Source organism: Pezoporus wallicus, unplaced genomic scaffold (assembly GCF_028554395.1).
Source record: "Pezoporus wallicus isolate ANWC-B61680 ecotype Strahan unplaced genomic scaffold, APGP_CSIRO_Pwel_v1 contig_227, whole genome shotgun sequence".
Taxonomy (NCBI): Eukaryota; Metazoa; Chordata; class Aves; order Psittaciformes; family Psittacidae; genus Pezoporus; species Pezoporus wallicus.
The window spans coordinates 18063000-18135088 of NW_026635704.1; the positions used below are offsets into that span (position 1 = coordinate 18063000).

The 72089-nt window shown below is 39.9% G+C and overlaps 1 protein-coding gene across 1 annotated transcript; it reads right to left on the reverse strand.

Annotated features, from left to right (window-relative positions):
- Window positions 1-33638: 33638 nt before the first annotated feature.
- On the reverse strand, window positions 33639-53635 carry BPNT2 (3'(2'), 5'-bisphosphate nucleotidase 2). The gene is made up of 5 exons (XM_057397837.1): window positions 53244-53635; window positions 40508-40667; window positions 39472-39567; window positions 37299-37460; window positions 33639-35909 (listed from the first exon to the last, which is right to left on the reverse strand). Exons 1-5 carry the CDS (start codon window positions 53619-53621, stop codon window positions 35638-35640), a joined length of 1068 nt encoding a protein of 355 aa, XP_057253820.1. The 5' UTR covers window positions 53622-53635; the 3' UTR covers window positions 33639-35637.
- Window positions 53636-72089: the final 18454 nt, after the last annotated feature.

The window sequence follows — 72089 nt, forward strand, 5'->3', positions numbered from 1 at the left end:
GTTGCTGTTTTTATTTTCCACATTAACTCTTAAAAAAAAAATATTTACTTTTGGCCAAATGAGAACAAACTTGAAGGTCAGAAGCACAAATAAACCCAGACAGGGCTGAATTCCCTCCATCACTTCCTCGTTGCTCTGACAGCATTAAGCAAGGGACAAAAAGGCAAATGTTAATAATGAAGTGTCAGCCTGGGTATTTGTCATTAACGCTGAATGTCCTTGCTCTTATATGTACTTTTTTGTCAGTGCCCTCACGTTCTTTTAAAACACTCTCTAGGGGAAGAAACTAAGAGAAAATCAGCAAAATATCAGCTAAAATGGGAGATGTCTTGACATGAGGAAATATCCTGTGTAATTATTTTGAGATCATGATGATGATGCAGAGGATTTCTTCAGACCTTGAATCAAATCTCAGGTTGTATTCATCTGTCCTTGATGAATCCTCCCTAATGGGGGGTTGTTCCTTGAGAGAGGTCACACAAGAAGGACATCATTAAAGAAAAAAACCTAGGGAATATACGGCTTGTATCTTCCTAGACACCTACCACTTTTCCTGCAAGTCTGAAGAGCTGGTCCTACAGCATTCAGTGCACTCCCACTGATGGCTTATGTTCATTTGCTGGTTGAAATTTACATCTCTGATATTTCTCCATCAAGTTAAGAGAAAGAAAATGACATAGGACTAACAAGCAGTGGTGCGGATGAACTAGTCACAGTATTAGCTGTGACCTGGTCTCATCACTAATCTAGTCATGTAGTCATGTCATTTAACTAGTCACTGTTTGCAGCTGACATCAGATCTCAAGTTCTGCATACCAGAGGTGTGCCAGATGTGTCACAATGTCAGCCAACAACTAAGAACCACATAGTAGCTCAGTCACTCCCTGCTTCCTTCCCTCCCTCCCCAGGCAGGATGGGGAGAAGAAACAAATCAATGTAAAACCAGCAGGTTTAGGTAAGAAAAATTTAATAACTGAGATTAAGTAAAATATAATGATAATATACATAATACCAACAATAACAATACTGATAATATTAATAGGGAATAACAAAAAAGTAGAAATGAAAATTCAGAAAACACAAGTGATGCATAATACAATTGCTCACTACCCACTGACAGATAACCAAACCCAACCCAAGCAGTGATCAGGGTAACTCCCCCCAGTTTATACACTGGGCATGACATGCTGTGGTATGGAATACCCCTTTGGCTAGCTTGGGTCAGGTGTCCTGTCTCTGCTTCCTCCTGGTTTCTTGTGTCAGTCCTCACTGGCAGAGCATGAGAGATGGAAGAGGTCTTGATTGGGGTAAGTGCTACTTAGCAACAACTGAAACATAGGTGTGTTATCAGCGTTGTTCTCAGGCTAAAGCCAAAACACAGCACTGCACCAGCTACTAGAAAATATAAGAAAATATAAGAAAAAAACCCCTCTACCTCAGCTGAAACACAAGAGCAGATAGTAGCCTGGTTTTTCTTTGAGCCACTGCCTCAGTCAGCACCTTCCCTCCTTTATGACAAACCAGTTTTCCCAAAGGCAAGTCTCACTTCTGTATCTTTCTTGGTCCAGACAAAACCCACTGCCCAGGCAGCGTGGGTAGCTAAGCTGGCACACTTTGCTGCAGAGTGGGATATTCCAAGGAAATGGTCTGCCCAGACTAGGTCTTCCTAGGCTTTGTCTTTGGCCACTGGAACAAGGGACTGTGTTGGCACTGGCCCTATTTCTCTGTTATATTAGGGCGCAAGCAAGTTAGGCTCTTATGCTGAGCTTGTTAAGATGGTCCTAGAGGAACAACACTATTGAGAGAGGGGATCCAGCAGTGCCCAGCATTGCCCCCATCCCACCAACGTTGTCTACAAAGTATTCATGTTACAATATAACCAGCCTCAGCCCAAAAGTTCTAAACAAAGAGAAACTGCATTCATAGGAATGATAAAACTAATGAAGACAAGTTTTACACTGTACCATAGATCTATCGTGTGTAACATTGTCCCATCCTGGAGTTTGGGAGAGATTTGTGGTTTTGAGCTGCTACTGACACCATAGCTTTGATGAGCTGGCCATGAGGTTGGTTTGTTTGTCTGTTTGTTTCTGTGTGTTTGCCCTGGCAGTTTATTTTTATTTATCATTGGTAATGTACTTCTCCAGTCTGTCTCCATCAGGATAACAGAAATAAATTGGCCTATGAATAACACACAACAGAAGGAATGGAAAGCATCTGCTTTAAAATTCAAAAGATAGCAGTTTGTTTCTTAACCTGAGATAGACTTTTGAACTATGAAATGAAAATGGCCAGTGCATGTGATACGTTCTAGTCTAATAAGACAGAAAACTATCTGCTGTGAAATGAACCTACAGGAGAAGAGCAACTGCACAGCTGTGGAACAAGCCTGTGCACTCTGGATGAGAAATGGTCGAAAGATAAACACAGACACAAGTTCTGCTGCAAATGTGTTGAAAGCTCCTTACCAAAACACCCCATGCTTTGGTTGCAGCCTGGTGCGTTGGTTATCTCAGGAAGCTGTCTGTCATCAGGAATCCCTGAGACAAGGCTGTGGCTCTCTCTCCACAAGCACCAGCTGTGTTTGTTGGGTGACATGGGAGGAACTGCACGGGGCTCAGCATGGGTCCAAGTAAGCTTTGTCCTGTGGGAGCAACATTAATCAGTGCAGCTGAGGTTCTGATGTGGGAACAAATCTCTGCAGGAGCTTTTCTATTTCTATATACTAAAACGGAAAGATAACTGAAAGACACTTAAGAGAATGAAACTAAAAAAAAGATCTGTCATGGCCCCTTATTACTGCTAGGGGCAAATGCTGATGACTGCTATGATTTTGGAGCCAGAGATAGAATGAGTTGGATGGGGACATTAGTGTTTTCAAGAGAACTTACAGTTCCTGCAGCTAAAGTGTTGAGTAGGATGAATTTCCTAAGATATTTTGATAATTGTTTACAAATGTATTTAGTCTTCTGAACCAGTAATTTAATTAGTTCTGTTCAGCAACTTCTTCAAATATAACAAGGGAGAGGAATGAAATTGAACCAGTGAAACTTTTTATTTGGTTAATCATTTTAAAAGCCCAAGGCTTCAACCTCAAAATCTGTTCTTGTTCTACTAATGGTTTATAATCTCAAACCCTCACTTGACAGGAAAAAATTTTCCTGTTCCATCTTATTTTAGGATTCACACTACAAAAAATCAATTTTTAGTTCAAAGGCATATTAACCACCTCAGGCTCCTCCATGCTGCATTCATGTGGTTTTTAAGTTGTCCTGACTTGGAGGTAAATTAGTATTAACATTTGATTGCCATGTTCTTTCTTTTAATACTGTATATTTATTTTTGCTTCAGCAGCATATTTACTGTAGGAAATCCTTCTAACTGTTTTCCTTTGTAGCCAGCAAAGCAATGACAGGGAGCACTGATGTCCATGCCAAACACTATCTGAACAGCTTGTGTAGAACAGCCTAGTTCATTACTTATGATTTTACTATGATTTCTGTGCCTTATAGATCTTTTTAATTTTATATGCTGGTATTTTGATTTTTAAAAAAAAAAAACAAGAGATCTTAAGAATACCTTAAAAAATACAAGCACTTTTTTTTTCAAACAAAATCATAAAATAATTAAAAAAGAAAATAAAAATCAAAGGCTTTACATTACAGGACTTCTTTGAAGTCCACTTCAGTAGCTGTAGATGGCTAATGACTCCAAAAACTTCCTGATCATATGATATCTCTAGGATGGGAGAATTCTAAATTAATAAATAAATTATAACACTAGGTATTGGGTCTGGGAACCTTTTTGTTTTAATAAAGGACAGTATCTGATTTTATTCCTGGTGGTGTTCTAGGCCTGGTTGGATAAAGCCTTGGGTGACATGGTTCAGTGTGAATTGTCCCCCCATTGGAACTAGATAATCCTGAGGTCCTTTCCAACCCTAACTATTCTATGATTCTATGATTCTATGACAAAATTTATGGTAATAGTAAAAAAGTAGACACCAGTGTGCCGAGTGATCCTAGTGCACTTGCACTTGCACAGATTGCCATATGTGTCTATCAACCTGTTAAAACTCACAAACTGAGGTTTGTCAAACCATATCTGAGCAACAACAGATGGGGAAAAAAGAGTGAAAACTCTGGCAGAACTAGTTAGAGATAGCAATGAGATATCTCTGAGTGGGAATTATTTCCTTTTCTAGGTATAGGGATTTTAAACATCACAGTTTAGAGATTCACTATCATTTTGCTTCCAGGGAAACACTAAGCAACTTGTATTCAAATAAAAAGTCTTCATCAAAATGCTAATAAGATTTGACTTCAGAAAAAAGCTTATTATGTACACACTGTAAATACAAACAGTTTGGGAGAGGGGCATGTATTACACCTTTCCTAGACACAGAATTGACTTCTGTCTCAAAGTTGTAATTCCTGAGCAATGAGGAACCCCTAAGAGCAAAATTCAGATCACTATGGAAAGAGGGTTTTACTATAGCTGATTTATTTTACAAAGTTTATTCACCAGAAAATATGGTTTTGGATGATCAGTTTACATGAATATTTATAAAATTCCCAAACAATTTTATCAAAAATGTGTTAGAGAGAGGGAGCAAAGTAATGTCAGAGAAGTTAGCACGTCTCTTCTTTGAAACACAAAAACATTTTTAGATTTCATTTGAAACTTTTCATTACATAAATCATTTTTAAGAAATAATGTTTTAAGTCTTTGAAAGCTAAAAATTGGCCTATTGGTCAATATCTGGTTTGGTCTTTAAAATTGGGTTTGCTATTTCAAAATTTTGCTGAGAAATCCCTGCTATTTTTATTTTAGATTGGTCAAAAACTGGCCCTGTTTTCTGTGCATCCTAATGACTAAGTTAAAGTCTGATAATGTCACAGCTGCATATGCCTGGAAATGTAAACACTGAAAAGATTTTTGGTTTCTTATTTGCCCTTATTGCATCGCATAGAAGTAATTTGTTTATAATCTCAACGAAATTACTAGTTTATTTTGCAATAATTGCTGGACAGGATGATTCTCTTTTGAGAGTTTTGCTCAGGCACTTCACAAAGGCTTAGAAGATAAACATGGTATTTTAAAAAGGTCTGAAATGTTTTTAAAATGCTTTCCTTGCACACTGTGTATTTAGAGGCATAATTTTTCTTCAGCAGAATTACTTTCTTGGTTTCAGTTGTCATTAATGAATCACCCAAATGAGTATTGGGTTGGTACAATGATAACACAGTGTTAGTTAAGATGTCCATTTGGGTTATTCTACATATGATATTCAGTAAAATGTCAAATGTTTGCCAGAGTAAATTCCAGAAAGACATATCCTGTCAGTACACTAAATATCATTAGTCATCCCTGTACAGCAAATACAGTGTCTTAAATGGACTTTATTATTATTGATGCCACTTGTGACAAGAAATGATATTATGTCTAACACTAACAAAAACTAAATTTTATGTGGAGTATATGCTGGTTTAAGCAATTCTCTTTAACATAAATGTCACAGAATTAATTTGCAAATATAACTTATATTAATTTAAAATATTAGAAATAGCTTCTTCAAATCAGGTAATAACATTTCTAGGTAACATTCAGTGACCTCAGGTAGGTAAGATCATATTCCTCACAGACTAACATTATATAAAATATTACATTAAAAAAATAGAATTATAATGCAACCAGATAAAAGGTACAAATTTTCGATGGCTTGAAGCATTTCCATTAAACTCTACTAATGTCCTTTACCTCCAAACTAGCTGGCATAGTAAAATTACTCCATAATATTTATAGACTGATTTATAGGCCAAACTGGTTCAACTATTGTGTGTAGGATTAAGCAGCCATCAGGGAGAAGATAGAGAAGAGGAGGTGACCGAAGTCTGGATGTGACCAAAATAGTTTACTGATGCTCCCAAATCAACATCTTTGACTAACATCAGTGACCACTGGAAAGCTGAAACCTAGAAAAGAAAATGAGGTCTAGATTTCATGGCCAGGTCAAGCTTTGCAAGAAGAAAAACAGACCCAACAAAAATTTGAAAGTAAAATTGATACTATGAACTAGTATTAAATGTGAGAGTCAACGCTCTTCTTTATCACCACCAATTAATCTGGTAAGAACTAAAACCAAAGGAGACTGTTTCTTCTCCTTATTTTTACCTCTTTATTTAACCATGAAGCAAGTAAAGCAGTTATTCCATTAATTCGTTCTTTCTGCAGGGACACTCAAGAAACCTAAATATTTAAATTGAAAGCATGCAGAGCAACATGCACTCGACCTCTCTGGTAATACTCAGAAACAGCTTTCATTTATTAAAATTTAATTTGCTTCTGGACAATCCAGATCATTTCATCCTGATTTTCTGAGCAGAAGTATAACATGGTTTAACACCTGCCTTATAGTCATACCTTTGGATAAATGGTCTACTGCTTCTTAGGCAAGTTCTGAGAAATTAGACATTCACAAAAAAGTTCAGATTATTTCCGTGTCATAACAGAACTTTGTAAGCTTTTCTTTAGTATATCCTGAGTGATATATTTTAATACATAGTTCAACAAGAAAAACACAGTTAAAAAGTGCTACATTTGTCCAGCATTAATGGTTAACAATTTACAGAAAAGAGATTCATTAATACAAAACACTTAGAGGATAAAATGTAAAACCTTTATTTCACAATTATTTTACTGGGCAAAGCAGCATGAAAGTTCCATTAGGATATTTCTGCTGTATTTTTAGCATTTTCTAAGCTATGTAAAAGGTAGGCTACATAACTTTATGAGGACTGGCAACAATGATGATAAATTTTTATGCATGTCTAGCAGTATGATGCTGTGCATATTTCAGGATGATATATTTGTGGTTAATAACTGAATAACTGTTGGTTGAACATGCTAGGGGAAATGTCATTATGTTGAACACTTTATGTTAAAATATTTGAAAATGATGGGGATAGCCTTAAAAAAAGATTTTCTGCACAACCTACTGCATAGCACCAAAACAATCTCTTAGGAATGTACTATGAAAACTACATGTAGAGAACCTATACCCCAATGTACTGAGCCAAATGAAAAATCTCAGGGCCCATTTTGAAAGCAGCAGGACATAATTATGGTCTTTGTTTAGATGAAAAGAGGAAGAGATGTAGAGGCGCTCCCTTATTTGAACAGCAATTCAAGGTTAGGGCAGTGTGCCTGGATTCTTTTTTTAAACAAAGAGCTGTTCAGGTCTGTGAACACAATACCTGGCATGTGAAACCATGTACTATTCAAATATTAATAGGTTATAAAAGAAATAACTATGTGGACTGAAGGTAAAAAAAGACACTTTAGGAAAAGTTTTCTGAGTCTTAAATCTAAGTGTATCAGCAACCTAAACACAAGAGTGCTCTCTGTGCACCCCTCAGGCTCCCTCCTTGCCAGCCACTGGGCACATCCTGACACATTGTCCTTCTCTGTATTACAGAGGAATAACTTCAACGTACGGATATGAAGATACCTGCTAGTATCATGGCTACGTTCATATTAGAAAATGTACAAACACAACCTGGCTCACTATGGCCCGAGTTGATCCCAGTTGAAAGTCTAGCGCACAAAATCACCAGTGTTTTCCACAAGAATGGAAAACGTAGGAAATGGATGTGGTTTCACCTATGATTTAGGCAAATAATGTCTTTACATAGAATTTTACCCAACATCTGTATCAACAGGGAGCACTTTAAATATTGTGGTGAAAAATGAATGGGCAGTAGTCTACATTTGTGACTGGAGAATTTCCCCTGTGTTGGGAAAAGCCTTCATAGCATAAAGCTGGAGCACAGATTTTCCAGCTGATTTAAGGAAGACGAGAGTTGCTACTTCTCTGTTCTTTGATACTACTACAAGCTAAATAAAGAGCTGAATAGAATGTCATGCCCTATTCAAGTTAAAAAGAAGAATATATGCAATTTGGACATAAACTTATCCTGTATTGAGACATCAAGTTTTCTTGTGCACAAGCTGAAGTCCTTGTTGCAAATTTGTCTTCTAACAGCTTCTGTGGACCTAGGCTCGTTGAAGCTGGAAGGCTTCAGTGATTCACCTTCGAGATTTCTCCTTCTCTTGGGGATTTTATACAGCTGTTCCTGTAAGAGGCTGTCTGAAGTAAACTGGCAATGAATTTGGTTTGTTTTGCTTCCCTGACTGTGACACTGGAAAGCTCTGGACCTGTCAGACCTCCTGCTGAGCCATGACAGGGTCGGGGTGGCATCTTTCTTGAGAGGGACTGAATGGGCAGGTTGAATAAGTTACGCCATAACCTGGCCCAGTTCAATCTGCACTATATTCAAGAAGCTACAATAGCATCAACTCAGTACAGCTTCCTTAGTTGCACAAAGTCCTGTTGACTTCAGCAAAACATTTATTGGCAAGGCACATAGTGAATCTGCACACTGAAGCTTAGGATGTTTTTAAAAAATAGGAAGATTAACTCTGACAGAGACCAAAGGACAATTGAGAGCTGAAATAGTGTGCTGTCTGGCAGGCAGCAATTAGCTGAAAATGGAACTTCTTTGCTTCTCCTCTTCTCATTTATTCTCACAATACAGATCATACATTTTTCATGAGAAGCAAATCTCTATGCAGATAAATGTCTCCAGAGAGTGCAACTGGGACGCAAGAATCTGTTTTTAACTTAGTTAAAAGGACCTTTTCGAAGCTACTGACTATAATGCAATATTGGGATGGTTTAGGTAATATAATGGAATTTGTATTGCGTCCTACTTCTCCAAAGATACACCAACCACTTGACCCAAATGGAAAAAAACAGGTCAAGAAGAGGGAAAGACATTTCTCATTTATTCTCATCCCTTCTCTGATACTTTCAGCAAACTTTACTTCTTACTATATTTTACTTGTTTTGTGTTTCAATCCATATTTCTGCAACAGAACAATCAAGTGTAAAGCAAGTGACTTTCAATGTGAAGGTTGAGCTTAAAAGCTTTATTATATTTGTCATGTCAATCTCCTGCCCATTTCTTTGAAAATGTATCCCCATGTTCACACAGAAATGGTTGCTACTTGCAGTGTTGCACAGAGTATTCATAACACTTGGATTTGCCAAAAAAGCTACAAACACAGATGATGGAAACTGTCAACCTCCATACACAGAACACAGGAAAATCTACTCTGAACTGAAGTAATTCAACAAATTGACTTAAAGTTTGAAACAATGTTCATAAACATTCTATTATATCCTGACAGCTGTTTCTCAAAAAGAAGGGGTAAAGCTTGTTTTCAAAATGTTCCCACAATTTAGAGAAAAATTGCCAACTCCTGCTGTGTCCCCCACTGTAGAGACAGGCACTTGGCTACCACTGTGGAATTAAAGTGGACACTTTTCCATGTTTGAATGAACAAAGTCAAGCCCCGAGATGAGTCAAATTCAACTGGGGAAAGAAGAAGGAAATGTGGATTAAAAAATTTATTTGCTTGGTGTTGGTTTTGCTTTTGGTCAAAGTGATTGTCAGCATAATTTAGGGAAGCCTAATACAATATTTGCATCTTCCCTTATGATTGATCACCATCAGTCTTGCAAGTGTGTCCTTCCAACGGTGCTTATATTGGAGATCAAAATGGGTCTAAAAATCAGCTCATGCAGAAGGTCACTGATTTCAGTGTCAGGATTTCACTGCAGCAATAGGCCTGACACCAAATGGATCTCCTTGTCCTCCCCTAGCCTCCCAAATTTTTCCTCTTACTATGCTTTTTCCGTTTTAAAGATGGTATAAACACAGGACAGCGTAAGAACCACTTTCCAGGCTGTTTCAGTCAGAGGGCTCACTACTGCTAATGCTTCTCCACAAAGTTTTAATAAAATCAGTGACATGGAATGGAAACATAAAATGTCATTAATAGAAACTAATAAGCTTCTTGTTCCTAACTAATTGTATTTTCGGATTGTTTGTGCAAGGATACGTACTCAGAAGGCCAAAGAAGGCAAGCCAATAAAACATGCCAGGATTGTAAGCTATTACAGCAGGCTGAATTCTCTTTAATTTTCAAAATTATTTCTAGAGCATAGAAAAAGCAAAGCAAACCAGAAAGGATCACACAGCCCCTACAGGAGTTGTGTAATATGCGAGTGAGTGTAGTTAACTTCCCAAGAGTTTTAGAAGTTACTCCTAGCAAACTTGTTATCCAGTGGGTATTACAATGATTATTGCTTTTGGACAAAGTTTTACCTTCACTTTATTCTTTGATCATAAAAGGAGCTGTTGTGCACTGCATTGGTATTTATTTGCTTCTGATCGTAATTTACTCTACTGGAGACTTTTGTAGGAAATATAATCATCAGCACTCCACGAAAATTTATGCTGTGTCCAAATTACATACATTCACTTAGTGCAAAATAAGATCAAGAAAAGGAAGGCAGCTTTTAGATTTTAGTTTTGCTCCTTTCTGATTGTGGAGTTTCAAAATCAATCCATGAAATAACAGGAGAGAGCAGTGTTCTATTTTTCAGTTCCCAAATAACAAGAATTATGCTACTTCTGCTAATAAATGTTATGAAAAATGTGTGTCCATAGAATACCCCAGCCTCCAGAATCCCTGTAGAATACAGTGGAGCACTTATTTCAGCAAGATTCAGAGAGGACTGTAGCTCTCAGGAAGCTCACTGCTGCAATAATTCTGTTATCTAAGGTGATGGGATGCAAAATAGCTCCAGCCTTGCCCAGAACATGAGTGCTGTGAAGCCACGGGAGGGTACTGTGATATGCCAGAAATGTGCCACATGACTAGGGGGTCAGAAGAGACCTTTCTGCGCCATAAAGTAACATGATGGCAGCTAAAAATGAGCGTTGGTAGTAGGGTCACCAGCTGGGTGAGCTTCCTTTGGATACAAACACCATTTTTTTTCATCTGAAAATTTTGTCTGGGAGGAATGGGAGCTTTAATGAATTATTTGGGGTTCCTGGATATCCTGCAGTATCACTGGGGCAGAGTCCCTGACTAAGCTGATTGATATCAAGAAATCCCAGAGCGATATCCCCAGTGTGTGCCCACTAGGTCCTGTGCATTCTGTGTATGTTTAAATAATTTGGGCAGCACATGTGTGGTTTAACACATGTAGATGCCCTGGATCCACTGCATATCTATGCCATAAGGCATAGACTCACATATTTCTATTAGAGAGATCCATAAGTATGGATCCTTAAGTAGGTCATACATTTAAGTTCCCAATTTGTATATCTTCATGTTCAGGATTATACCGGTGTATGTGTGTATATGTATACAAATTTAATGTACACATACATACATATAGACACATACTGGCCTTGTTGATACCAGTTCTTAAGCTCTGACAGAAGCTGGGATTCTTTGCATAAAGTTATTGCTCCCTTGCAGGTGCCCATGCCCCCAAGCATCAATCCTCTGACAAGCTGGACATTTCACTCAGGAAAGCAGGGCAGACTGCTGAAGCAGGATTGTAATGCAGCTAAAGGTAACACAGGCAGAAATATCTTTGGCCTGCTCTTAACCTTCACATCCAAGCAATTCTTTGGAGCATCCCTGAGTCAAGAATTCATTCAGATCTGATTATTTCTAAAGTCACTACTAGACCTGATTGAGCTTGAGTCATTAATTGTTCTGTATTTCTTTAGCTAAAATTGGCCTGCTTTGGTCTACTTTGTTCATGCCATCTTTTGTACTCAAACCACATTTTCTGCGGTCTCCATACTCCACGACACCTTTTTTGTCTGTGCCCTAGTAATTCTTTTCCTGACATTTCTTAATACTTATTTCCTGCCAGAGTACTTTCCTGCAAACTGGCTGGAAATAATTGGGTACAAAATAACACCAATTCCACAGAAGAGTCGGTGCAACAGCCTAAGACAGCCGAAAGATTAGACACTTTCTCTAGTATTTAAATCACAAAAAAATATTGACCTAATAGTTGACTACAGATGTAGAAAGAACAACAATAACAAAAAAGACTGAGATCCACTGAAAACTCCCTTTTTTTGTTGTTTTCACTGTTCTGAAATATACATCTTTCCGCACATCTGAGCTGTTCTTTCATCCAGGGCTGACTAAACTCAGCATGATTAGCTCCTTCCTGCTCAGAGGATACGTATTTGGCAACCTTTCAGAGGAAAGAAAATAATAAGCAACTCGGACTTTCCAAAATTAACCAGAGAGCACAGAATGTGGTTTGCAAGAGCTACTGAGATTGAAAGAAAGTGAGGCTTCCAAACGCTCATTTGCAATTGACACAAGATTTTTTAATTGTGTTATTTAGTGATGTGGCCTTTTACCAGGGTTTCTACAAGACACTGCAGTGACTTCCTCCCTCCTACTGCAGTTTTACTTTGCTGGAGTAATTTAAAATAAACTGCATGTGTATTATAGTCAAGACATTTATAAATTAAGGATAAAATTGTGTCCTTACCCATTTGTCACCATATTTTCTTTCAAGATTTATGCAGAAAATATCAGTGACTGAGGTTTAATAACCCTTAAAATCTCCTTGTAGCTATTAAACCAAAAAATACGATGCCTCTCATATCAGACATAGAGTCTGATACTGAGGCTTTTAGCTTCAAACTAATTTTTTCCTGCTTTGTGGTTTCACACAGGCTTGCTAAGTAGCAGAATTAGGCCAGGAGCATTTATTGCGTTGGATATAGTTCCTGTAATATTCAAAGTACTGTGGACTTAAACAGAAACTTTCTTTCAAGCTCCAGATCTAAGTAAAACTAAAGAACTGAGGGGATGCAAATGTACTTTTTTAATGTTCATTGAGAGTAATTAATTGGTAATTAATCAAGATCAAAGGTAATTCCAATGGCTCAGGTTGGGAACAAAAACCAGGTTTATTCTAGGCGATTAATTATATTTTTTTACTTCCAAATGGCTTCCTAATTTGAGTAATGTGACTATTTGGCTATTTTTGGTAGGAGAGGGTAGTGCTGTTAATGATGCTCCAAGGTAGAGCTTATATTACTAGTATATCTGAATCACCTTTTTCTCCCATTGAATATGTTCCCTTCCGGACTGAAAACCATTAGTAAATCTATAATTGCTAGAGTTCAGGACTCTTGGTTCAATCCTCCATACCTGGGATTAGAGAGTTTAAAGGCATGACAGCAACACATACTGTTCCCATGGTAACTTTTTTGGCATTGATGCTTCCAGGCAAATGACAAGACTGGTTAATGTTTAAAGAGCAGGATTCCACATGGCTGTTTGAAATACTTCTCGAATCCTGTTGTTGCCTAAGGGAGAAAAATAATAATAAAATAACAATATTAATTATAATAATGGTCTGACTCATGCACATTGTCTTTAATTCAATTTCTAAGTGACTCAAAGTTGGTTTGACTGCATGTTGGGATTCATTTTGGACTGGGCACTTTAATTGCATCTGATCTGGTAAAGGCTACAGGGGTAATTTTTCATGAGTGCTCTTGGTATTTGTTTTAAAATCACTGAACTGATTCTTTATTTCTGGGGCCTGAAGCTTGCCAGAGGTTATTCTGCTAGCCTTCATCAGCCTGAGACAGAGGAAGAGGGGCATTATTTCATCCTTAGGTGCATGTCCCAACACACAGCATTAGACATCCCCCTTTGTGCTCATCCTCACAAGTGTTCAGGTCCTGTTGTAATTTATACAGCAGTGGTCTCCCCAGAAAAGCTGGGATCTGCGTATGGACACTAAGGCTGGAGAACGGAAGGAGCAGAACTTTGTCCAGCCCTGAAGCAGCACCTATTCACATATAAAGTAGGTGAATAGTTCCTACCTTATACTATAGGGCAGTCTTGCTGAGCAGCTTGGGGTGAGCACCCAGTGTAGAGCCTTTCCTTCAGCTCTTTATGCTGATTACCAGTATGAGGGGCAGTGATTTTCTTTACTGAATTAATTCATGGTGGTGAGGCACTGGAATAGGTTGCCCAGGGAGGTTGTGAATGCTCCGTCCCTGGCAGTGTTCAAGACCAGGTTGGATGAAGCCTTGGGTGAGATGGTTTAGTGTGAGGTGTCCCTGCCCATGGCAGGGGGGTTGGAATTTGATGATCTAAAGGTCCTTTCCAACCCTAACTATTCTATGATTCTATGATTCTATGATTTGATACATTTGGTCCATTTGATATTTTGTACTGCTTACTAGCCTTATTAGAGAAACTTCATTGGTGTGTTAGCTGTGCTTGACTTCCACTAATTACTTTCCAGTTCCTAAGTTACTTTTTTCCAAGAGCATAAAAGATCACTTTTCTCGAGTAATACTGAATGCTGCGCAGAAAACCCCATATTTAAAAATACCCCCAAATACAGAAAGATGAGGAAACAAAAAATAGCAATACCTTGGAACAGAAAATTTTCATTAAAACAAGGACAGAATAGAGGAAAGAGAAGCTGAATTGTAGGAAACAGGGGGTTCCTGCACAACTCTGAGGCTGCTCTGGTAAAAGCTTTTTTTACTCATGGACTTCGAGCTGATGTTGATCCTCACAACCAAGGAAAATGTGATTGCGAAGGTCTGAAAAATAAACAGCACAGTTCTGACTGAAAATTTAAAGCAGCAATGAAAATGACAGATAATTTTGTACTGTTTTCACAAGAAATAAAAATATGTAGCATTTTATTGAACATGCACTTTTTCTTCTCCCAGTGCTCTTCTTCATGGTGACTCCAAGTGGCAGAGAAACCATCTTTACCACTGAAATGGTGTTTGTGAAATAGAATATCTGGCACAGTGGGCAGATAAAAGCCTGTTTGTTAAACCCAGTGATTGCTTGTAATACTGCTTAAGAAACAGGCTATGGGGAGCTAGCAGCCCATTAAGGGAAGTTAATAGTTCTCAGGAGTGCTCTAGTTACATATCCTAGACTGGACGATTCACTACACTGTTTTCCCTTTCTGAGTACACGGGTTTTCCTCTGTAAATGTGGAAAAAAGGAAAGGGTTATTGTCACATATAGACAGCATGTTGAGCCTTCCAGAAAATAGTGCCATTACTAGACAAGTTTTGCTTAACGTTGAACTGAAACCTGTGCTACCAAAGGAGAAGAAACTACTAATTATTGCTCTGCCTTCTGAAATCATTTCATAAATGAAAAGTAAGTGGTGAAGTGCTCAAGAGCTGAAGGGCTACGAGATATAACATGAGCACGTACAGATTTGTATCATCACTGGAGCATACCTGCAAGCTTCCAAATATTTTGATATCTTGACTAAACATACACACAAATTTGTCTGCTTGAAATCACTACATTAATCCAGCCTTTGGGCAAAAAGGGTGACAGGTAATACTGAAACAAACAGCCACTAATATTAATTAGTAATACTTACATGCAGTAAACAAATACATATAAAACATCATTGTTTTTTCCAGCCTCAGAGCCGTTCTTTTGCTTTGTAACAATGATAACTTGAACAGTGATAATCACATTGTTTATGGCAGGTAGATTAGATGTCAAGGATTTTGTTTTCCAGCTGAGATCCCACAGCCTTACCTGGCATGGCATTTCTGCATTGCCCTTTTGTACAGCAGACTTGTCACCCGTGACTAGGAACGCCCAACATCCACCCAAGATCTGGATGGTCTGTCATCTGTTCTGCTAAAAATGGGTGACAAGGAAGAGAAATGGAAACTAAATAACTGACACACGGTTAAATAACTGACACACAGTTATACAAATTTTCTCCTAATTTTAATTGGAATCATAAGGAAGTCAAGAAGAGTCAAAACAAATACTATCATCTGTATTTTAACACTTGCTTGGAATAATAAATACTGTTACATGCTATTTGTTGGAATCACAGTTATTTGCTATTTGTTGGAATCAGTTATTTACTATTTGTGTTTTTGTAGCAATTTTACTTTAGGAAGTGCATGAGATTCTCAGGACTGTACAAAGAGTTGATTTTACGTTCTACTTTTACACAAACATTCTGCTAACAGCTTGCCTAGAGGGAGGCATTAAGAAAAGTTAAGGTAATCTGACTAAAGTAGTGAAATTAAAGCACCTCGGATAAAAGCTCCCGTTTCAAAACAACCACCGTCACTCCCCCCAAAAACCACACAAAACGAACAAAAACTGTACCGCATTGTGGCTGAATCCTTCTATTAAAATTATCTTCACTGTAATTGTTTCCTGGGTAAAAATCAAAACCAAGTTTCCTTTCTGAAGGTTTGTGGGATTTTGTAATCACTTTTCAAACTCTGTACGAACTTGCAGGAAGCAATCAAGTGATGAGAGATTTGCCTCACTCCAGCTGAGTGAAAAATTGCATCAGCAGAGCAATCTTTCCTAATTGAAGAAAAAGATGAGCAGTTGGTCAAGCAGCAATGAAAAGGAAGACATCGCAAACTCAAAGTGTTAATTCCAAAGTAACAGATGTATTTCTGACTCCATAGAAAGTGGGGAGAAGGGAAAGGCATCCAAAGGGAGCAATCCTGGCAATTTGAAAACTGTGACAGAAAAGGAGTGAAAGTTAAAAGGTGGTTACTACTCCTGTTTGTGCCAGGAAGCTGCCCATCCTCACACGCACAAAGCGGGCACGTGTTGAATGAAATTATAACGAAAGAGCAAGGACAAGTTGCAGGATGTCAATGAGACAGGACTTTCTTCTCACAGAGGACTGGCCTCTGGCAGAGCAACTATAAAGTAAGTTCCAGCTTTTCTGCAGGCTATGTCAAACAATAAAAAAGAAGTAATGAAGAATGAGAGGAACCTGATAATATCTCCTGTCATTTCAGCCCGGTGCCCAAGCAGGAAACACAGTCACAGCTGGGCTTCTAGGTGGACCAGGCATCTGGGATACTACTACAGTTAGGATTTTTAATAAAATAAAAAGTGGGTGTTGATAGCTACAGAAGCCTCTGGTTGTCTTTCTGTCACAGTCATTATGACAGTATTTAGCACTTCTGGTATTAAAACTACACGTGTGCTCCTGGGGCCGTTTCCAATAGTAAACACTTGTATTATCAAGAGTTCTATTCTATACCCTAGCAGAGAAAAATAAGCTTTGGGATGGAGATACCTTGTCTTATTCTATCTCCTCCAGGAAAGTTAATAAGCTGAACATAAGTTTCTCTGGCTGAATAGGGCATATCTCCTGGCACAAAGATTCCTGTGATTCTTCTCTGAGCAAGAGAATAGAATAAGATTCATGAAGAATATGGATGACAAGTTTTCCCTTTTCTCTTCTAGCAGGCAGTCCTTATTTTGTGCACTTTTTTTCCTGAAATATGGAGAAATGGGCAAGATGCTGCTGACAGCAGCAGGCAAGTTGTAAGACCAGCTCAGTCTGGCTCACTTACAAGCTTACATGGGGAATTAAATGGACTGCCAGAAATTCCTGGAAGTAACTGGGGAGCTGGCAGAGGCAGGCTAGCCTTGCCAGGGTGCAGGTATAGATATGTGCACTGATGATGCAAGTGGCACACGCCCCATTGCTCTTCCCATAAAAGAGACAGTGGTGTCAATCACCCTGTCCTGCAGGAAAGCTAATTTTTGATGAACTTTGCATTGCCATGGATGAGCAGTTTCCACACCCAAAGGGAGCTGCTCCATCAGTGCTATAGTGTGGCCTGCCAAAGAGCTACACATCATCCTAGGAAATATCCTTGAGAGATGTGTGAACATGGGCTAAATGTATATGTTACAGCTGTGGAAAGAGACAGTTAATGGGACTAAAAAAGGTTAACTTAATATCCCTGAGGCTTACAGGTAAGCAACTAAGATGCCCACGGGTTTTCACTGAATGCTAGTGACAAATAACTCTTAAACTACTATGGAGATTACAGGAACAGATCCTGCTTCTTGCATCTGAGATAGAAGACCTCAATCCTGATCAGGTGCTCAGATGTATCACCGGCTCCGGTCCTGCATCCCGGCTGGGAGGAGAGCCCAGCTCAAGCCAGGAAGATGGATGGTTCAGCCCTGGGAGGCTCATGGGCTGGAATACAGTCTATCTGCTTTGCTGGCTCACTACTGCAGATGCTGCGTTCTAACTTCTATATTTCTTTTTTCTTTTAAGATTAATTTCTTGCTCTTTGGGCTCTCAAACCCCTCCAGAGTTTGTTGTGAGCCAGGAAGAAGTAACAAAGTAATTAAAGCCTTACCCAGATCACCATTTGGTCTTTTCGCATTAGCCCTCACCAGACAGCAAATTAAAAACCAGAAGTTTCAAAGACAGCTTTTGCTGCCTATTAGCAAACCCCTAAGCAGCACGCCTGAATCAGAGGACAGTGGCCTGCCATGTTAACATCTGTGCAAAAAACAATCCCTCCCACTCACTCCAGTGGGGACAGTTTTCCACATGAGATTTAATTTGGGCTGCAGCGCTGATTTTGTTATGTTTTTCTGAGAGCACATAGCAGTCCCTACAGAGGCAATGGGGTTATTATTAGCTTCCGTGTCTATACACTTGTAATTCTAAAAGAATATTAATCTGATGGCGTCAGTAAATGTGATGGCATTAGTAGGACCTGATTTCCTAATTAAGTTTCTTTGTAGCAGACACCGCTTGAAACAACTAGCACAATTTTTATCTTTACTATTCACCCCTCTCGCCATGTGTGCATTTATAGTCTCTTCTTCTTCAAAAAAAGAGAAACAGCTCCACACAAGCACTTTGCAGCCCTCCAGACCATTAACATCCACAGTGATTGCCAATCTCTCTGAAGCATGCACAAGCAAACATGAGAAAGCAAAAGCAACAAGCTTGCACATATCTAGTACCCAATACTGTTACATCCCCTTATGCCTAAGCCACAAGAACTTTCAGGTTGCTCAGTACCTCAAAGATCCCTGCCCACGGCAGGGGAGCTGGAACTAGATGATTTTCCAACCCAAACCTTTCTATAATTCTATGATTTCTTTAAAAGAAGTTCTGCATGGAGACAGTTTTGTCTGGGTCCTCCGTAGGTGGCTGTTCCAGAAAATACTCACCCAAAGGTCTGACTATGAAAACCATCATGCAATACCACAGTCACATTCACTAGCCTTTTCATGTGAATGACTTATACACATAAATGCTCCTTAGGTATTAATGATGCTTCTGTTCCACTGACATTAAACTTCTGCGTTCCTCGTAAGACATTTCAGTGAAAAGTCACCTGCTTGACAGTTAATTAGTACCTTCTAAAATAACATTCTTCTTTTTAAGTCATAATGCTGACATGCCAGCAGAAGGTTAGGGAAGTTTTTCTGAAGCCAAGCAGTATATTACAATCCAAAAGCAGAACCAAGCTGTGAGCTTGGTTCTTTTCTATCTGGAAACTGCTTTTCCAGGTAGTTTATCCTCATTCATAACAAATAGTTATGAATGGTTTTTAAGGTTTGAAAATGGCTTTTAAGGTTTGAAATACAGAAAAGCAAACATTTTATTTTCATTCTTTAACTATAAAAATGAAAACGTTGGTGATGGAAAAGGTTCGGGATTTCAGTTTCTACTGACAAGGCTTTAATTCCATCGGAAAGTAGGAGCTGTTGCTTGCACCACCACGAATTTACAATGATACTCTACTTCCCCTCTGTGGCAGAGTTTGATAGCTCACCAGTCACGCAGCAATATAGCAAGGAACAGAGGAGGTTTGTGCTTCCACTTATTATAGAATTTTAATGAGGAAAAGAAATTAGGAATGGTTATCAAGAACAGGTTCAATGGCATTCATCATTTCACTAGTCATTCATTTTTATTCACACCTTCCACCCATTTCAAAACTATTTCTGTCACCATACACTGCACTTCAAGGCAGGTTTTTAAAATCTTCCTCTTACTGTACTACCAGACTTCAGGCTTGCAGCAATGTGGAAGAGGAAGAATGGTGAAGAGGAGGGTTTGCACCGTACATAAAGGTCTTCAGCACCCACTGGGTTGCACCCAGGCACATGTGGACCTAAAAGGGGCATCACAGTCATTGTGGATGGGGCTTGTTGAATTGGGCAATGCCGTACATGTATGCCACTGCTGCAGAGCGCAATCAGGTACAACCCTATGACAGCCTGCTTTAAGTTGAAAACAAAGGGAGGCTGTCCCACAGAGCCTCTTCTAGGATCTGCACTTAAGTGTTTAATACGATGTCCATCCAGGTGTGCAATTTTTTTCTCGTAAAAGGAAACCAGATCCCAAGATTCCAAGTCAATGTATTCCAGCTGCAGAGAGCCACAGTTAAATCATTCAAACAACTAACTCTTCTGTACAGGGAGAACCCACAAAGAGAAGGCAGAATAAAACACAACTCCAAACATATACATTGGAAACCACTGTCTGCTTATTTTCTGTTGTTGTTAGAAGACAGCATTAAATTTAGGCAATTCAGTGATGTATTTGTATAACCTCTGTTTATTTATTTTATATGTATAAAATGGTATTTTAATCTCATTGTTGTTTTTTTTTTCTGACTCTGACTGCAATTCTTTTGGGGGACAGATTCTTTATCATTTATTAAATTAAATTTCCCTTATTAATCTGAAAGTATTTTAAGTCTCCAGACAATGCATATGACCATAGTCTAAACATTAACTATTCCTGTATCTCTGAAAACATAATATATTGGTATTTTAAATCACTGAAGTCAATTAAAAATGGAGCTGTATCAGTTTAAAAACTGTTGACCTGTGAATATCTGAAGTTTTATTGCCTTTATCACAGTGAGAGTGATTTTATATTGATAGTGGTTTTGTCTCTCAATAGACAATTTCTTAACGTCTTACTCTTGTACATCTTCCATTTTCACTTTGTCTTAGCTGCACTAGACACAGTATTTACATACAATACAGGATGTGCTGTTTCAGCTGTCGTTGCTCACAATTTTCCTTTCTTGCTTAAGTCCCAATTTGGGCAGAGATCCAAGGTGGATGGAGAAGAATGTGAATCCTGAACAGGTGGAGCAATTTCCTGATAACCCAGAAGGGGCCAGTCAGAGGTTTGCACTGCCACTGCAACAGATGAAGTGTCTTTTTCTGACAAAATGTGGGCACCCTGACTGTGGCAGAGTTGGGAGAGATGAATAGGAAAATACTATTTGTACTAGGTAGCAAATGTGCTCAAAGTCACAAAGTAGAGCAGGAATTTGAATCCCTAGAATTGCAACCCACTGCATCCATGTTTTGGTTTCTCTATGAAAGTCAGAACGCAATGTTTCAACAGTACCCAGGTTCATACCGATGTTACAGCTGAAGCTGAGAGACAGGCAGTCCAAGCTCCTTTTTCTGATCCTTTGACACCAATGACAGATCAACATCCAAAACTGGAAACAACAGAATAACATCTTCAAGGGACATATAGCCATCCTGGGATTTTTCAAGAGCAGCACTGTGTGAGGGTTACAAAAGCCTCCTCCCACAAGCATCCTCCATAAATCTTTTTATGAGTCTAGTTATGAAGCTATAAAGATGATCTATGGTTGTTCCCTAATTGTTAGTATATTGAACTATTCTGTCTAGCAATACGAAGGTGAAACAATTTCTAAGACTGACATAACATAGGTGCCAGAAGAGCTATGGATTTCTTCTTCACTCCACTGGAAACAGAAAGAGGATATGATGGTCCAATTGCATTTCAGGAGCCATGGGCACAAAGCAACAGGGGGTCACAGTCACACAGGCAATTTTGTCCAAGCAAGAGCAATTCAGCAGCTGCCTCCTGCATCCTCTTTCCAAGTGGCTGCCCAGCCCTGACCTGAAACATTTCCCTATTCTTTGTCAGGTGAGTTGTTGTGTTGCCTTAGAGAGCTTAAACAGATCTGCACAGGGTCAGGTGAGTGCTCGAGGCAGCAAGAAGGGCAGGGCAGCGGCAGCAGCAGCAGCAGATTGGTCCGGTCTGCTGCAGCAGAGCAGTGCCTAATGCCAAGGCTAGGATAAGGGATAGAGGGAAGGAGATGTAGCAAGTGAAAGGAAAAGGAGAGGTCTGAAGCCATCCTTTCTTCTAAGCATAGGTAGGAGTTGACCTGAAGCCTTTGGGGCTTTTTAGAGTATTTCTGAGGGCATTTTCCTGAAGATTTTCTCTGTTACACCTGCCTCATAGAAACGGAGAGAGAATAAACAAAGCAAATACCTCAATGAAAGTTAGCCTCTTAAGTGCAGGGATAAACCACATTTTCCTTTGTAAGTCTGTACCTGAACTGGAGCTATTCTGCTGGGGACATATGTTCTAAATAACACAAAAAGGAACTCTTTAAGCTTAATTTCACATGTTTACAAAATTCTGGGAGGAAGGGATTGCTAAAGCTCACTAGTCCAACATCCTAGGAGGTTGCTCAACCACAACTGCCACCAGCTCTAGTTATTGCTCATGGCCTTGTCTAGACAGATCTTGAAACCTTTCAAGTCTAGAGACTCCACAACCTCTCCCAACACACACTAACCTCATAGTGAAGAAGTTTTTACGAATGCCCTTTGTTGCAATATCTGCCATTGCCAAGAGTGTAACCCTGATATCTTTGTAGCTATGCCTCAAGCTGCCGTAAAACTGCTTCTCAGCCTTCCCTTCTCCATGCCAAATGAGCCCACCCTGCTCCTCAAAATTCCCTGGTACATTTTGTACTGCAGGACCCTGACCTTCTTAGCAGTCTCCTGCTGGAGACTGTCCAGTGTCTCCACAGCTCTCTTGCAGGAATGTGGGGGCCTATCCCAGGCAAAGTGTTTGGGTATGGTCTCACTGTCACCAAGGACAGTAATGATTTCTCTTGATCTACTGGCCATGACACACTGGGCATGTGCTTTGCCTTTTTTTTGCAATGAGACACTGCTACTGCCTCTTAATATGGTGTCCACTACTAGCTTACTTTCCTATTAAAAGGGTCACTCCTTCACCTCACAAGAAAAAAAAAAAAAAGGACTGGAGCATCATTTTTGTGGCACTACTCTTTAGCACTTAACTGAGACAGTGTGATGCCTTAACACTCTCAGAAAGAGTAAATTGCAACAGTAAAAATGTAGGTAAAGCTTAACCTCATTGCCAGGACACAGCAATGAGCTTAGCAAGATCAGCACAGGTAAAAATTCATGCTCATTTTTAAAGTTGCCATTACACTGTGCTCTAAAAGGAATTTCTAAATTTAATTCAAAATTTTCTACATCAAAATGCAGGCAGGCGAGAACCCATCTCTTTCTGAGCACACAGCCCATGCCAATCCCAGACACCAAGCATATGCCTGCAAAGAGGAAGAGCTGCTAATTCCTTGCGATTTAGCCCTTTCAGTAAAAAGTGGAGGACATGCTGTACTTCTAGATGAATGCACTCCTGCCTCTGCTTCTACTCTCTATAGCACAGGGGTAAGGAACTGAGACTGTTCAAGTTCACCTACCATCAGCCCAGTGCTTCCCCACCTAATCCTCTCCCAGCAAAAATTTCTGCTTGCTTGGATGCAGGCATGGATCATGAACTTAGAATAAGAGAAGAAGCGGCAATTTGGAAAGGTTTTGATTTTTACCTCAGATGTAAATCATGTAATGCCTCGCAACAAGACAGAAATTGAAAACAGATTTTGTCTTCAAATTTACTTTCACCGTCATAGAAATTATTCCATGGACTTGTTCTCTTTTTATGTGCAAAGCATTTGCAATCCCCAAGGAATGTAAGAGAAAATAGAAAAGCAGCATTATTTCTGACAGCTTTATTGACAAAAATGCTCATAAATATACCCACTCTACTATCCACACAAAGAAGGGAAACTCAAAATTCACTCTTACCAAAACCACAGTCATAGCTCTCAGACAAAATCTGGAACTTTATGATTTAGTGTTCCTTTAAATTCCCATCCTGAATTGTCTTTTGAGAGACTCCTGTGGGCATTTACTCTGGCAGGGTTTTCAAAGGGCTCAAGTATCTGCAGTTCTCAATAAAGACTCACAAAGCCTTCCACTATAGCAATCAGCTGAATGTCACAGTTTAGATTTATATCAGACCCCATCATAAAATACTCTGGGGAGTCTCCAAGACATGAAAAAATCCTGAGACAAAACTACATAAACAGCAGGGGTTTCCAATTAGGTGAACAAGGAGGAAATAGCGTCTGAGCCCAACTTATGTCCTTACATGGAGGATGACCTGAATTTCCACCTAATCCAATACAGTTATGGTCTTTGGCTAGTGCTTAAGTTTTGCTTATTATTTTTTAGGGAAAATAGTTGTACTGAGGTAGTAGGAAATGGATATAATCCATCATCTAAAGTGCCTCAGATATTGCATCCGTTCCTGAATTAAGTGCACCATAACGATGACATAGAAGCTGAAGTCTCTCTGTCCTTACTGTCTGGCAGAAGATCAACCAACACCAAGATACGAATTCTCTAAATTTTTAATTATTTATTGGCAAGGCAGCCATTTAAAGGATTACTGCCACTTAAACCAAGAAGCAGACAATTGCATTGACCTCAGGTAGTCCTTTGCCATTTTTATTCCACACGTCTTGAAGGCAGAGACATTAAGAAAAGGCACAGAGTATGGTATTTGTAATATTGTTCAGATCTTTGCCTTTGAAACAGTAAAGCAAGCCCCCAGCCCCTTGGCAACTGAAAAAGGGAAGACATGGAAATAGTCTGTTATTGTCAAGAATTTTAATATTTAATACAGTGAAATATGTTTTCCATGAAGAGAACATTTCTGGAGTTGCTGTGAAGACCACACTGCTGATCCTGGAAATCTTTCTTTTATATTGTTTGTCCCATTTTTCTTATAGGGTCAATCACAAACTAGGGCAGGGTTTACAGATATGCCCTCCAACACTGAAAACACCCTTGAAACATTAATTGTTCATTATTATTTCAAGCAAACTCCCTTTGCTTTGTCTATTATATATTCACAACATGATGCTGAAATATTGAAGCATATAAGAATGAACTTTGTGTTTTAAATGTCTGCGTTAACGGTTGTCAGTTCAAGTTAAAAATTCCCAGACTGAACCAAAACCTAAGTAGCTTGGCTATGAAATTTTTCCACTTTAGTTTAAAAGTCAGTTTTATGAAATACTGCTGATAGGCATTTTCTTCTTCACTGTGAATGTGTCATCATCATGATATGAGATTTGCAGTCTAAATATTTGATTTGAGTCATCTATGATAGAGTAACTACATCGGTGGACAAAAAAAGGGCTGTGGATATTATCTACCTGGACTTACGGAATGCATTTGATATGGTCTCCAACAACATCTTGGAAATAGATTGATTTCATGGATGGACTATTTGGCAAATGATGAATTGGTTGGATGGTCACATCCAGAGGGTAGTCATCAGTGGCTCAATGGGAGGAAGGTCAGTGATGAGCGGTGTCCCTCAGGGGGTCCATACAAGGACCAGTAAAGTTTAATATCTTCATCAATGACATAGTGGGATTGAGTGCACCCTCAGGAAGTTTGCAGATGACACAAAGCTGAGCTGTGTGGTTGACATACCTGAGGGATGGGATGTCATCCAAAGGGATCTGAAGAAGGGTGAGTAGGTCCATGTGAACCTCATGAGCTTCAACAAGGCCAATAGTGAACGTCATGAGCTTCAACAAGTCCTGCACCTGGGTCTGAGCAACCCCCCCATATTGATACAGGATTGGGCTAAAGGAATTGGAAGCAGCTGTGCACAGAAGGACTTGGTGTGGTAGCAGATTGAAAACTGGATTATTCATGTACATTTTCCCCCTCAACTGCAATTTTAATAAGAAGTCTGAGTCTCGGCTGGGGAGTTTCAAGAATAGGTAGGAATGATTCTTATTTTCCTTTTCAAGTGACTCAGCAGATGGGGACCGAGGAAAATTGTTCCTTTCTTTCCAACAGAAATGATGCCAAATGGGAAGCAGCAGCAGGCATCATCTCACCAGGCTTCTCACTGGGGAGAAAATTTCTGCAGACCTTTATTTGCCCTAATGCAGTTTCTGCAGGTAAAAGTGTCAGACAAGGAAACAGAAACCCAGAGAGTGCTACTCTCAGTAAGGATTTTTCTCTGCTGACTCCAATTAGCCCACAGAATGATGAACCGTCACCCCCAGCGTGCCCCTGCAGTTAGAAGACAGACACACAGAGAAGCTCAGATTAGTCCTGTTTCAGTCAGCACTGCAGAAAACGCCTGTGATGAACATGGACCAAGAACAATGCAGTGATTCAAAGGCTTCCAAACAAAAAGAAAATGCATTATTTTTTTCTTTTTATTATTTTAATATTAGCTTTCTTTTTTTAATTCCCTTTCATCTCCCAAAGTAGCTAAGGAACTTAGTTTTCATATTAAGTATTGTACTTATATATGCAGCTATATATAATTAACAGGAGTTACTTGCACACACAACTGACAACTCTGAAATTAGCATCGCATTAGGAGACAGATGTAAACCCATGAAAGTCCCAATCTGTTTTCTTCACTGTCAGCTCTCTGTTTAAAATTAGCATGCCTATTTTCTTCCAGCTCTTTTATCTGGTGGTGTTGTTAGACCTTCTGGTATCTGTACCATACCTCTGGCAGGCAAAGACCCATTTATGTTAGCTTCCACCATGGTAGTGCAATCTCTGCAGTTGGAGAGTGAAGTCTGGGTTGTAGCAAATGGATGTTCTTCAAAACTCCCCTCTTTCATCTTGCCTCAGTGAGAGTCTGCAGAGGCAGAGAGCAGCACACATTGCTTTGTCTGTGCAGCTGAAGCGTGGGGACATGGACCTTTTCCACAGGCAGGAAGGTGACAGTCCTAAAAGTCTGTATGATGTGAATAAAAGGCAATGCAAAGAAAGCAGTAATATTATATTTTGATGTTGTTAATGCCTTACCGGAAGACAATTGTGGAGAGAAGCACCACAAGCTTTCTGGAAAAGGCTGAAAGAGAAAATGACTTTTTTTCTTTTCCTCCATGTGAGAAATGAACACAGAGCACAAAATGCCAGTGACAGATGTACCAAAAAACCCTCAAACAGCTTTTTCATCTGTTAAACTAAACTGATAAAAATTGTCTGTTGGGGAACACCTAGATTTTAAGAAAAAAGGGGAGGGGCCTTTATAGAGGGTTATCAAGTCATGCTTATGGTAGGTGAGAATGAAGATATTATTTCCATGAGACTGTAATGTAATTGTTGTCGAGCTGAGGGAAGTGGAGGAGTCACTCTTCTAATAGTATCAGACATGAGCAATTAAAGAGGCAGGAGGAGAGGTTATGTACCCAAGAGCACACAAGACTTAGATGTACAGTTGTCACAACTGACCTTGTTTTAACCACTTACAGAAGCAAAACTTCTTAGGAAATGAGAATGAACATTAGACATCTTCATGGGAAGTTCACACTGCGACTTTCAAGCTCTAGTTACAGACGTCTGTGAATGCGTGGGATAAGTTTTAAGGATCCTGAAAAGAGCTACTTAACAGAAAGTATATTACCAGTACCTTAAAAGCACTGTACAAATTGTGCATTCGTACTGCAATATTAAATCAAATTAAAAATACAAGAGAAAATGTGCATTAGAAATAGCAAGTAGCTGTCAAATTGTACCACAGCAATTCAGTACAGTCCTCTGGATCTGACTCTAGAATGTTGTGGGTGCCCGCCTGAGTAAAAACATGACACAACTGAGAAAGGTCAAAAGGATTAAATGGGCGTGCAAATTCAAAATATTTCTGGCTCTGCAGGGCATCCATGAAAGACAGAGCCCTCTGCTGGACTCTGTTGTGGCTTCCCCCCCCGTCCAAGTCCTTCAGTATTAGAGATCCAAGTGTCAGTGCTGAAAGCTATTTTAGCATATGCATTTTCTTAGCCTAAACATATTAGGAAGGAGTGTAGTTTCGGTTCCAAAAGCCAACCTTACACCTGCACAAAACTATTTTGTAAAGAAGATCAGGATCGTACCAGAATAGCAAGCAGACCTGTGTCAGTACAGTCCTATAGTCCTGCAAATACAAAGACACCAGACCCACACAGCCTGGTTGGAGCTAAGATGACAGGAGCGCAAACTTGATGCATTCTGAACTGTACAGTAAATATATCCCTTTGGAAGAAAAATGGTTAGTTTTAAAATGTAAAAGCCAAACCTGTGTAGTTTCATGTCAGTCAATTGCCCTAACAGAATTACTCTAGATTAGCACAATGTTTATTGTGCTTTTCCTTTCAATCATACCGCTTAATTTGGCAGAAGTCCTGTAATTTGGAGTAATTTTACTAAAGATGTGTGACAAGTAAAGGGTCACCAAGTCTAGGCCCACAGCAGAGCTAATGGGCACTCACTCTAGTTCATCTGACCCAATTGCAAAGCACTGCCACAGCCCCCCCTCCCAGCTGCCTGACAAGCGCTTTCACCACTTCTGTACCCACTAGTGGTGCCAGGTTAAACTTTCATCCTCTGCAGTAGGAGTACACAGTTTGGGGATGAGGAATTGTCCTCTTTTGGCAGAAACTCCTGAATGCTTTTAAGCACTAGAGTTAAAAAGACCAAGTTAAAAACAGTACTGTGCAGTTACTCCAAAAGACAAAGTTTAATTATTGTAGCACTACAAGTGAACAGACATTTGGAGTGAAGAACCATGAGGCAGGATGCCTGTGTGCCAACAGATGAGAAGTCTACTAAGGACAGTCATTATTGTACAAAGAAAGAAACATACAAATGGTTCTTCGACATACGTGATTTGAACTGAACTGACAGAGGTTTTAATGATTTTAGCTTGCATTTATGAATAGCATATGGACAACATGACCATCTGAAAGATGGAAAAGAAAACAAGAACATATCAAACGGTGTATGTGACAAACTGATTCAACAAACAAAAGGGAGACACAAATTTGGTTTATGCTGTTGAGGGAACAACTAGACCCATGCTATGCTTTCCTCAGACAAGCCTGCCACCTGGGCTGTCCAGGTTGCCACAGAGCGTTATTACAGGCAGTTGGGGAAATGTTATGTCACCAATAAATGCAAATGTCCATTTTCACGCACACACGCTTTGCAAAATAGGAAGAATTCCTGCTCTTCTGTGTTGTTCCTACCCCAGAATGCTCTTCAGAGCATTATAACAGACACTTCTTGCTCCCAGTTACTGCCAAATACTCCACACTGATTGTCTGGTTAGATCACATACAATCAACAAGGGTTTTTAAATCATCCATGTAAGGCTCCTGTGGCATATATTGCCTGTGTCAATATAAGCCGAATATACTGTCCAGGATGATCCTGGATCCATAGCTCAACAGTCTGTACTATAGCATAATCACCAGCATATTTCTGGCCTAAGCAAACCAGCTCCATCTCAAACAATTTCCCAGGCACAGTTCAGTAGTCTGCACAATCCCAGGTCACCTAATGAGCAGTCTACATGCAGCGACTCTGTCCTGGAGTCTGAAGGTACTTAGTAGTATGTTCAATCAGTGTTAGTGCCAAAGCACAACTTTAGGCATGCTGAAGCATAGGTTTGTGAATAATGACTGGACTGTGCTGGCAGAGAGGCTGCCTGAGAATTCTGGTTCATAGTTGGGGAAAGACGGGAATCAGCAAAGCATCTGAAGGCCAGCATTGCCAGGATGACACACAATTCTGTTGCGCATCCAGTCTTGCTTATGCTGATAGAGGTGACAACAACCATATTTGAAGCAGCACCCAAAAGCAGCCCAAAATGTCATATTGATGTGGGACATTAAAGCATTTGTCAACTTATTCCAAGGTTTCACTTAAGAAGAGTGGCACACTATTAGAAAAAGAGCAAGTAATGGTAGAGTTACTACTGTAGTACTACCATTCTCATGGAAGAAAGCCCCTCTTGCAGAATGAAGTAACATAATTAAGGAAGAGTCTTGGAGACAGTACTAGAAGGACAACTTCTTCAGATCCAAGGAACAGTACTATATAGGAGATCTCTAAGCACTCAGTTTCCACCACACAAGTCCACCAACTTTCACAATAGAACACACATATGAAAACAAAACCAGTGAAGATCTTCACTTTTACCATGAACTTGGCTGGACCTGTCAATAACAATACACCTTCAGATAGAAGGTCATGCACACAGAATGAATGCAGTGCAGCTGCTGAGATGCATTACAAGAAACAGTAAAGTCTTTGGTGCACAAAGAAACACTAAATACCCATCAGATAGACAAGACATAGGAAAACACCCTCACAGACCAGTATTTTCAGAGAGTTTATTTATAGAATTGTTATTTCAATTTGGCACACAATTGGAAAATGCTAATACAATTTGGTGGGACAACAAGAAAAGAAAGCCAGTGTTGCTGGTCCTTTGGGGAGAAAAAAAGAACTGTGAATTACAAGTAAGGAACAACTGGGGTTGAAAAGAGTATTATCTGAAAGTGGGTTCTCTGAGCTGTAAGCCATAAAAAAGCCTGAAAGTCTTCAAACTTTGAGACACTGGTATGATGTTTCCAAGCTCTCCAGTAACATAGACTGAAGCCACCAGAGGCGAGTTTAACACAACACACATTGTTTGCTCTATTGGCATGAAGCAGAGCTCTTCAAAGCTTAACTTAATTTACTGTTTGCGTTTTATCTGGCTTGCATCTGCTCACATTGCATGCAGTGGGAATGCTACTACTGACCTCAACAAAATCAGGCCTTTCACAGAGGGCCAATGGAGCTTCATTCGTAAGCAACAGAGCTCTGCACCCAGAGGAACAGAAATACTGAATGCTTTTAAGATTACACAGAGCAGCTGTTTTCTTCTCTTACTTTTTCAGACAGTTTAAGTTCTCTTTAGCCCACTGTCAGCTTTTCTACATGTTCAGTATGACCAACCATATGAACATCTTTCCAAGTTGCCTTTATTTTGTTGGCATCTATCACACTTCTGGTAGGATCAGCACCTTAGGCCTTGGTCCCAAACCATAACAGCTTTGGGATAAACTGGGTAGCTTACTGCTGTGGTCCTTTCACTCTGGGACAGCCTCTACCTGCAATCTCACATTTTTCATGTCCACATGGACTAACAAAGAGGAAAGCATTGTGAAACCACAGAGATGAGGAACAGCAAAGAAGGGAAAATGGCTAATTACTGGCTCCAGAGGAAATATTATGAGCACTTCTGAACCTCTCTCAGAAGAGCTGAAAGAGCTGGTATGGCATCTGAAAACCATGAAGTATAAGGCTTCAACAGCTTCTCGATACAACCTGAGAGGCATGACTTGCATCTGGGGTGAGAAGACACTGGCAGTGGGCTAGCACTTCATACTAGCTACGATACAGAAGGTGTGGTTCAAAAGTAAAGCAACCTTTTCAACCCTCAGAGTTGGCTACCACAGTCTTGTCTCATCAAGTTATATTACAATGAAGTTGATATCATGCAGTTTTTTATCACTGAGGACTGCAGGTCAGAAGGCAGACTATGAACATTATTTTGGCAAAGCGTAATCTGTAATGGTTTGTGGGGAAGGGCCTAAATCTCTAGAACAAAACACTGAAAAAAGGCTCAGTGTGAGTGTCCCGACAGAAAACCATCCATTCAGGCACTCCTTGGTTAGAGGCAGCAACCCCTGCCCTCATCCTGTTTGGGCTTAAAATCCCACAAGCCTTTATATGTGGTCCATTAAATCTTACCTGTATGGTCGCCTAACCCCTGAAGGATGAAAGGGGTGAAACTATCAATGTAATTTAAAAAAACAAACAAAAAAAAAAATCAAGAAACAAAAATAATGTTCTTTGTTACAATTTTTGCAGCACAGCCATCTGCTGCTTTCCTCTCCACTTCTCTAGATTACTTTAGAAAACAGTTCCACAAAGCGGTTGGGATGACATCTACAATACAATGAAACAGGAAGCCTCTGCTGGCATAACACAGAGGAGGCCCAGCACAACATTCAGTCACTTCTCATTGCGCTGTTCTCGGGGGATGCAGACTCCCTGCTTTACACTGTTAAGCCGACAGTATACAGTATTGTACAGCAGTTGTACAACTCCAGCAGATAACAGGATGCTACAAAGATTTTGGGATACATTTGCTTATAAACAAAAAGCAGATATGAGCTAGAGTGCTGACTCCCTTCCATGCCCTTGATCTCCAACCACTGGCCATTAGAAAAAATAAATCTCTTCTCACAGCTGAAATCTGTCTACTCTAATGACCATGCTGTAAAAGCAAATACATGAAACAACACCTCTAGATGACTTTGCAGCTTCACCTATTGGTTAATTCACCATCTGATTAAGCCGTCTCTGCTAAATATTTTCATAATATTAAGTGCTCTGCAGATCAGAACAAACAGCTCTTATATAAGTCCACCTGTAAAAGTCTGGCAAAAAGGCTAATCTTGAAACTAGGCAAGTACAATATTCAACCCTTTTACTTCTGTATCCATTTATTTAGAAAATATTCACTCAAGTTAGGACTCTCAGTACAGTATGAGGTATGATCTATCCTACCATCCGCTCTTTTTATCGGAATGAAACAGAGAAAATACATACGGCTTTAGAATAATTTCACCTGCAATTACCTTAACCATAATAGCCACTCAAAAAATTCACCATTGGAAAACCAATGCTAAAACAATATATTCTCTTAGTTCCCTTGTTTGGAGCTACTAAGATACCGTGAATTCTTTTAATTGAAATTTGTAGAAAAGGCATACTTTCATAGGACCCACCTCCTCCATGCAACTGTTTTAATTATCATCCCTAAAAATCATATTAGAGTTTTATGTGGAAAATGCTAAAATGTAAAGTACAGTGTTCTAGTCCAGCAGTGAGACATGGGTATGGTATGATTTCCCACCACTCTGGGCATAAGCTTAAGTCACATCCATGCAGCTAGGACCAAACAAATACTTAAGCCAGAGTAACAAAGTTTTAGAATGGAGTGTAAACACAGTCAAAGAAATAAGACATACTGAGTGTTAACACTACACAAACAAGTATTGAAGTGCACTAACACATGTGCACTAAGTACTTCTGAACAACTGCTGGTCTGCATAAGAGTTGCATTTATTGTAAAATGACATCAGAAACCGATATTCACCAGGTTCTTACCTATTCTCACACCAAGCAACTCCTCTATTGAAATAGACTGGTAAACCCCAAGCACCACCTTAGGCCTCAGCTGTGGGAAAGCTGTACAAGCTCAGGCTGTCCTAGAAGTAATTAACTGGGCACCTCACTCTCACTTTTCTTTCATGTCACAAAAAATAGTATTGGGCCAGTAAGGGTCCCCATGAAAGGTACTAAACACTGATCCATTGCAACAAGACAATTTAGGATACAAATGGGTCTAACCAAGCACACACCTTCCCAATGGAAGACCAGGTATTTTTGCCAGCATAGGGGAGGAAAGAAAGGAGGACTGAAGCTCTTCCCTGGACCTTCTCTTCCTAAGGAAGAATAATTCATGCAAATACTTGTTTACTGTTCTATACTTTCAACTAAGAGGTTGAAGTAAACCCTCATACAACATGTAACATCTTATTTTTCATTTCTCATATAGAAGCTAAGTCTGATCACAGCTTATGCAAGGATGTGATAGAATCGTACCTGAAAAAAAAGCACATTTTCACAAGGTAAGCTAACATATGATTTCAACCTGAATCTAAAACCACAATGTGCCACAGACTTTAATTGCCTATTTAAGTATTGTGCATTCAACCTCTGTGACACAATTAGGTTTTAATACTAGGCTAACTATGGCTATTTCTCATGTTTAAATTTTAATCAGTGTTCTTTAACTAATAAACAGAAGAGCTGCTCCATATTTTTTTTATTAGGCTTTAAGTCATTTAAATCAGCCTGAAGGAAAAAGAGCTGCAGTCTTCTTGTAAAATATTACTAAAGCCTGGATTTATTATTCTTTACTGAGGTTTGGAAGCTCAACAAGTTCTTCAAAATAGATCAGACCCTTTTTAAAAAGGGCTTGTTCAGTTATTTGTCACAGCATATAGTAATTTAAAAACTGGAAGTTCCTTTGTGTATTATCTACATGCATAAAAGCTATTTTCAAACAGCAGCAATAGTGTCAATTTTGGAAAAAGAGTTCTCTAAAAATACTACCCGTACCAGAAGGCTAGTAGGACTAAGCTGCAGTCTACTTTGCCAGTAAGTTTACAAAATAAAAGTCTGTATCTGTTGTCATGCAACATCTGAGGAGGCTGTCTTTTGGAAATATGAGTATTAGCTAGAAGTTAAAAAACGCATCTAACATGCTCAACTACCAATATAAGGAGAAAAACCTCTTCTTAATCAGAACAGCAGTATGATAAAAGAAGTTCAAATGAAAGTAATGCAAGGATTTGGTTTAAACAGCCTAAGCTTATACTGAATAAACTTTGAACAGAAAGAATCTATATTAATGAAGAATTTTAGCTTTCAAAGCGAGATGGGAAGCTTACCTACTGATAATTCAAATAACAGGTAAATTTTTAACCTTCTGAAACCCTTCAAAGGGATGCAGAGAACAATACAGATGGCTACATTTTTGCAGATAGAAGTCCATGTGTTTTTGAGGTGCAACAAACTCATTTGATATCAAAGGGCCCACGTTCTCTTCTGTATATACTGAATGGACAAAGAACATTTTTTAGTAATGTTTTGCAGACCCTGCTGTACTTTAAGCACATGTTCTTCAAAGACTTGCTTGAACAGATTCACATTCAAATTGTCTCTCTCTATATAAAGTATCACAAACCGAGTAACTGCAAGCTGCTTGGGATGGCTCAAGAGCTTTTTGCAGAAAAGAGTGCACCTTAACCTAAAAAGAAAGTTATTTTGGGGGTTGTAGAAAAATTGCTGGGTTTTATGTCATGTTGTAAACAAAACTAACCAATCAACTTACTATTTCTGTTAAACTCGTTTCATATGACTCTGTCCAGTGGAACAACAGAAACAAAAAAAAACAACACCCCAGGTACTGAAGGAAGAGGCAGCTTCTACAGGCACAAACACCAAACGATGAACAAGTCCTGCATTAAAGTCCAGCATGCATCTTCAACACTCTAAGCAGAAATCAAGCACCAGAAGTAACTGTTAAAAATTATACACAGAAATGCTGCCTTCTTTAAAAAAAGGTATATGGAAATAAATACACTGATTAATAAACCACTGATATTCACAACCCATCTCAACTAAACTAGTTTACATCTACAGGAAAAAGTCAAAACAGTACAGAACATGTTGGGTTTTTTTCTCTCTCTTAAAAAGGAGTGCCACACTGTCAAATATAAACTGCTGCTGCATATAAATGTGTCAACCTTCTTGTGCTTTCCATTCAGGGGATACAGAACACAGAATCATGTTTCCTGCTAAACTGTCCACAGTTATCAGATGCCTATATAAATCAACCTTTCCCTACCTAATTCATTATGCAGTTGCTACAACTACAGTAACAAGATGTAAAAGGTTCCAAGAAATTCCTGTGAGAACTACTTATGAATAATTTTGGATTTTTCTTTAGTTCACCTACATTCACCAATATATACTGTAAATGCACCTTCAGTGTAAGAACTGCATGAAAACAGTCTGAAAAAAATAAAACATGGAAACTGAGATGTGAGGCAGTCAGTCCCCTTCCTACTTCTGATTATTATTCTTTTTTAAATACCACCACTGAAGAAACCCAATGCATGATATAGTCCCCAAACCCACACCAAACTGCTTTGCTGTGCATCTTTCCCAGCAGGTTTTCCACACCTGCTTCTTCAGACAGAGCATTTGGAGGTTACAAAAGCATGACTTGTACTTCTCCATCAGTCATGTTTATTTGTGTGATGTTTTTTCCAGATCTGGAAGTTTTTCAATTAGTGCTTTATGGTTCATGTTGATACTGGCTATAAGTCCTCCCTCATTGCCATCTGAGCCAGTGTAACTAATTTCTTCACCAGATAGGGTAGTCATATGGCCACCCAATGCTCTCAACACTGCATTTCCAGCACATATGTCCCACTTCTTAATGTAGGTGACATGGATATACACATCAGCTTCTTCTTGATTCTTTTCAGCCACATCAAGGAGGGCCAACACTTTATAGCCTAGAAGAAAGGGGAAGAGGTTAAAAGAAGTTAACCCAAGTTTTCCTGTTCTCCACAAAGGGCAAATGTAATAATACGCATACACAACATTTAGGAAAGTGATGTCATTGTATCATTTATATAATGTACTTTATCTGCCCTTTGACCTGTAGAGAAAGTTTGAAAAAGGAACACTCCCTCCCAACCCACAATTCCACTGCAACCCAATTAAAACCTTGGGTACTGGAGACAAATTATTTTTAGACAGCCTTTACCAATATGCTACATTGACTTGCCTAGAGATGCACTGAAAGACCACCAGAAACTCAAATACAGTTTTGCTCTTATGTTCACTTAGTTTTCTACCTCTGTATTATGCTAGTCTACCTTTTTGTTCCTGGCTTTTTATTACCAATGTAAGGAAGATGCATATACCACTCTTTAACAAAGCAACTCAGCCCAGGGTATTCTCTTTTATCATACATTACCATTTTGACCAATGAGTGTGTACTGTGTATTCTTCTGTGGATTTTTTTCAATTTTTCAACTGTTCAACCAATATTCTTGTTTTATTAAGCTGCTCCTTTTTTATATTCTTATACAGAGTCAAGCCCCAGAGAAGATCAGCTATAATCACTTTCACTTTGTTGTAAGAAAACAAGTTTAGATCAATCATCAAGAACCTGTGCAAAATCTTCTTTACTAAACAATCTGTAGGGGAGCCCTAGCTTTCCACAGAAGATACATTTCCATAAAATTTGAATTTTTCATGGCTTTTCTGAGACTTTAGAACAGTTACAGCTTCATACTAGTGCCTTGTGTATTTGCGTTCTGTCAATAACATGCACAAGTATGTTGTGTAGGGTCACAAAAAGTATGCTAAAACCTGTTTGGACTGAGTACGAGGCAGATAAAAATGGACTTTAATGCCATTAGTTTTCTCTTTTGACATAAATGCAAGAAATAGTACCAGACTTTAATGGCTTTTTCTTAAAAAAATCCCAAGACGTTTGTTAATACTATTTAACTAACAACCATCAGATTCTCTTCGATGATTCTGTATGTGGTTACACAACCCTTTTTCCTCCACAGAGTCATTGGTGATTTGAGTGAACACACATCAGTGTGCTCAGTAAGAGGACCTCAGCAACACTGCTGGTCCAGGCTTAGATACACTAATATTAACTTGTGAACAGTCTAAAGCCTGAACCAAATTTGCATGTAAGCTTCTACAGGCAAGAAAATAACCTGTGTCCCTATTGCCACGTGCTTGCTTATAGAGATGTGAAGAACAAAATATAAGAGGAAAAAGAGGAGATTCCATACTTATTTCCTTTTTTTTCCTAATAACGCTATCCCACCAAATCATTCAGAAGCAGTAAAATAGATAGGATGCTCAAGGAACCAAACCTGCTCCACCAGCTGGGATTATCACAGTTTTATTTCCAAATGTCTGTCGTGCAACCTGCTCAACTTTTCCTGCATGGGAGCGGGATACGATAATCCTTGGGGTTTTCTCATTGTAGGAAGAACGAGCTTTTATATTTGACCCACCATCCACCATTGCCCAGGCTACAAGAGAAAAAAAAACAAAACTGTTGAGATTTACAAAAGGCAATCTCTCTTAAGTGTAAAGATAAAAGGATACTTATCTGAGAAAATGGAACTGATGCCTCTAATTTCTCTCCCTACTGTACAAGAGAAAGTTAGGGCTGACAGAAGGAAGGGTTACATGCCCACATATGCACACAAACAGAAGAGAAAGCAAAACAGCCCCATACACACGCCTTTCTGCATATGGCATTATCCCATACCAGACTATTCATGTGTGCTACTTCCAAAATATAGAGTAAGGGCAAAGAATCCCAAATAGTACTACTGAGAACTTGCAATTGGAAAGCCATAAAAGTTAAAAGGATGGCTCTGAGTCTGAAACAGACCCAGAATTTCCACAAACAAACTTTTTACAAGAAAAAGAAGCCCCACTACCCATCAAAGCAGATAGCAAAATGTTACTGAGGCATTTTACTCAGAAAGGTAGTAATGCTAAGCAAGGAAATAGCTCAGGAGGATAGTAATACTAAGGAAAACATTAGATGGTGTGTTTTGGAGGACTGGATTTAGAATACATAATCCCCTACTTGTTTCATTATAAGGTTCAAAGCCAAGCTTGGTAGGTGATATCCCCTAACCATTAATTTGATGTTTACGTAGCAGACTAACCAGAAATTTCATCTCAGTAGAGGGCCAGATTTCACGACAACAGACTGAGATATGTGTAATAACAATTCTGACTGCCCTTTATTTCTTTGTATTTGTTTGGTACTATTAGGAACAATCCTATTCACAACATACTGGCATTTCCAGCTTGAGAAATGAATACTCATTACACAGAATGACAGAATTCACTGTATCTCATCTGATGCCATGTCTGAATATTTCACGCTTTATTATTACTGAAGGAGATTAATTCTCAAAATTACAGTGCTAAAAAAAAAAACAAAACAACACATTCCTTCATATAGATACTGATAGCAGAAAAATATCTTCCACAACATAGATTCTTAGAGCATACTGGAATACAGCACATACTTAAACAACTGGAAATCAAGTTCATATTTAAAGAGAGTAAAATCTTTCACACAAAACATTGAGCATTTGGGGGGTGGGGTGGTGGTACACAACCCAAAAAACAACCAAAAAAAAAAAACAACAAAACCACCCAAACCAAACAAAAAACAAAACAAAACCCACCCAAACCAAACCTCAAACAAACAAACAAAAACCCACAAAACCCACAAAAAAAAAAACAAAAAAAAACATTTATTCAGACTTTATTTCTGTGCCAGAGCTACTGCATAACTTCACAACTCTAGAGGTCAGTATTGCCTAAGGGAAAACAAGAACAGAAGTTCTTCCAAATAGAGCAAGATGCAACTACTAAAACTACTTTGAAGCTTTGAGAAGTACATACACGTTGCCAAACTTGCCATGCCCACGGATACATCATGTATAATACTAAAGAATTATTAGTTCACAGTTGTGGCATTAAAAGCATGTCAGATAATCGATAAGGTTATGCTAGACAGCCTTGCCTGTTACATACAAGTAGTTGCCACTAAGATCTTTAATCAATCTTTGTTATTCACATTGAATAAAAAACAGCTCCTGGGTATAACAGCATGGTCACAAGTTCTGCTGAATAAGCAAAATACTCTTCTGCTAAAGACTAACAGCATACATAAGACTGGTCAGTATGTGTAGGTTTCATTTTCTTTGGGTTGCTAGAAGCACTTTGATTGAACGGATCTTAATTCTTAAACATATTTTCAGTTAATTTAAAGTGAATCGTTTTTATGCTGAGGCAGCATTTTGCTTTGTGGTTTTATAGCACATAACACAGCTGCAGCTCTAATTCTGAGGTCTGCAGCAGCACTCTTTTGCCTCAGGTACTATTTTCTCATTCATACCTACAGATGTTCTCTCAGACACCATTTAAATTTTTAATTTAACTAATTTAAATTAACATTTTAATTAACAGTATGACTGAAGATGCTGGAAAGATGTGAAGCCATAAAAGTACCTGTATATGCCGAGAATGGCTTGTGTATCACTCCTATTACTGGTTTACCATTTACAGCCACGCAAACCATTGTCGTGACATACTGTCGGAGATTCTCTGTGGGCAAAACAAGAAAGTGAGCGACTTTACAGCAGGAACACAGAAAGAACACAGACTTAACATTACAGACATTTTGGTTTTGGAAGGCAAGTCTACATTCTGCCTCTTACAATTATGTAACTGTTGTATCTTCAAACAACTCTTGCAGTTTTCAAAATACTTCAAAGACTTTTTCAGCTTTCCAGCAATTTTTTCCTGTTCCGTAGATGTAACCTATACTACTACGAGATCTAATGCTAACAACTCTGTCTTATGCAGTATGTGTTTTCATGGAAAACTGTGCCCCTATATTCTCCCTTATCTGCCCCACCTCCTATCCTTTACTGGTTCAAAGCTAATAATTCAAATACCAAAGACCATTCCCCAGAAAGGGTGGTGGTATCAATGGAATATTTGGAGAAAAAAGGAAAAAAAAAAAATCCCCATTTTTTAGATTGCTCTTCCGTACTTATCATCAAGAATTTTACTTGGATCTTAAAACATTTGAAAAAAGGGGAAGATTTAATTATGCATGCTTTTTTAAAAAACTATAACATTTTTGTTTAATATCAAGTCGAATAGAATACTTACAGAGTATTCCCTTTAACTAAACAAGCAAAACACATTCCAAAAAATTTAGCATTGCCACAGTAATAACTGAAATACAGAAGCTTATAATTCCAGCAGAATCCATAAATGACAGTTATTTATTTTAGCAACTACTTAGTTGCAAGTTGCAAGGAATACCAAAGTAATTTTAGAGTTGGACTACATAAAAGTAAACCATGCAGTCTGATACGTATAGAGATTTCATTATGCAATTTGAACAATAAATCACACTGCTTTGACATAATACACTTTAGCAAGAGATGTTGTTTTAAACATTTACTATTTTGACTCCAGTATAAAAGGCAGACATCAGAATTACACACATGATTTGTCAGCAAGAATCAGCTACCTGTGTATTCTTGTGTAGCATCTAATGGATCGATCCAGACAGTAACACTTTCTGCTGGAACCTCTTTAGGCTGTATTTTTTGTTTTATGTCTTCAGGAATACTGCGATTCCAAGAGACTGTCTCCTTATCAGCTGTATCAACACGTTCTTCAGAGTTTATCTATGATAAAATAACAAACGTAGTTGCATTAACTTATCAGATACAGTCACTGTGGGATTCAGGAAAGTTAGTTTTGCTCCCACCTTCTCTTTCTCCCTTCAACTCCAGCTAAAAGTATATGAATTAGTAACTTTTCAGCAACTCACAAGCTATTACCATCATGTAACAAGCAACAGAAAAGCACAATCCAGAATCTGATTGTGAACCATAGAGCAGCTGGACGCTTTCTTTGGCTGCAGTTTTTCCTCCTGAACATTCTTGCAATGTGAATTGCAATTTTTTCAGAAAAAAAATTTACATGCAGTTGCTTCAAAGACTACAAACAGAACATTTTGGAGAATCATGCGGTACATATAGATACAACAGCAGTCTAATTACTCCATTTATGCATATCAGTAGATGCAGATTGAAATGCACAGGTATTTTATGAATATCAAGCTTATCCTGGACAAACTCAGACACAAAAAGGAAGCCTTCAGAGGATAGAAGCAAGGACAGGTAGCCTGGGAGGAATACAGAGAAACTGCCTAAGCAGCCAGGGATCAGGTTAGGAAAGCTAAAGCCCTGACAGAACTAAATCTGGACAAGGACGCCAAAGACAACAAAAGAAGTTTCTATAGGCTCATGAGTGATAATAAGAAGAATAGGGAAAATGTGGGCCTTCTCCTGAAGGAAATGGAAGACCTAGTTACCTGGGATAGGGAGAAGGCTGAGGTACTCAGTGACCTTTTTTGCCTTGGTCTTCATTGGCGAGAGCTCCAGCCACACTGCCCACGTCACAGAAGGCAAAGGCAGGGGCCAGCAGAATGAAGAACTGCCTGCTGTAGGAGAAGACCAGGCTCAAGACCATCTAAGGGAGGTGCACAAGTCCATGCAATCTGATGGAACTGCTCCACAGGTCCCGAGGGAACTGGCAGATGAAGTTGCCAAGCAATTATCCACCATATTTGAGAAGAGTCGTGAAAGTCCGGTGAAGTTCCCACCGACTAGAAAGGAGGAAACATAACCCCCATTTTTAAAAAGGTAAAAAAGAAAACCGTATGGAACAACAGGCCAGTCAGTCTCACCTCAGTGCCTGGTCAGACCATGGAGCACATCCTCCTGGAAACTATGGAAAGTCATGGAAAATAAGGTGGTGCAGTCAATATGCTGGAGGGAAGGGATACCACCCAGAGGGATCTTGACAGGCTTGAGAGGTGGACCCATGCAAACCTCATAAGGTTCAAGAAAGCCAAGCACAGGGTCCCTGGATCAGGGCAATCCCAAGCACAAATACAGGCTGGGTGGAGACTGGACTGAAAGCAGCCCTGAGGAGGAGGACTTGGAGGCATTGGTTGTTGAGAAGCTCAACATCACCCAGCAATATGTGTCTGCAGCCTGGAAAGCCAATCGTACCCTGGGCTGCATCAAAAGGATTGTGACCAGCAGGTCGAAGGAGGTGATCCTGCCCCTCTATTCTGCTCATGTGAGAACCCCCACAGACTACTGCATTCACCTCAGGATCCCTATCATAAGAAGGATGGGGACGTGTTGGAGCAAGTCAAAAGGAAGACTATGAAGATGATCAGAGGACTGCAGCACCCCTCCTATAAAGGCAGGCTGAAGAAGAAAAGACTCTAGGAAGACCTTAGAGCAGCCTTCCAGTATCTAAAGGGGCTTTACAGGAAAGCAGGAGGGGGACTTTTTATAAATGCATGTAGTGAACTTATAGGGGGAATGGTTTTAAACTGAAAGAGGGTAGAAAATTCATCCCATTTACTTTTAGCACCTCAGTTACATAAGGAGACTAGTATTTATATGCTCCTTCTACTGCTAATAAAATGGAAATCATTGCTACTGTGCCTTTCAAGTGTCAGCCTGTGTGAACCCTTCAGAAATGCCTAACTCCCCTAATTACTTAATAGGACAAAGATGTTTATGGCTTAGATACATAGGTTGAATGTCTTGAGTGTAGCCAAACTGGACTTTTAGGACATTTCAGAATATTAAGACCACAAGGTTTTTTATTCTTTCTATTTTTAAAGGTGGCTTCCTCTAATATAATTCTAAAGAGATGCCAAACTGACTAGCTCTAATGTCCAGTCAAGGCAAAATAGTAGCCACATGTGTGATGCAATGTGTCTACAACCCTAGAACCACTGATTTATCTTTATTTGCTAAAGGTGGAGTCAAGACTGCTAGGTCAGATGCAGATACCTGCTAAGTCAAATAAATCCCCTCTGACTAAAACAATCTGTTATTACAGATGCTGCAGGCAAGTGACATTGAAAGACAATGAAAATAAAGAAACAATCAGAGTACATTTGAATGTTACAAACTTTGCATCAGCATGATTTTTACATCATTCACATCATGACAAGAGACATCACACACCTCGGCTGTAACAGATTATTAGCAGAGGGTTAAGAGCCATCTTCTCCAAGAGAATTCAAAAAAAAAGAAAGCAGAACTGCAGCGACTCCAGCCATACATCACAGCTGTCTTCTCATGTAAAAGCAGTATTTGAAGCATTGTATACCAAACACAGAGACCTTGAAGTTGCCATGACATTTACAAATTAAACATCTGTCACTATACAATGAACCTGATGACTGTGTTTTCCCCTCAGGAAAACAGTCCTGCAAAGTCAAGATGCCTAGTCTCACAGACTTGGCAGCCCCAATAGAGCCCTCAGGCAGTTTAAGTTCCACTACAGCACATTATGCACCACCATTAAAAAAAAATAATTTTCCTCAACAGAAGGAAGAGGCTTCCAAAAAGTTAAAGAGTTGGAACCAATCCTCAAAAGGAAGAATATCTTGTTAAACCTGTTGTTACAGTACACTGAAATTAAAAGACTGCAGCTATCTGAAAGGTATTGTTTTCAGAGAATGACCTACTAGCTCAAAATTTTGTAGTGGTGGCCATGATGCTTCAGCATTTATAACGCTTGTAGAAAGTCTCTCTCAACAGTCATGATGAGACTGCCAGAATAAAACAGAAGAGAAAAAGAGGAGTGGGGGGAGAGGAGAAGATAACAGCAATGAGGTTGCAGAACTATCTGGGGAAAATTTAAAAAAGCCCCACAACTGGGTCACTTGTTCTTCCTTCATTCATACGGCCATTTACTCTGTAGCCTTTGCTAAATACTCCAAAGATTACAGTCCCAGTAGAAATTCACAGACATTTCACCACAATGCAGTTATTTATTTTTTTTTGTCAAGAAGCTACAGTATAGATTTTGCAAGACAGAGTTGCCAGAGAGAGGACCACCAACCCTTAACACTGGGAACTTCTTTTTTTTCCCTCCTGTTTTATTTTTAAGGCATGAAAATACACCTGGAAAACATGACTGTCAGTATGATGCTCCCTTCCGACTTGTTATTCTCATTTGCTAGAAGTCTCCAGAGGTCATGACCTTTCCTGAAATGATATGTAGTAGATTGTGTCCCTTAACCTTCACTTAGAAATTAGAAGTGGTGATGGTAGAAAGACAGTCACAACACCAAATGTTTCAAACAAGACATTCTGAGTCTATTAAACTGCAACATTAGTGTGAATAAAGTTTGCACGCTTGCTATCACATACATAACTTTGCATACTCCTAAGAGTCAGATTTAGATTGAAATCCATCACGCCAGAACTTGAGACAGCAAGCAGAAGACAGAAATAGGTATTTGAGTTAGCTGTAAACTGTAAAAGCAAATCTTGGGAAGTTCTGCAAGCTGCCCACCAACACCAAGCTTAACTACATTTCAGGAGTCTTTTTTTTAATGCTTGAAGGGAAAGCCCTCCTCACAAAGACTGCATCAAACCCAGATTTAATAAAGCACACAGAAATTGTTAAACAGAATGCTGCTGAAAGGTCAATAAAAACAATTATTTCATAAATGAGGGAGTTTGCATCTCACCAGCACAAAGCTTTCTCAAAACAAGCCTCTGAGGTGCAGGAATCCCATAATGGAAGAGGGATGCTGCTCACAGGAGCCACAACAGAGGTCCAATGGCAACATCTGGCAACAATGATGTGCCTTTTGAAACACCCAGGCATTCCCAGCCTCCAGAAACCCGTCACAGAAAACATTCTCCTCCAGTGTTCTGCTGATGGGAATACAGACCTACTCAGGGACATGGGAAGCAACCTGTGTACTATAAATCCGTGCGGATAAATGCATTGCTCTAAACTAACAGCCAACAGTCCTGACCACGTAAAGACTACAGGGAACCTCACAGTGGGTCTTTGTCCTATGTTGAACTACTCCCTACCGGTACTTCCTGATATCTTCGTGGCAGCTCATCACCCAACAAACCTTGATTACTAGATAGCTGTCCATGGTGAGATGGACAAACTCAGGCTTTTTGCTGGTTTGAAAGAGTAGGACACAGCTGTACCTTTGCCTTTGAATTCACCCATTAAAGATAAATTTAACTGAAAACATGTAAGCTAAAAAAAAAAAACCACCAAAACTAAACAAAAAGCCATCAAACTAGAGGTTTCTGTTCAAAAAAATTTCTTTAATAAACATTTGCACATGAAAATGCAATGCTTTTCTTAGAGTGCTTGGTGGTATGTGAATTTTATTTAAATTTATTACTACCCATCCTTCTTCATATTCTTATCCAGCCCAATACTCATTCTGTATTTTAATATGCAAATAATCCAATATCTTGAAAAAAACATGAGGCAGCACAGCTCTTTATTCCCAAGAGTGTCAATATCCACATTTGATAATTAAAGTCCTCTCAAATCCAAATCTCAGTGCTGTCTTATTAGAATAGAAAACAAAACAAGAACAAAATACTATCCCGCCTGTAATACAAAAAAGAAACACTAATTAAGCTACTCAAGGTAAAAACCAAAACAAACCCCATAGTTTAGTTAACAATAAAAGGTAATATTCACTAGTCAGAATATAAGTATACTCCCGGCATTACAATTCAGGAACAGAGACTGGTGCAGGTTGCCTGGAGAGGCGGTAGATGCCTCATCACTGGAAACATTCAAGGTCAGGCTGGATGGGGCTCTTAACAGACTGATCTAGTTGAAGATATCCCTTCTCATTGCAGGCAGGCTGGACTACATGAACTTTAAGAGTCCCTTCCAACCCAAACTATTCCATGATTCTATGATTCAATGATAAGTCTATTGATTTGGATGGGACCATGAAAATGAAAACTCTGGAGGCCAAGACAAACCAGCATGTACAGGGGAATATTAGTAAAACATTAATAGATGTTTGACTTAGTTTTTCTGTTTAGTTAGGGCACTAATTCTGCATGACATACACAGCCCCTTCACCAGTGATTCACAATGTAAACATTACCCATATCTGAGATTCAAACTTCACCATTTGTATTCACACATCACGAGATGGAGGAAAGATTGGAGGGACAGAAATAAATAAGCAAATGCAAACATTTACAAACCATAAACCAACAATGGTTATGATATCTTCTTACAAGATTACTGGGAGATGTTCCTTGCAAACAGCAGAAAATATTTTATCATTGCATGCACCCTCTGGACTAATGTCCAGAGCAGCCGGTAAGAAGATACCCACAACTACGCACCTTGAAAGGAGAGGTGACCTGCCAGGGGGTTACATACAACTATAATTTATTTACTGTTATTTGGCTGTGCTTCAGAGATGTCACAACTCAAGGGACAGCAAAAGCCTTTGGGCTTTCTTCCACTTACAGACCAGGCCTCACACCTTGTACCTCCAACCAATGTTACTGCCCTGCTCTGAAGAGCGACATGTCCTACACTACAAGTCAGACTGTTTTACTTCCACTTGGTCTGCTTCTCTCTGTTTTTTTCCCCTCAAATGTGCCAGAGGTGAAGGCTGTCTTATCTTCTCAGATTATCTGTATGCACAAAGTTGTATAAAGGGATCAGATGCCAAACCCTCTGAATGTAAACACCCCCTCAAGAAGTCAGGATGTATAAATATGCACAAAAGGAGTGCACTCTCCAGGAGAGCAAGAAGAGGTCAAAGCTCTGTATTTCCAATAACCAAGGAAAGTATCTAACTTAAACAGGACTCCAGAATCTGCTATACAAGGACAGACTTCCATTCACACCAAGACTTGGCTCACCTGCTGTCAGGACCACTCATGATCCCTCCCTTCCAATTTTGAATTTGGGGTAGAAAGTAGCAGTTTTTACAATGAACAAAAGCTGCTTCCTGAATACTTACGCTACTTGACACTGAAAAGAATGCAAACTTGGAAATCAAAGTATCACTTCCTTTAAGTTTAAACACCTTTAAGCTTTAAACAATTTGAATAGTAGCCTTGCCAGCATAGTAAAAAACTGTTTTTATTCAATACACTGGCATTTTTAAAGACAGCTGCTTCCTTTTGGAAAGGTTCTTTTCCTCCTTAGATTACTACAACACATTAGAAATTAAAAACGAGCTTTTACAAACCCTTTCAAAAAGGTTCCTCTTGCTAGGGGGTCCAATTTACAAAGAGTTTTTAGCAGTGTAAATTTTGCTATCAAAGGACAGAGAGGACCTTATTCAAACCACATGGTTCTCTAAATAAATAGCTTGTTAAAAGGTAATCAAGTTTAACAAAAATATAAAGTATATTTGTATATAAATGTGTAACATACAAAAATATACTAACGTGAAATAATAGAATGTATAAAAACCACTGGTCTCATCATTCATTTGAAATGAAAAAAAAAACCAAATACTTCTATAATGATGCCACAATACAGATAAAGGACACATGCATTTTTCAAGACACGGAAGTCCTGACAGAAGTTTCCATCTATTAACTACATCTTTATTTAATTTAATGACAAGAAGTGATCACTTCATGCAGGAACAAGATCATAGGGTATGCAAAGAAAAATATGGACAAGCCTAAATGCCAAAAAGCTCAACTCGTGCTTACCAAAACTTGTTATGTGGCTTTGGCCAGCAGGAAGCAGAGTTAAACAGGTTTTCATAAATAGTAAAGATGTATCAGATGACAACTCTGCTTCTACTGGCCTATAATGAATAGAGCAAAAAAATGCAAGAGGGAATCAGCATGGATCACAGAATTCAGTTTCCACCAGTAATCTGTAGATACAACTAGACTTTAAGCCCAGCAAAAGAAATAAAGTCACTCACTCATTAGCTCACACAAGTTGTTTCCCCAGATGGCAAAATTCTCCATTTCAGTTCTATGCAAATGCAAGTCTAGCAAAGAGAAAGGGATGACTAGCTTGTCATGAGAGCTGCACCACCACCTTTCAGTTTAAGAAAACATCCAAATAAAACCAGATTAGGAGCCTACCAATACAATAAATAACACTGAGAAAACTTCCAGCGTGAATTTAACTGACGGATGAAACACCCCCAGTACCCACAAAAGCCAAACAAACTACTTGTATTTCCATCTGATAATCACAGAACTCATTAACATAAAGTTACAGGCTTTGATTTCTTTTCATGTAGAGAAAACCAGCATAAGCCATCTAACATCAATTAGAACCCATGCTGAGAGATGCACCTCCAGACAACACCTACTACTGAGATATCAGATTAACATTCACGCTTCTTACTTTACTTAGAAACTTGTTGGCAGCTGCGAATATCATCTGGGTCAGAAAGATGTTAATTTTGTTAAAAACTTAAAACCTGAAGATGCCATTCTCACAACACAAAGAGATAAACAAATTACTGAACTTACTCAGCAAGGCACTGAAATCCTTCCAAAGTTTAAGTAGCATTTTGTTTTTTAAACCTACTTCTTTAACAAATCTATCTGTCCCAAAGAATCTGTATCAGATGCAGAGCTCACCATCTCAGATGAAATTCCAGTATGATAGTTGGCACTGTGGTCAGAAGCCTGTAAATGGCATGTTTAAACCTAGAAAGTACTTCAGGTACTTCACAAAAATGGAGTGCTTGGAGACATTAATCTTCAAAAAGTGGAATTAATTTAGAAGGAAATCTCATTAAAAGTAAAACCGTCATGTTCTTCAATTTCCATTTCAAACACTGATGCCTGATTCCAGCATTATCATGCTCAAACTTGAAATGAGCTATTTATCATCTGTCTTAAGTGGGAAGGAGATAGAACATTCAGATTCAGACCAGTGGCAAGACTAATAAAAAGAAGCCAGAAGACTGGGACAGAGGAAGATTTGCTATACATCACAGTCACAATAACAAAACAAACAAACCCCAAAACAATCAAAAAAAGAAAAACCACACAAAATACCCCAGAAGGGACAAAGGTTATTTCTCTATTCAGTATTTAGAATAGAAAACAAGACACATAGCTGGTGCAACTACGGAACATAAATTAATGAACTAGATAAGTTCAAGATCCCTTCCAACCCAAACCATTGTACAATTCTAATGCACTGGTCAAAAATAAGCCCAAACTTGAAAAGTGAGAGTATAGGGCAGCATTTATTCTGTCAAATAAGACAGAAGACTTCACCCCATGAAAAGAACACTAGGACAGTGCACAAGCAAAGTAGCAGAATTTTGTGGGGGGTTTAAATTTCACCAATTTAAAATTAATGGGGTTTTTTCATAGTCAGAAGAAAGAGAGAATGTGGCTAAAGTACTAGTTTAAGGGTCACAACTTCCTCTGTTAATCACTCCTGCCTTTATAAGCAAGAACAGGTGCTCCTTCAGATGCGCTGGAACAGGCTGCTGATAGAGCCACAATGCGAAGTAAACTAGGGCATTCCTAAATAACCTTTATTTTACATTTTTACCTTGCATATATTCAAATATCAAGCTCCTGACACTGATCCCTGGACAGGCAGTGCTAAAAGAATGGAATACCCTAATGCGTAGTGCTGAGAGAACCTCTTTTACCAGGTACTGCTGCTGAAACACAGGTATCATGAATCATCTCTTTAAACAGAGAAGCTCCTCTCTGCAAAACATTACAGTGTTTCTGGCCAGTCTCTAATTTAATTTGGGAACACTGCCTCCCCAGTTTCCTCTTCCACTGAAGCATCTTCCTAATCCCAGGGAGATTCCCATCCCAGTCCTTATCGCACCATCACTGTGTTAGCACAAGGAATAAACAGCAGAACCAACCAGGAACGCAGCAAAGTAACACAGAAAAGATAAAGAATTTAAAAAATGAAAAGGAGCAGAGGGGATAATTATAGCTGGATCAGAAGTTTAATCCATTCTCAGCATGACAAATAGATAAGGACAACACATAGGTAGTGCAGAAGAAGTAAACACCTCAAAGCCTGTAACTGCAGTTCAGGACGTTATCAAGGGAAACTACTGCATGTATTTTAACATTAAATGTATTTTAAACAACTACACTTCATAGAAAATGAATGCAAATAAGCACTGCTGGATGCTGACTGTGATCAGAGAGACAACACCGGGTAATACCCAAGTTAGAAATAACCAAATTGCCCCTTCCTCCATTATCTTTCTCATACCTATTTCTGAGGGATATAACAATAATACCCAATAGCACTCAATTTTACCACACAGTGATAAAACAGAATTGATACATTCCTCTTTGGTTTTACCTAACCTAGCTGTAAGAAGTCTTGAACTGATGCAAATGCATCTATTTATATCAAGAAGAGCAGGTGATGTAAGCAGTGGAGTTCCTCTGTAGAGTCAGTACCTTTATGTAAAAGAACAAAACATTCTCTATGCTCTTTGTTGTGGTGGGTTGTTTTTTTAACTCTTCCTGCCCTCAGATCTTAAGAGTTTTTGTATAAATCAGTACTCTCAGGACTGTAAGACTTTTTCCAGTTTTATGTCAGCTTTTGCAAATGAAAAGCGTAAGTCTTCCATCTTTTCTTAATAATCACACCTTACAGGAAAATCTGCTTCAGACAGACGATTTGCATGCTTTCCCAATTTTATGTCCAGCAGCACAATACAGGGAAAGCAAGGCTGCTCACTGACTTCAGCTTATTTCAGTCAAATGATTTCTCCCCCTGGTTATTTTTAAACACTGGAACGCCATGGCTATTCTTAGAGGTTCATAGAATGGTTTGCGGTGGAAAGGACCATATAGCTCATCTAGTTCCAACTCCCCTGCCATGAGCAGGGACACCTTCCACTGCACCAGGCTGCTCAAAGCTCCATTTCTTTTACATTATAGACATATTTGGCAATTTGGCTGTTTGGGTGTTTGTTTGTTTTTTGTGCCAGTTTTGTTGTTTTTTTCCTAGCTGCAATATTTGGCAGTAATTTAAATCTTGAGGTACCCCTATTAGGCCAAGGACTCCATGATGAGAGTAAATCAGCATTTTACATAGAATTCTTTCAGTTTTTTCAACAGCTTTGTTAGCAGGACCTTCTCTAGCAGGAAGAGGGGTTTTATTCCACTTCAGCAATGCTTTTTGTTCTGGAGCATCACTCTGTACAAGGGGATAAGGCTGCAGGTAAAAAGTACAATGCTTCTTACAAGATGCAGCTTCATATTGTCTCACATGAAAGGTATCTCAGGAAATCCTCTGTAATCCTCCTATTCAACCCAAAAATGCAGCAAGTCTGTTCTATAGAACAGTCACAGTTTTAGGTGTGTTGTGCTGAAGGCACAAATGAAGGATTTGCAGATTAAGATGAGACCTTCTCTTTACACCTCAGGAAGATACAGTGCTACACACATATAGTGTAAAGAAAAAAAAACCCACATTATTTTGTTTTGGACAAATATTTACAAACACCTCTTCACTGTATAGACTTTAAGAGGCAGAACGTCTCATCAGTACATACAGCTTAGTGCATATTTTTTAAATGCTGCATGAGATAACCTGTTATTATCCAGATCATGTACTCAGAATACCAGATATCCCAGAGCTGGTATGTCAGACTGAGTAACTAGATCAGTTGAAAGATTTGTCAAGCAAACTCTTCCCAGTCACCCTCAGTGCTCAAGCTCAGTGACAGGAGAGGGATGAAAAAAGAAAAAACACATCTGATTTTTTTCCCCCAGTTCCACAGATGTGCACACACATTTTTGTCCTCGCACTATGTTGGAGAACACACCTGCGCTTCAGAAAGTACTATATAGTTTTAAAAAACAGCAGCAAAAGTTAACTGCAAAGAAAATAAAAAAAGGAGTACCAAAGTTTTTTAAAAGTAGATTTCCAAAGTCAACAACTTCTGAGAAGAACATACACAAGTCACTGCTATGCATCCCAGGCACCCCAGCAGAGTTTATGCACATAGCCAGACATGGAACAGGCATGGAACTACAGTTCACTGAGCTCTTCAAGTCTAGACCAAAGCCCCAGCCTCCTCTAGAATAGACAACTCTCGTATCTAACGAAGTCCCTCCACCTGCAGAAGGGAAGAAACTGTACAGGTTCCAGGCAGCAATACAGGCATGCTGCAACACCAAGGTCTGTGAAGACACTGAACAAAAGAGAACGGGGGCAATGCTTTTTCTTCCTTTAACGCAGGGCCTGCTAAAGGGGTTTGCTATTAACTGCTAACCCAGCAATCTTCAGGAAATAACTTCACAATCTTTCTGTCGAGGAAGATTAATCAAGTTTATTGCAAATATTGAAAAATTTACTGTTTTATTTAGCTATTATATTACATGGGTTCTCTACAACATTTAAAACTCTCCAAAAAACAAAGCACCAAAAACCTACATACCACCCTCATGAACTTCTAAAACTACCACTGAAAATTCATTGAGTAGTAACTAGACTTATCCAAAAAGTAAACTTAACTACACTACCTGTCCAGGAAAGGCATCCAATTGTCACCTTTTGAATCCAAAACTAGGGTTTACTATCAGTTTTAAATGACAATAAAAACCTAGACTTCAACATCAAGAGACTGCAAAGAAGCTCCCATTCACTAAAGCAAAAGTGATAGCAACGTCAACAAAACCCCCAGAGCCTCAAAGTATAACTCTGGTTTGGGTGCCACCTCAGGTGTTAGACTCAGATTTCATAAGCTCATGAGGGCAGGGAGAGGTATGCACCTGTGAAAGAAAAGCAAATTTATTTTGCCCACGTAGGCAGCGATAGTGACACAGCTGTTGGTTTACCTGCTGGCCCAAAGCCACCAGAGCTAAGACCTCAGGTAATGTAACACTATGTTCCTAAACCACAAATTTCCAATCCTTTCTCCCTGTAACTTAAAAGTGGGAATAACAACTGGTAGGAAGGATAATTACAAAAATAACAGTATTCCTAATTACAGCACCATAAACACGTGCAGAATAGGCACTATGAAGTGGCCTTTATCCTTAACCATAGAGCACTTAATCTGCAAGTTAGACTCAGGGTTTTTCACTCCTCATGTCCATACCACTTCAAATATACTGCTTCATATGACACAGCTTTGCCTACACATGATCCATGTGCTTCCCCTGCAACCCAGCACCCACGGTAACATGTATGAAGTGGCACTGCCACTGAACCTGCGACAAGGGAAGAAGAAATGCAAAACCAGGGCAGCGTTTCCCGTCGGCAATTACAAAACCGAGAGGCGACACGTGTCTCCCCGCAAAGGGCTGAGCCCTCATGCCGTTACTATTAAGCAGCCTACCCCTGGGGCTCTACACCGCGGGCTGAGTGGAGCCCACCTCCGGGCCCGCAGTCTCCCACCTGAGGAAAGGGACCCCGGCACCCACCTGCACGGCGGGGAAGGCGCTCTTCAGCAGATAGAACATCTTGCGGTTGGACAGCAGGTCACCGCTCGTCAGCTGCTCCTCGGCCCCCTCCCGCGTCTTCCCCTTGGCCTTGGCATTGAGGTCGTTGCCATCACGGACCCGCTTCACCTCCTCCCCACCCCTGACAGCAGCCAGGACGGACACGGCCAGCAGCTCCCGCAGGTCCACGGCACCAGAGCCGTGGGGGGTCTCGGGCTCGCCGGCCGCCGACTCGCTCAGCATAAAGAAGGCGAAGCGGCCGGCCAAGAAGCCGGAGTAGAGGTGGTAGAGAACACCCAGCCCCAGCAGGCAGAACACAGCCATGCCGAGCGGCGAGAGACGGATCCCCATGGGGGCCATAGCCGCGGGGCGGAGGGGGGGGGGGGGGGAACAGTAGAGCAGGCAGCGGTGCCGGGCGCTCACCACAGACCCATAACGCCGCCGGGGCGCTCCACTCTCTGCTGCTGCCGTTGCTGCCGCCGCTGCCGCTACACTGGTAGCAAGACCAGCCCGGCTCCACACTCCTCAACGGGCCGGCGAGCAGACAGCACTGTCTGTATCCGGGTCAGGCGGGGCGGGGCGGGGCTCGCCGTTCGCACTGAGCATGTCCCACTGCCCGCTCCGCGGGATTTGAGGTGCCGTGTCGCTCTGCGGGTACCTCGGTGGGACGGTCCTGTCGTTTCCGATCGCGGGCACATCTGACAGCGCACAGGCACCCGCTGCTTCTGGCGGAAAGCGTGATTTCGGGTGGCTTCATTTCCTAGGCTGCAGGTGTGCTCCAGCCTGCTGTCTGCGAGGGCTGCTCGGAATGATGGCTCGACAGGCCGGGAAGGAGCTTTCAGGCGGAAATCGCAATTTGCAGTAATTGCTGCTTAATTTCTGAGATTTGCGGTTCTGAGTGTCTCTTGTTTTTTTCATACTCGTTAGGTAACTTTGGAGCCCTTGGCTCCCTTGTGCTCCCGGAAGGCGGATTCCTTTCATTCAATAAACTGAAGCATATCCTAACCATTTCCTCAACCAAGTGATGTGCTAAAGGCCCACGTGTCTTAATTTATACTTTCTCTTTGGTTCTCAGCTGGTGTGGGAGAGTGTGAAACTGCATGTCTGTGACCAGGATGGACGTCTGAGGTGAAAAGCAGCAGTCTGATTTTTTTCCTCTTCTCTAATTCCCTCTGGGAGTTTTGAGTAAGTTATATCAGAAACAAACAGAAAGCATGTTTTGGATTAATCGTGTTCTTTTACTCAAGTAATACTCTTGTCTCTTGATATACAGGTTATAGAAACAGACCTTGTTAGTGGCTCTGGGGATAACTCATTACTAGGAATCATGCAGTATAACACTTTTCTTGGGATCTTGTGGCTTCTTTGGGTTATTTTTTTAAGTAATCGCAAATGTGTAAACTAGGAAAGACCAAAATTAAGATTGGCCTTGCAAACTGAAATTGCAGTACCATTTCCTCTACTTACATTTTAAACATGAGTACATACCAAGTGTCCCTCAGGGTCAAGTGTCTGCATGGACAGAAAATGAAAGGACTGTAGAAAGAGAAAGCATACAGTTTGAAATGGGATTTAGAAGAGTTTGATTTTACTCTTAGTTTTAGTGGGATTTAACTTTACATGCTAGTAGACAACAACTAGAATGCTTCCCGTTCTTCTTATGGTTTAAAGGTTTTTTTTCTATACAGTTGCTTCTCTGGCAGAAAGGGGGCTTGAAAAGATACACTGGTCACTTTGATTTCACGAGTCAGCTTTTCATACAGTAAGGGTAAGAAACTGTGCTGCAGCACAGGGTTAGTGTTGGACAACGAGTAAACTTGTGTCTGTAATGAGCCATGAGTGCAAGATTAAATTAAAAAATGCTGGGCAAAGTAGTCAGCAGCTCTGCTGCCTGCTGCTGTCAATCACAGTTTATGTGTGTTCAGTAAACAGGAATTTTAAACTACTGGTGAAGGAGGAAACCCAGGAGAAGGAAGAAAACCTGCAACTTTTTGAGCTGGTTTCCTACTTAATGCAAAGAAGGTGAAGTATTAGGATTTTTGTCCCACTGAGGCTTGCAAAGACCTTACAGAGGCATAGAAAAATTGTGCATTTATTACTTGCTGATAACATTTCTGTGCCTGCAGTGAATATAAAGAGTAAATATTGACAGTAATGCAGACTGTGAAGAGGACAGTGGGCGGAGGGCTCTTTATTTCAGTGATACCGTATGTACCATCTATGCCAGCTTTCAGAATAAACAGTGTTTGTTACTGAATGCAGTCACATAACCAATAGACAATATGGTGGCATCCCTTTTCTCCGTAACAATCTTGTTCTGTAATTACCAATATAATTTTTAAAGGACTCATTCTGGCACCTGACATGCTGTTTTTCCAAGATTCCTAGGTCAGGTTCCTCATGTTCATCAAAGGTGCTGTTGATTTTAGTTGGGCTCCAAAGCACTGCGGAAATCTTTGCAAAGTGCTCCTGGCATATGGCATAAAAGGGGTTTAGGCTAGGGTTTTTTTATGGCTTCAACACATAAGATGGGTTTGCAGAGACCATAACATAGGCACAAAATGAAATAAACTTTGAAAAAAAGAGAAAGAAAAATTTGTCTGCTTATTCTTTGCAAAAGGAGCTGCATGACATGAAGAGTAAAGTAAAAATCTAATGGAAATGTTCCTTTTGAAAATATAAAACTATTATTTTGGACATTTTAGTCAATTATGGGTCAAATAATTTGATAGATTTGGAAAATTAGAGTTTTGCCTGAGTCAAACCAAGTTTTAAAACATATTTGTGTTTTTGACAGGAAAATTACATCTGTTTGTAATATTGAAATGATCCTTGTCTGAGTGAAGAAAAAAGTGCTCCAACCTGGATTGAAGCTGAGGATGCAGATCTGATCTTACATATATCTCTGTTGGATCTGAGTCAGCTTTATGTGAAGGCAGCCCTGACCTTGAGGGCGCAAACAACAGGCTGATTTGATGAAAGTAATGCGTCCCTTTAACTTCCCGCAGAAAGAGTTGCTGTGGAAAGTCTTGGCAGAGCTTCTCAAGTGGGTTGCAGTGTGCTGGGAGTGAAATGCATAGCTTTGTTAGGTTCATGTAGCAGAGGCTGTGCATGACAGAGAGGCAATGTGTTGGTGCAGTCTGATTCCTCGCTTGACCTTGCCAAAAGTGATGCTTGTGCTGTTCAGCACAACATTACCATAGAGTACTTTGGGTTGGAGGGGATTTTCATAGGTCATTAGTCCAAGTCCTCTACAGTGAGCAGGAACATCTTCAATAAGATCAGGTTGCCCAGAATCACATCCAGCCTGGTCTACATTCATGAGATGAATGGTGGTGACTTTGGCGGAAAGGTTGTACTTTGAGTTTGGGAGATTGATGAAGGGGTCACTAGCTGGCAGGGAAAAAGCATAAACAGAGATGTTCTGAGCACTGGGTGGGGATCTCTGGGGAGCACAATGGGGAAGGCTGTATAGGTACTTGTAACCTCTGACCACAGTCAGGGGAGTCAGCAGTGGAGAGGAGAGAGGTATTGCCGTACACAAAACCCCTGTTTGTGCTATGGCTGTGTGGGGAGCATGCCAGAGCGCAAAGAGTTTGGTGTGTGACTTGTAGAGTCTGTGGCAAGAATGAATAAATTAGTGCTTGTCCAGACTCACATTTTTTTGTTGACAGTACATTACACCACAGCTGCTTTGTCAGCATCAGTGCTGATTCATGGAAAAGCAGCTAATGCCTGCATCTTCCATAGCTCCAGCCATGGGAGCAGGTTAACAGGGGCTGGTGGCAGCATCAGATGTGCTTTGTTGCTGGTTGTTTCTCTATGACTCCTGCTTAACCCTGATGGTTTACGGAGTCACTCATGGGCAGTCTCCCTGAGTGTTTGGTTTCTGTGTCTGCAGCTGCAGTGTGCTGGAAGAGACAGGGAGTCCCTCAGGGTCATAGCAGAGTTTGATCTGCGGCACATGGGAAAGATCTGCTGTGTCTGCTTCTGAGAGGCCAGGAAGGAGCAGATGGTTTTTGGATGGGACCAAAGTACCTGACGGGAACCTGTTGGGCAAGTGTTTGCACCAGCTGCAGCCACTTCCCTTGCTTGCCAGTGCTGGGAAGGTAGTCCATGGGATAGCCTATACTTCCTTTCTTTTCTCACTGTATTTCCTGTTCTTGCCTGGTAGTTTTGCTCATAACACTACCTTACCCAACCTTTTTTGAATCAGCAGTCCCAGTTATAGTTAGATCTTTCTTATATCCTGTATCCTGGCTGGCTCTGCAGAGCTGAGAGTCTAGGGTTTGATGTGCAGAGACTGGTGAGGCTGCACCTCAAATACTGTGTTCGGTTCTGCGCCCCTCACTACCAGAGAGACACTGAGGTGCTGGAGCGGGTCAGGAGAAGGGCAGTGAAGCTGGTGAAGGGTCTGTAGCACAAATCTGATGAGGAGCAGCTGAAGGAAGTGGGGCTGTTTAGTCTGGAAAACAGAGGGCTCAGAGGAGACCTTATCACTCTCTACAACTGCCTGAAAGCAGGTTGAAGTGAGGTGGGGTTGGTCCCTTCTCCCAAGTAACAAGCAATAGGACAAGAGGTAACAGCCTCAAGCTGCACCAGGGGAGGTTTAGATTGGATATCAGGAAAAATTTCTTCACAGATGGGGTGTTCAGGCGTTGGAACAGGCTGCCCAGGAAAGTGGTGGAATTGCCATCCCTGGAAGTGTTCAAAAACCATGTAGATACCCTTAGTGACATGATTTAGTGGCAGACTTGGCAGTCCTGAGTAACAGTTGGACTTGATGATCTTAAAGATCTTTTCCAACCTACTAGATTCTATGATTCTATGAAAATGTCAGCTAGTAGGACCCATGCCGAAGTATATGCAGAACAGGTTAAATGAGACAGTTGTTGCTAAAAGCATGGGACCAGCTGCAGGATGGGTCTGAAACATGGTGAAGACAACAGGCCTGAGCGCTGCTGAAGGTGAGGCATCCTGGTTATTGTGTCAGATCACTCTGTTGGTTAAATGCCTGTGCCTGTCTGCATCCCCAGAAGAGAACTACTACGTTAGGAAAGGTCCTAGAGAGTGAATTTCCTATCTGGTCTTGATCCTGGATCTGTCTTGAGGTCCTGTAGGAACTGAAGAATCCCTAGGTTCCTGTAGTCCAGCTTTTCTCAAAAGTTTCCTCCTAATTGCTGTGCGCTCCTTGGCTATTGGTATTCCCTCTTCCTTAGTGGGGAAGAAATGGATCCAAATCCAAAATGGGGAAGAGCCCATAATCTGCAGTGCATGTGGGAATTATGTCTGTATTCCTCACCAGGAAAGGATCCAGCTCCTGAAGCTTGCAGCAGGGCACTGCCAAAACTAGAGCTGTCACAGGCATTCATGGTCCTCTGGTATATGTCCTGTTCAGAGCCTGCCCTCTGCATTGCTCCAGGTCCACTTAGTGCTGATACTGAGATGTTCAGTCATCAGTGATGCAGCAAAGCTCCTCACAGTCTGATTGCCAGGAGAGATTGCTTTGCCCTCCTGCCTGCTCACTCCCATGAGCATCTCACTGCACAGAGCTGCATCCAGGGAATGCTGCTTATGGCAAGTCTGGCTCTCTGCTCAGCCTTGGTTCTGGCTTAGTGGCAATGCCAAGATTACTAGATACAATAACTGATTCAGGAAAAAGCCTAAAGGAAGGCAGAAAAGCCTCATCCAAGAGGGGGCATTCAAGGTGAAACACAGATGTAAAGTGGCAAGAAGAATGAGCAGGGTTTGAGCCTCTGTTTGACAAAGAGCAACTGCAGCCAGGTGCCACGAGCTCAGGAGTCAAGGAGTGGGAAGGGAATGAGAAGGGGCCTGAACGGACCTGTGGGTGGTCTGGGAAATTCTGGTGTAGGCACCTACTGTTTGATCTGATACAAAGCTGTTTTGCCAGAATGTTTGGAACAAATTTTAACAGGCATGGTATGTATAAGTTAGATCAGTACTCATCTGACTGCAAAAGCTCTAACATTGTCTTTCCAGACCTGTTGCCATCTTATTGGTACAGTCAAACCTGGGTGAGGATAATAGGAAAGAGTAGCATTTTACTACCTTGTTAAGTCACAAATTTGTTAATAAGCCAGTTAGGTACAGAGCTTAACAGTGATTCTGCAAATAGATTATTATATCTCCAGAGAAATAAAAAAGTCTTAAGAAGTCAAGTGTAGAAATATATTCTGAATAAGTAAGAAATTAAGAAGTTTAGAAGGGAAAAGGCTGAATTTATGTGGAACCCTTAGGGGATTAGAAGAGCAAGCTTGTCTGTAAAAGCTTATGTGATACATAAAAAAAGACGCTGTAGATACAGCCTATGGTATGCAGAAGACTGTAACCACAGGAAACATGAGGAGAGATTTTTCTTTTAAATACTTGATCTTCGTGCAAAAAGCTTAAGTACTCTTAACTGTTTTGGGTTTGGATGCTGTACAGAGAAATCCTTTTGTTTAAATTGTAAACAGCCTGAGAATTAAATGTGATTTCACTGGTAACTGAACTCCAAGGCTGTGGAGAATCTGAACCACAGCACACTGGTATTTCAGCTTAGGAAATATCCAGCACTCAGCACAGGTGAAGTGCATTGAAGCTGTACAGAGCAGCCTGGGAGAATGTTACAAAAATCAGGCAAAGCAGAAAAATCTGCTGGTCACAGTAAGGAAACTGCTGTGACAGTTATGGAACAGTGGGGAAGACACTGAACTGCAGGAATATTGAGGAAGTTTGTGGCAGGTGTTAAACACAACCCACATTTTGATCAAATAAATTACTTAGCTTAGTGTGGAGTAAAGTTTAGGAATCCAAGATAAGGAGATGATACTAAATGACCTGATAGTCATTTCTTGTCTTAAATGCAAAATCTTCAAGTCCGTAAAGTGAATAAAAATGCTATCAAAATAGAACAGCATTTACGTATGAATTGGAAATACCCGTTACAGTGAAATACCCATTCAATTTATAAAGGAATAGATCACTGTATTAGTACAAGGCTGTAAAATAACCCATTTCACAGCTTTGTGGACAGTCCTTTAAAAGCCTATTATATATCGCCTGAGAGGTTTAATTGCTGATGGATTCTAACAGGCTCTTCCAGAAAGGGTTGTGGTGGTAAAATCTTCTGGGCTAGCCAGAACTTCATTTGAACACCATGCTGGTTTATAGAGGCACCTCTCAGAGCTGCCATGTTTATTCACAGATTTCCTGTCCACCCAAAACAACATAGCATATTCTCTTGCTTCCAGCACTTCAGAAAGCTTCAGAAATGATATCAGTCACTCAATAGTTCAGTGGCAGTCACAGCTGAAGGGGGGTTTTGCTCCTCAGCTTCCACCCGCTACTGCTCATTTCTGGTCCTACACTCTTCTTCCCCCAGTTATACCAGCACAGATATTCACAGACCAATCCTGCAAACTGGGACAGTGAACTGAGCTGGAGTTAAAGCAGTTTTTTGTCCCAGAGTGGTGCTGCCCACCTGAGTTCTTTTAATTTGGGTCAAGCCCAAAGCTGCCTGCTTTCCCCACAGTAAGCTGTCCATGGACATGGAGATCAATTTTACACTGCTCTTTTGGATGGCAGAATTGATTTTTTTCCCAGTTGAAGTTGCTGTGTCCTGAGGAGTTGCATGCTGTGAAGTGGACTGCACGTGAGGGTCAAGAACACTTTAAGACTCTGAAGCATTGTCTCTTAAGTCTTGTGTTGTGAAACTGCCTGGTGTGCTTCCTATTGCAGCTCCAACAGCTCTGTGAAAGAGTGCAAATACCCTTAATAAAAGTGCCTGTGCTCTTTGAACATCTGAAGATGGTTACCTCAAAAGGAAGTAATAAAACCCAGGTCTTTCCACAGTTAATCCATTTGAATAAGGCAGTCTTGAAGTCTAGGCTAGTTTCAGCACTCTTGACCTCGGCCCTTAAAATTAACATCTGGCTTCAGGATACTCATGCTTTGCAGTTGATGAGGAACAACTGAGTAGCGAGTGCCTACATGTATACATATATATACATGTATGTATATAATGATATAATATTGTTATATACATTCTTAGTCAAAAGCTGAGGACAAGTGTCTGTCCTGCATACATCAGTTAAAATTAATTTCTTAAGTAATGTACAATTCAGAGGGTCCACTAGTGCAAGATCTAACAATGTGTTGCATGAAGCCATATGAAGGGACAACAGTTAATACACCATCTACTACTTCTAAGGTTTATTTTTTTATTCTGTAGACTGTTCTTAACTGAGTAATAAACTTGATAGTCTTGGCTTTAATGAGAAGGTCATTATGTGTAGGAATGTTAAAATGAGCCTGGGCAAAATTGCTTTGCTTGGCTGCTGTATACGAGTCTGTGCTCACCTTGAATTTCTCTATGCCTAGAGATAATAGACAGCCAGCTGGAACTGAGATTTGATGAAAAATACACATTATATTTCATTTGGCTCCTTTGAATATCTCATAGTTTCTATCTTTACACTGCTGGTGCTACTCTGCCAGTTGGAAAGTAGCATCAGGGTGCTTGCGAACAAAGCTTTATGTGAGAAGATCTTGATTTTAAGAAGGGCTTGCCTTCCTGTTCAAAAAGTGGATGAAACAATATTATTTGTCTTTCTTGTGTTCTGTGAAAATTAATGAAAGTATTTCTGAGATTATTTGGGGGAGCTGATGCTTCTACAGGTATGTAGAATATGACAAATATTTGAGATAATTTTGTTGTTTTCACTTTCATGTAAGCAGCAATGGCTTAAACATAACTATTATATGAAACTGATCCAATGATTTATAGTTTGTGTACAGAAGTTTCTGTTTCATTGGTAATATTTTCAAGTCTGCCCCCATTATACAGAACTTTTATTCTAAATATTGACAACGGATTAAATTCTTTCCTGAGCCTGAATTCCACTTCTCTAATGGTCTGGTATCACTCTCAAATTAGGTGTATTAGATTAGCACAGATATCAGCTCTGCTTTCCAGGTCTTCGAACATTAATTGAGATTGGTTTGAGTCTGGAGCAAGTGCTCGCTCCCCGCATAAGGCAATTTAGGCACAAGGAAGATTCAGGCAGGGTGAGGACTGCCAGTGTGAATTGTGTGGTGCGGCAAACAGAAGTCCCCATTCAGAAATTACTCTAGGGATGTCTGAGAAGGAGCAAGAGAGGAACTGGCATGATTGCTTCACTGACTAGTTTACTCTTTCTTAAGACAGCTACTGAAGTAGGCTGGAGGTCGAGCTCATATGCTGGCTAATGCCAGGAGAAACAGAAAGGAAGATCTGTTTGCAGCCAGAAGCTGGTGCTTGTGTACCACATACTTTTCAAGGGGGAAATGCCAGTGTTTCATTTTTAACTTGCCAAGAGCAATAAGTCTGATGGCTACTGGCTGGCCTTTGCTCATCATAAAGGTTTCTTTAGCATGTGAGATATTTCTGGGTTTACTTGCTCATTTGAACACATGAAGTCAATTCTTTTATAAAAATTGCACAGGGGTTTAGAGAATACTTTGCAGTAGCAAAGGTCTCTGTTCTGAGTCCATGTAGTTTGCAGTACTCCTTCATGTGGGATGGCCCCAGATCTTCCATAGTAGCCGGGATTTCCAGTGCAAATGGACCACCATTATAGCAATTATGAACTGGAAATGCTGTAGGTCTAGGTATCCAGCAGCTCAGTAGCCACAGCTGTTATGTGGGTTTGGATTTTACTCTGTTTCCATGGACAGCTGATGGAGCTTTGGGTGGAAATATTTGACTGCCAACAAATGGATGTCTTTGACTCTCTTTGCAGTGCCATATCAGAAATACCCATCTATGTTCCCTGCAGAAGGTCTGCTTACACGACATGTCTCCATATCCCTGTAAATGTCCATGGGTTTTGATGTGAAGATGATAAGTATGACAGAGATCCAGTTAATGCTTAAAAAAGAGGCTTTAAAGTTTCCATTCTGCTCTTCTCTATTCCACAGTGGGTTTCATACTCATTACAAAGAGTTGCAAGGATATATTTACAAAGGAAGAAGTGAGATTAAATGATCATGAGCTTAATCATGTTAGAATTCTCTTCTTGAAACTCATGGTAATTAGTTGCTTTTGGTGTTACCCTTCAGCCACATCTGAATCTCATTACTTATCTTTTTAACTCCCCTAATCCAGACCTCACTGATTTGCCTTGTTGTTAATAATATTAATAATTCTAGTTTTAGACCTGTGTCAGAAATATTTATGTTTATCTCTGGCTATTTTTCTAATATGATCCTGATTAGAATACTTAATTTGCAGAATATGTTTATTAAATCATAAAGCTTTATGACTTTAATTAGGAAAATTAGGAGATTACAGGTGAGATTTAAAGACTACCCAGGAAGGCATAACTGAAAGAATAATTGCTGGTTTGTGCTTTTAAGACTTTTCTAGGTGTAAGGCTGCGCAGATGAAAATGAGCAGTGGGAAGAGAGGAGGATGTTAACTGAAGTAGAAGAGTGTAAAGTAGCTGTGCGTGCCATTCTGAAGTAGTTACGGGAACCTTTTGTCTCTGTAGATATCATTAGAAGGTGTGACAAGCATTCTGCTAAAACATTTCAGAAGGAGAGAGGCTAATTTTCATGTGGCTGATGTTGCTTAAGTTTCCATACAGGTTTGCTGTGGCCAGTTAGTGCATACTCAAGCAAGTCCCTAACCAGCCAGATTCTTGCATTAACATCAGAGACATGTAGCGTTGTTGAAACTCGCACAAAAATATTAGGGTGTGTTAGAAACTAAGTACAACCAAGTATGTGGGTCCAGACTCTAGAGGTATCTGGAAAATCTGAACAAGAGGAGATGGAGACAGTGCTGTTCATACATTGAAAGTGAATCATAGACCATATTCCTGTTTGAGCGTAAACCTATCAGCTTGGAATCAGTACCTGGGTTTTTTTGCCTTTCTTGTGTACATGAGACTAGCACCATTTGCAGATACTGCTTACCTTTATCCTCACAATTTCTTTGGCAAATAGGGGCTGTAGAACTGGGCTGTCAATATATACCTTGCAGTATAACTTTGAATTTTTGGATACTGATGACAAAGAGGTAGGGAAAATTTTTTTTAAAGCAGTACCCTAAAGACAAGCTTATCTAGCTATGCCATTCAACTCTCACTTTCTTTTAATCCTAAACATTGACCTCTAGGAACGGACAGTTAAAATAGATCATTCTTCCATTTAACTCTAGCAGTGCCTTTCCACTGGGATGAGCCAGCAGTGTCAGAAGGAACTAGAGCCTTACGCTTGGTTTCTAATCTTTGCTTAAGCATAAAATATGTGTGTATATGTATATATATATATGAATGCTGTCCTCCAAACAATTCAAATAGTACTTTGTCTAGTGTGACTGCAGCCCTACTACTTACTAGTCTCCCACACAGTTTCTCTTCCACTGTAGCCTAAGTAATATATCATTTCCAAAACCTTTTAATTTCTTGCAGATGCATTTTAAGATATTAGGTTGTATTTCATCAAGTTGCAGGTTACCTTGTTACATTGGTCCCTAGTTTTAGGACATTAAAGCCCCCAGGTTGCAAACTTACCAGTCTGCCAAAGAGTTGCATGTTACTGCTGCTGTATTTCTGGTTTAATGATTGCTTACCCTATCATAGGAAAGTAATTCAGACCTTTTCTGGGCTGATTGCTCCTGGAGCTGTTGCTTTGTAGTGCACAGAACTAAATAAATTGCTCTTCTGTACCCCAAAAAGCAGTGGAATAGAAGATTAAACTGGCATGTCAACATTGTATTAATTTTCCAGGGAGGAAACAGTGAATTTGCCTGAATCAGACTGTCTGTTGTTGCTAAGATACTGGCATGTGAACAAAACTTCATGGTCAAAAAAAGCCTAAATACAACATGTGGAAGAATTCAGCTCTAGGCACCCAATCTCTTCCCACAGTAGAAAGCTATCATCCATCAACTATCACCAGAGGGGCACATGCAGTCTTAACAAACACTTTAACATATAGGTGATGGAGCCAAACAGAGGTGAATTTGTCCAGAAAGTGCTTAAAGCAAATATCTGTGTGTAAACTTGTCACACTACATTGCCTAAGATAAAACTGGTTTAGCTGATACTTCGGGGTTTCTATGTATATGTGTATGTATTACACAGACAGTAACATACTTCCATTTGTTGTGTATTCAAACTTGTTCACAGGACAGGCAAGTGATATTGGAGCAAGTAAGAGTCCAAAGTGGTGACTGAAAAGCCTTTATCTTGTACCATTCAGAATTCTCCAAGCTTCTTAATAATTAAAAGCTTGTAGTTGTTAGCCTACAAACAGCCCAGTTCACCAGAAAGATTCAATAATCTGTGAAGTGAGAAACCTTACAAAGCTGGCTCTTTGCAATACAAGCAAAGACAATAATGGATCTTGTTCAAGCAAACATATGATTAAATCTGGCAGTGCACATTAAACGTTTGATATGGGCAACAGTCAATACTAATGGAGTCTGCTAGTGGAAATACTGGTAAGTGGTAAGTGAGGTGGATTGAAAACACTGAAAACATGGGTACATTAACAATCCAGTACTGTGTTGAATGCTAAAACCCTTCACAAGCAGCAGAAGGATTAGCAAAAATAAAAGAATCACAGGCTGTGAATTAATGTAATCAGTAAAGACAGATGTTAAAATGACTGAAGAGGTAAACTGAATACTTTTTTGTTCCCATAGTTCAATAAATTTACTTCTTATGCAACATAACTGGTTCTTCGTTGTTAATGCTGTAAGAGCTCTATTTGATTGGAAATGGAATTGCTGGAGAAATCCAGTCACAGAAATAAATCTGTGTTGAATAACTGGAGGTCAGACCAGAAAACAAACCTAAAGAAAAAGAGACCTGTGGCAATTATTTCATAAACTATTTATACTAGCACTGTCATTAAGCCTGCTTCAAACAGTGCTGTGCAGTGAAGACACTGTGCTGAACTAGACTAAATTTAACATTGCTTCCAAGAAAGGGCAGAACTTCAAATACCTTCAAAAGTTCACTGTTTTGGAAAACTACCTGTCAGAGAAGTGGAACACAGTTTCTGCATTGGAGTAGTTCTGTTAATGATTGTTGGAACATCCCAGAGGTTCACACTTTTGAGGGCAGTCTGATGCTCTGCATGAGCTCGTTCCTTAAGGTACCTTTCCTGTTCCTCTGACACTTAAGAAACTACTGGAGGGGCAACCAAAGAATTGCCCCTTGAACAGAGAAACTCTGCTGGTGGAAGCAGAAGCCTTCCCTTTTTTATTACAGCTATGCCCATTAGCAGGTACAGGCATTTGGCAAGCCTTAAAGCACGCATGGTATAGTGGCATAGCTGTTAACTGCAGAAATATGTATTTTAAATTATGTATGTTAACAGCTGGTCAGTTTACTTTCCAGCAAGGGTAAGATGTTTGTTTCTGGTGGTTGTGCCTACAGGATACAAACCACCTTCTGCTGCCTGCTTGTCTTGGATTCACTGCACTGTTACAGACAGCTGCCTCTTCAGTGTTACTCCTCTGTTTGCCTAGGTTATGATTTGCTTTAGTGGGACATAGCCAGTTCTGTGGTTCAGATACTTCTTCACCTGTCTTACAGTAATGCACAATTTCAGTCTTACTCTATATGCTCTGTGTCTGAGAAATATCTCCACATGTATATGCAGATATATGTTATGAAACAATATGGCAACAAACCTCTGGTTTACAAATGCAGAATGTCATGTGGTGTTAACCAATACAGTGAATAATCAAAGAGCTCTAAACTGCAAATGTAGATGCCATGAACTTAGAAAGTGTTCTATGCTTTACTGAGCAAGTTCAAGTGTGGCTGGGTATTTCTGACTCTTTGAAAAAGTCTCCTCCTGCCAGGTACGTTTCACAGTCTGAAATCAGTCACAGGAGCTTTGTGATCATAACTGAGCTCTCTGCATTTCCCATCTGACATAATCATACTTTGGATCCTGAGCCTTTACAGGGCAGCAGTCATTTGTGAGCAGTGTAGGGATGTTCAGATTGCATCTAGGATATTAATTCAGTGAAGACTGGATAGCAATATATAGTATCAGTGAGAGATGCAATAAGCTATATCCATCAGAGAACATTATTTTTCCTGTTTTGTTATTGCTGATAATTCTATTGGTGAGGTATCATTGAAACACGGATGTTTCTCTACAGGTCTCTTGCCATGGGCACCTTGCAAATTTAGGATCACTCTAGAATGTTACTTAGGTAATGTTGCCATCTGGACATTTTGGAAAGACTTACTCCTGAGGAAACAGGTCCTACTTGTGGAAGCTCAGCTTAGCATCCTTGATAAGGCAAAGGAGGCTCCTAGCTCAATAGCTGGCATGTCCCAGAGCTGTAAATGCAAGCTGCAGAATCAGACACATCTCAAACACACACTATGCTCAGTCCCTGGTTATGAATTTGTATGTTTTAGCCTTTTATTTTTTAAGAATCTAATGGAATTATGTTATTCCAGGGTTGAAGGTCAAGCTTTAGCCCAGTCGCTTTCTAACAGACTTGTTCTGATGGCTTCTCTGGGGCCGGCTGTTCAGCAGTTTACCAATAAAGGAGAAAATTATTCACATTAATGTCACCTGCGTTTTAGTAGTGTTTAAATCACACTTTGCATGCTGTTCAGCCCCTTGGAGCTGCTAGGTTTTTCTTGTTTTCAGAGTAAATAAAAGGAAGCATGAATAACAATTGTATTATGCACTTTTTAATGATTTTTGAAAATTATAATAGGCCTATATTCCAAGTTATCCTGGAAAAAATCTGGAACAATTTCTTTGGGGCTAATGAAATTAGTGGAATGCACAAAGTAAGTGACAACAGAATCTAACACAACAAGCTTCGAAAATATTGGAATAATTAATGACAATAAAAATGAATCAAGTGTTAAATTTCTTTCACAGTCACTAAAGCGATATTTAAATCAACATTAGCTAAAATTAAAAAAAATAACTCTGTTCTGGATGAGCAGTTGCATTGCTTTCAAGCTGCTTCACAGGGAGCCATTATATATGCATTCGTTTGAAAGCAACTTGTTTCCACATTCTACTTCCATCTTCCTCCTTAATTGCATTAGTTAAAATTCTCCATAAAATTAAAATGTGGTGTTAAAGTGAGGAGTAGCAGTGCTTGCTGGAATATATTTTATCCTCTGTTTTACACTGCCTTGAACCTAGAATAATTATAGCAATTAAATTACTTCAGATTTATTCCACCTTCAGTCAGAATACAATCTGAGTTTGGAAAGTGTGATTTTGATGTCATGTAACTTTCTCATTCATATTAAGTGATGCTGATGTGTCCCAGACAGAGAAGACCTACTCAGCAAGACTATCAGTGCTGTTGTGTTGTGGAAAGTTATTTGTGTTTAATATGCTTTTGAGATGTAGCACAGTCTGTTGAAATGTTTTTTACTTTGAGACCTCCCCCAAATTGCTGGGATTCTTTGTGTGTGGCTCAGCCAAGTCTCTAATTTTTATCATTTCAAAGCAGCTGGGAAGCAGAGCACTGGGAGGAGGGTCCCACATGCCAAGAGGGAGTTGTTCAGCACAGGGCTTTGCCAGCACTGCCACTAAATGATAGCAGATGAAAATTGTAGTGGGAGAGCTGTGGGATGAGAAAAACACACAGCAGAAGAGCATAGTGGTGTCTGGGTAGATATTATAAGGTGGATGGAAAGAGCTGGGCTGAAAGTTGCTGTTGGGTTGAGCTGCTTGAAAGCATCATAACTAATTGCAGCTATAAGAAGTGTTTTTCTCTTCTCCCTTTCACGCATCTCCCAAATTGCCTAGCACTGATTCCACAGGCCATCACTGCTTTGTAGAATGGAAGACTATTTCAGAGAGAAATAGCACTTACTTGCTTTATCCTAAAGCCAAGCATTTTATGGATAGCAAGAGACAGTCAGGAGTGAGAGCTTCATATATTACAGAGGCAGTTAAACTTATACATTTTATAATGGGGAAGGATCTTGCACTCATTTTTCCAGGAAGCGTAACTGTGTATTTTTAAAAAATGCAGTGACATACCTGCATTCACAACCTCACAGCCAGATTTCAAGGCACCTCATGATGCAACTTATATTTTGGAGAGCTGTATCAAATCCCTGTACATATTTGACATTGAACCAGCTTGTGTGGGATTCATCTCACCTTTGTAATTCCCAGTAATGAGGCTCTATCTAAAGTCAATGAAAGCAGAGTTAAACCTCTGGATTGAATTTGTCTGCTCATAAGAAAGTGAATTGTTCTTTCAAGCACTTGTTTTTCTCTATCTACTGTACAGGCAATCCAAAGGACAAGCCAGCGCTTACATAACTAATTCCAATAACTGATGAAATGTATTTTGCTCTCATTATACCACATACCTAAGGAAAAACGTACGTACCTGCTGCCTTGATATCTTTTCTTCACATTATTATGCAAAAAGTATTAGAACTGTTTGTGAGGAATTCTGCATCAGCCAGAACTCACCACTCTTCTATGAAGGGATCAACCAAAAGGTTCTCAGTCTTCACAGGCTGGGCTTTAGGACACAAAATCTAGAGTAAAAACTCTTCCATCTGCTTGGTGAAGCATGCTAAGTAAAAAGATGTGAAAATAAATTTGCCCTTCCTCAGAGGATTTTTGCAGGCTGGGTCCATTTCCTCCAGTTTTGATTTCTCTTTTCTACACCTCTAAAGAAAGAACAGAGTAATGTTCTTTGAAGAAGAGTTGATGTGCCTCCCCCTGCCCACTAGATGTGTCTGCTTGCTGGGCCCACCAGCCTGGGGTGCAGGAGGCAGGGCAGCAAACAAGCATCATTCACATTCCAGATGAGAATAAAGGAATAAGATTTCCTGAGAGAGCTAGCACACATACCCGAGAATATTTTCCTATCAATTACACTTACTCACATGCTATCCAGTATATGTTTACTTGTGTCTAGTGACTTGGCACATTTCGTAGCTGTGAAAAATGTCACAAATGTAACTGGCTTCAGTATAGCATCTTTGTTCCTGACTTCAGCAGAGAAACCAAGGCTGCAAGGATCTTCCTCATGAAGTCCATCCAGATTAAAACCATAGCAGTCAGACAAAATTATGTAGGAAGCTTATTTATTTGACTTTTAAGAGCTTGATGTCTGATTACAGAGTGTATGTAAATCTGTTGTACTCCACGGCCACTGAAATATGACTACTTATTTTACTACTTCCTTCTGAGGTCAATATTTTGCTTGCTTGAATTTAGGAACAACCTGCATAAGTAAAGTTCATCATAGGGAATTAAAGAAACTGAGTCCAAGACTGCTATAAATGAATGACGTCCTCATTGTACTTTGTGTTTAGATTTTCTGTCCTGTTGTAGGTGAAACCTCTATTTCCCTGCAGAGGGAGTTCATTGTGTGAAAACAGCTAGCTAATATTTAGCAATTAAAAACCTAATTGTCAGTAAATAGAACTCTGAAAATCTGTCCTGGGTTCAGCAGTAGCAGTCATTTTTCTCCTTCTTAGTAGCTGGTGCAGTGCTGTGGTTTTGACTTCCAGCCTGGGAACAGCACTGATAACACCGATGTTTTTAGTTGCTGCTCAGTAATGTTTACTCTGACCAAGGACTTTGTGAGTCTCATGCTCTGCCAGGGACCAGGGGAAGCCAGGAGGAAGCAGAGACAGGGCACCTGACCCAAACTAACCAAAGGGGTATTCCATACCACAGCACGTCATGCCTACTATATAAACTGGGGGCAGTCACCCGAAAGGCCTAGATCATTGCTCGGGTTGGGCTGGGTATCAGTTGGTGAGTGGTGAGTGGTTGTATTCTCTTCCCTTGTTATTTCCCTTATCATTATTATTATTGGTGGTAGCAGCAGTGGTTTGTGTTATACCTTAGTTACTGGACTGTTCTTATTTCAACCCGTGGGAGTTACATTCTTTCCATTCTCCTTCCCATCCCTCTGAGAGTGGGAGGAGGAATGGGGGGGAGTGAGCGAACGGTTACGTGGTTTCTGGGTTGCTGGATGGGCTTAAACCACAACAAAATCATAAATGGATATTTGAGCATTTAACTGTTAGCAGAATTCTTTTTCTGGGTAAGCATAGACTTATGTCTATATTAAATTGTGCCTGAGATCACAAATAATGTCTTGCACCATGCAGTTATTAATAACTATTACCTCATAGTATTTAATGTATTTTCAGTAGTAAGTTAAAACTTCCTAATATGCATTACAGCTGATGAAATACCAACACCTACGTCATAACTAAAAAAGTCCTTGCAAATAGCTCCCAGGCTCCCCAAGACATCATGACTGCATGCGCACAGCTGGCTTGCATTACTTTTCTCCCCTTTTTGTGTCTGGTGAGGGTTTTTTTTCTCAGCTTGACCCCCAGAGTTTGGAAAGGAAGAAACTAGGTTTCATGAAGTAGAGGAGGTTTTATACCATGCTGTTCAGTAAGTACGGGTAGGTTAATCTTTATGTAGACCCTGCATTTCCCTTGTAAGTTTCTAATCTTGCTCATTGCCTTATCTCTGCAACTGGAACCCATGCCAATGCTCTCAAAGAATCACAGAATTAGAGTTGGAAGGGACCTCTGGAGATCCTGGAGGGTCTGACAGGGGAAAACCAGGAGGCCCAGCTGCGTACATCAGGTCAAGCACAAACAGGAGCAAACAACAGCTATCTCAATATAGTTAACAGCATATAAACTCGCAAATTAGAGATGGAGAAAAAGATATTTTGAGGGAATAAAAATTGATGGGAAAGCCCCATCCCTCAACCCACGCAGTGTCTTGCTGAATGCAAAAATCATTATCAGTTTCCTCCAGGAAAAAAAACAAACC

Bases quoted from the DNA above. Each gene is read 5' to 3' on its own strand.
- BPNT2 (XM_057397837.1), bottom strand. From the start codon at position 53,621: ATGGCCCCCATGGGGATCCGTCTCTCGCCGCTCGGCATGGCTGTGTTC. The intron at 40,668-53,243 runs GTGGGTGCCGGG...ATTTTATCATAG, and splicing joins GCGCCTTCCCCGCCGTGCAG to ATAAACTCTGAAGAACGTGT. The intron at 39,568-40,507 runs GTAGCTGATTCT...TTTTGCCCACAG, and splicing joins TGCTACACAAGAATACACAG to AGAATCTCCGACAGTATGTC.